This window comes from Carya illinoinensis, chromosome 11, assembly GCF_018687715.1.
Source record: "Carya illinoinensis cultivar Pawnee chromosome 11, C.illinoinensisPawnee_v1, whole genome shotgun sequence".
NCBI classification, from domain to species: domain Eukaryota; kingdom Viridiplantae; phylum Streptophyta; class Magnoliopsida; order Fagales; family Juglandaceae; genus Carya; species Carya illinoinensis.
The window spans coordinates 30,416,668-30,488,756 of record NC_056762.1 but is presented as its reverse complement, the minus strand read 5'-3'; the positions used below and the strand labels follow the sequence as shown (position 1 = coordinate 30,488,756).

The 72,089-nt window shown below is 35.5% G+C and overlaps 3 protein-coding genes, 2 long non-coding RNA genes and 1 pseudogene across 7 annotated transcripts; 3 read left to right on the top strand and 3 right to left on the bottom strand.

Moving 5' to 3' along the window:
* Positions 1 to 28,109: 28,109 nt before the first annotated feature.
* Positions 28,110 to 31,143, top strand: LOC122282986 (cinnamoyl-CoA reductase-like SNL6). The gene is made up of 5 exons (XM_043095097.1): positions 28,110 to 28,373; positions 28,485 to 28,642; positions 29,549 to 29,740; positions 30,029 to 30,372; positions 30,723 to 31,143. The coding sequence occupies exons 1-5, from the start codon at positions 28,226 to 28,228 to the stop codon at positions 30,817 to 30,819; spliced, it is 939 nt and encodes a 312-aa protein (XP_042951031.1). The 5' UTR covers positions 28,110 to 28,225; the 3' UTR covers positions 30,820 to 31,143.
* A 5,234-nt stretch (positions 31,144 to 36,377) lies between these two features.
* LOC122281383 (zinc finger CCCH domain-containing protein 12-like) lies at positions 36,378 to 41,693 on the top strand. The gene is made up of 2 exons (XM_043092820.1): positions 36,378 to 37,836; positions 41,102 to 41,693. Exons 1-2 carry the CDS (start codon positions 37,020 to 37,022, stop codon positions 41,380 to 41,382), a joined length of 1,098 nt encoding a protein of 365 aa, XP_042948754.1. The 5' UTR covers positions 36,378 to 37,019; the 3' UTR covers positions 41,383 to 41,693.
* Positions 41,694 to 41,837: 144 nt separating this feature from the next.
* Positions 41,838 to 44,224, top strand: LOC122281384 (RING-H2 finger protein ATL29-like). The gene has a single exon (XM_043092821.1). It carries the CDS (start codon positions 42,964 to 42,966, stop codon positions 44,053 to 44,055), a length of 1,092 nt encoding a protein of 363 aa, XP_042948755.1. The 5' UTR covers positions 41,838 to 42,963; the 3' UTR covers positions 44,056 to 44,224.
* Positions 44,225 to 45,962: 1,738 nt separating this feature from the next.
* On the bottom strand, positions 45,963 to 46,900 carry LOC122282380 (annotated as a pseudogene).
* Positions 46,901 to 46,952: 52 nt separating this feature from the next.
* LOC122282955 lies at positions 46,953 to 47,997 on the bottom strand. Its single transcript, XR_006230506.1, has 2 exons — positions 47,181 to 47,997; positions 46,953 to 47,041 (listed from the first exon to the last, which is right to left on the bottom strand). It is a non-coding gene; the product is annotated as an uncharacterized LOC122282955 (long non-coding RNA).
* A 3,962-nt stretch (positions 47,998 to 51,959) lies between these two features.
* On the bottom strand, positions 51,960 to 57,107 carry LOC122281766. 3 transcript variants are annotated; one of them, XR_006230313.1, is made up of 4 exons: positions 56,928 to 57,107; positions 56,672 to 56,831; positions 53,741 to 56,554; positions 51,960 to 53,638 (listed from the first exon to the last, which is right to left on the bottom strand). It is a non-coding gene; the product is annotated as an uncharacterized LOC122281766 (long non-coding RNA). The 3 variants fall into 3 exon arrangements; XR_006230312.1 differs by having other exon boundaries at positions 51,960 to 55,167; positions 55,938 to 56,554; positions 56,928 to 57,105; XR_006230311.1 differs by having other exon boundaries at positions 51,960 to 56,554; positions 56,928 to 57,100.
* Positions 57,108 to 72,089: the final 14,982 nt, after the last annotated feature.

The following is a 72,089-nucleotide window of genomic DNA, read 5'->3' as shown; positions in this document are numbered from 1 at the left end:
CAATCTGCCCCAATAGCCTCATCATATTGGGACTTGGCGTTCTAGCTATGGCATTAAAAGAGATTTCAGGTTCCCCTACCTCCAATTCTTTCCCAACACCATTGTCCCCATGCTGGTCATTCCCAGGCACTACTTCCCCATTTCCCTCACCTATTCATCCACTCCTTATAATAAGTATACCTTAGAACTTTTGCAAATATGATAGGGGTTCCAATTTTCATCACAATGGTAACACAACCCTTTTTTATGCTTTTCATCCATCCGAGTTAAGAATATTTTCCTTGCCGGTACAAAAGGTTTGTTCCATTTAGTCCCCTTTTGTTGGAAGATGAAACATGTGGTGTATTGCTGGGTAATAATAAGGTCATTATATCTCCCCCTACTAGTTTAAATGTCTTCTTGGTGGTGGCTACATATTCTTCCTGAATGTTAGCTAAACCAAAAGCTGCATTTAAACTTACAAGGTTCAGCAAGCCTTATTTCATCCTTCAATCCATGGAGGAAGAAGCTAAGTTTGTGCATATCTAAGAGTCATTTAAGCCTATTGGAAAAAGCCTCAAATTGTGCCTTGTAAGAGGCCACTAGTTTCAATCTGTTAAGGCCTCCATGGGATCATTACAGTCTATCGGTCCAGATCGAATTTGAAGGGCTCTGCTAAAGGCTTTCTAATTGGTGAAGTGGCCACTATCCTGTGCATCTTGATACCAAATAAGTGCTTCCCCATGCATATGATACGAAGCCATTAGTAATTTTTATATTGGTTGTGTTTGATGGAATTCAAAGTATTAATTAGCTTTGAATAACCACCCATATGGGTTATCTCATTCGAATTATGGAAAATCTAATTTCACTCCCTTGTTGAATATTCTTTTAGGTTCCTGGGTTTCTGGATCTCGTTTTGAATGGGTGTGATAGTTAGCTAGTTGGTTGTGGCTCTCAAATAGGGTTTGTAGTATATCTGTCATTTGTTCCAAATGGTCTGTGAGGAATTGGATGGCTGCTGCTTGGGATTCCAATTGATGTTGTGTGGACTCTTGGTTCTGCTTAGATCTGGTGCTCTTAGCCATGAGGATTGACTGCTCTTTGATTCCACTTATTAACAATCTTGTTGTAAATGTAAGAAGGATAAGAGAATATAAGATTTGTATGAAGGAGTAAGTGGATGAAAGATATCTGTATTCATAAAATTCAGTAATAGGGATGATTTGAGGCACCCATAACCTCTGCTTTCTTATAGGATTCAAAATGATTCCCTCTTCTTTTTTTCCATCCACTAAGTACCCATGTTTTCCCTTTCATAACAGACTACCATATAAAAGACTAAATTGACCCTTTAACTACATGACCTCTCTACCCAAAACACAGAGTTTCATAAAGGCAAAACTACACATTTAAAAATATAAAACTACGTCGTTTAAGGCTTACTCAAAATGACCCATTTTACTCAACTACTTTAAACTTTGTCGTTCCTTCAAAGATAAGATTCCCTTGCTTGACTACCTCTTTACTTCACTTTCTCAATCTCTCTCCTTGCTTTGCCAAGTTCCAAACTTTCCATTTCCTTCTCAATCGTCACTTCCCTTGAGCATCCTAACAAAAAGAAGAAACACCAAATGTAGCTTGAGTCCAAGATTTTCAATTAAGTTGGTCTAAACTATGACATCACTTTGAAATACATTGAACTAACTTTCTTAAAGTTTGGCAAGCTAGAATATATAATATGTTAGCCATGTTCCTTTTTCTTATTTTTCTCAGCAACCAAACACAACTTAAGACATCACTTTGAAAACGCAAAAACAAGAAGAACTCATACGATGATTTTTTATTCTTAGTTTTCTAAGCAACCAAACAGTCTTTTTTTTTTTTTATTGTGAAGTAGATGTAGAAGATATAAGAAATTTTTTTTAAAAAAAATCTCATGTAATAGCATTTAATTCCAAATTGCAGTCAAGTTTAATCAAGAATCATTACCTTTTCATAATGGACCCTTCAGTTGACTGCTTCAAGAGAGTAACTCTCCAAGAAGTTTAGAGAAATAGAGATGAGAGAGAGAGAGAGAGAGAGAGAGATAGACAACAGTTTATTGAATATCTGAGAGATGCCTTTTTCCCTCTCATTTCCTTCCATTTATAACAACTTTGTATTCTCTATACGACTACATTACATTATTTACAATTCCACTGCTTTAAAACAACCCTAACCACTCATTACAATCTCTATAAACATAACATAATGAAGCTGTTATATTTAATGAGACGACACCGTACCACAACACTTATTACAAGTTATATAAACATAAACATAAACGACACCGTTCTATTTATTGAGAACGACACCGTATGCCTACATCATAACAACCAACCATTACCACTTCATTTCTTCACACTAGTAGCTGATGCTGATACTTCTTCTTCAATCAACCACCAATACAGCCTTTGACATACCCATCCCCTTCAAAGCAGTTTGCCCACAAGGAGAGGAAATCTCTGGCGCAACTACCAATAAGACTCCCAAGTAGCACCCTCTGCATCTGTACCTTGCCATTGTACCAATACTTCAACCACAACCCTATTGTTTACCTTTCTACTCCTTTGCAAAATTTGTTTAGGTTCCAACATCAATTCGCCTTATGAATCCACTGGTGGAAGAGTGGAAAGAGGAGATAAATCCTAACCCAGCTTCTTCTTTAAATAGGACACAAGGAACACAAGATGGAGCAAAGAATGTGAGGGAAGATCCAATTTATAGGGTACTGTACCAATTTTTTAAGCAACCTAAAATGGACCATAGAACCTTGGAGACAACTCTAGGTTCTTGCTTGTTGCTAGGGAATCTTGCTTGTATGGCTAAAGCCATAGAAAAACCCAATCACCAACTATAAATTGTCTCTCAGTTCTATTTTTGTCATAGTATAGCTCCATTCTCTCTTGGGCAGCCAACAAGTTAGTTTTCAAGACTGTCATAATCTGATCCCTGGACTTAAGTAGTAGTTCATCAACTGCTTGCTTGGGAATTAATCTAGGAATGTATGCTTGTAATCTAGCAGGGGGTAATCCATACACAACTTCATATGGTGTAAACTTGGTTGATGAATGAAATGAGGTGTTATATCACCATTTAGCCAATGCTAACCAATCAAACCATAGTTAAGGCTTATCAGCAAAAAAATCTCAAAAGTTGCTCTATATATTTGTTAGCAGCTTCACTTTGATCATAACTTTGAGGGTGATAGGCAGAGAAACAAGAAAGGTTAACTCCCTGTAACTTTGAATAGTTCACTCTAAACAGTTCTTTTGAAAGTGGATCCTCTATCTAAAACAATACTTTTTGGCATGTCATGTAACTTAAAAACATTGTCTAAGAATAGAGAAACTACTTTTGCTGCTATAAAGGGTGTTTGAGGGCCATAAAGTAAACATTCTTCGATAATTTGTCTACTACAACCATGATAACTGAATAACCTTTTGAAAGAGGCAAACCTTCAACAAATCCATTGATATATTTGTCTGTATCCACTGTGGAACTAGTAAGGGTCGAAATAGTCCTACAGGATGAGCATTTTTAGCCTTATTCCTCTGACAGATCTTACACACCTTAATGAACTTTTAAACTTTTAACTTCAAACTAGGCCAACAAAAATTTGCCCTTGCAAGTTGCAATGACTTATGGAATCTTGAGTGCCATGCACAGGGAGTAGCATGCACAAAGTTCAGAATCTTCAATTTCAATTCAAGAGAATTACCATGTCTAAGAGAAAAGGAAGAAGCAAAGGAAGAACCCTTTTGAAGCAAACCAATCTACTGTTGTACATCTTGATCCCCCTCATAAGCATTTTTCAATTATGTCAACCAGGTTGGAGTTGGGAAGGTAATTGCAGCCAAAGATTCAAGCTCTACACTATTGTCCCTTCTAGACAATGCATCATCTACCTTGTTTTCAACCCCCTTCTTGTATTCATTTGAGAACTCATAGCCAAGTAGCGTAGACACCCACTTCTGTTGAGTAGTTATCCCCACTTTTTGCTTCAACAAATACTTTAAGCTGTGGTGATCAGTCCTCACAGTGAATGAAACCCCTAACAAGTATGGTCTTCACTTCTTAACTACCACTACCAAGGCCAGTAACTCTTCCTCATAAGTAGAGAGCTGCAAATTCTTACTTTGAAGGTTTGGCTTAAAAAGGCAAGTGGCTTCTGGTCTTGCATAAAAACAACTCCTATCCCCTTACTAGCAGTATCACATTTGATAACAAATGCTTTAGAGAAGTCAAGTAGTGCTAATACTGGAGGGCTTGAGACTACCTGCTTCAACTCATTGAATGAATTAGTAGCTGTTCCACTCCACACATAGGAATCTTTTTTTAATAATGTTGTCAAAGGGGCAGCCTTCTGACCATAATGGTTAATGAACTTTCTATAGTATTTTTTTTTTAGCCCTAAGACGCCTCTCAATGACTTAACAGTCTTAGGATCTGGCCAGTTAACCATAGAGTCTAACTTCTTAGAATCAGCCCTCACTCCCAACTTCAAAATCAAATGGTCTAAATAGTCGATTTCAGAACAAGCAAATCTACATTTGGATTGCTTAGCATAAAGCTGATGGTTTTCCAAGGTCTGAAAAACAGTGGCTAAATGTTCCAAGTGAGACTTCAAGTCCTTGTTGTAAACAAGGATGTCATCAAATAATACAATAAAAAAAAGTTCCTTAAAAAAGGCATGACCACATCATTCATTAAACCTTGGAATGTAGAAGGTGCATTAGTGATTTCAAAAGGCACCACAAGGAACTCATAATGCTCTTCATGCATTCTGAATTTAGTTTTGGGAATATCTTCTTCTTTAATTCGAATTTGGTGATAGCCAGACCTAAGGTCTTGCATTGAAAAGATGGTTGAGCCAAAGAGTTCATCTAATAATTCATCCACAACAGGTATTGGGTACTCTTTTGATTAACTAGGTCTAATTACTTGACAATTTTTTCAATCTCACTCTTTTGATAAAATGGATACCTATTAGGTCTCACACTGACTGGTATAGATCCGTGCTTCAATGAAATCTAGTGATCATGAGACCTTGAGAGGGTAAACTAGAAGGCTCTTGAAAAACCTCTAGAAACCTTTTCAGTAACTCAAGAACCCCTTCACAACTTCCCACAACAGATTCTTGAGTTTCATCAGATACCATCTATAATAGCAAACCCTTGTGTTCCAACTTAGAGACTTTACACATTCCCTGTACTCCTATTGAAGTACACTTCCCCTCACTATGCAATATTTCACCATTAGCTACCTTTACTTGATTTTTTTGAGAATTCTGGATAGGCAAGCTACATTTAGAGGCTATTGAGACATCAACAAAATTGTAGGTGCACACTGTCAATCAAAATAACTATTGTCTTCTTTTTTAACTACCCAATTACTCTCGTAGTCTTAGGACTCGGGCTACCTACCATAGCCTGAAGTGAGATTGAAGCAAATTTACCACATACTTCTAATTCCTCTTTTTCAATAGCTGCCTCTTGTTCTTGATTATCACCCATCACTTTATCCTCACTACCTTGAAAACATTGCATGCCTTTTAGTAGATACAATTTGGGCCAAATACACTTATGACCCTAGTGCCACTTTTCATCACAAAAGTAACATAAATCCTTTTTCTTTCTTTCTTCCATCTATGCTTTGGACACTTTCTAGTATGGCAACTTAGTCATAGGTTGTGTTTTGGGAGTACCTAGGATAGAGCCACTTTGATTAGGTATAAACCCACTAGTTCCTAACCCTTGCTATGGAAATTCAACAGAACCACTCTTCCAAGGCTTCCTAGTGCTCCACACATATTGCTCTTGTACTTTGGCTAAACCAAAGGCATCATTCAACGTTGTGGGATTTAACATTCTAACAGGAAGTCTCACTTCATCCCTTAACCCACTCAAAAAGTAACTAAGTTTATTCTTTTCAGATATTCCCCAAATTTGAGTAAAAAGAAGTTCAAACTCAGCCTTTATTGAGTAACAGAACTAACCTGTTTAAGCCAAGTGAGTGCCTCCATTGGATCATCATATGAAGATAATCCAAACCTAACGTACACAGCTTGGACAAATTCTTCCCATGAATGAAAAGTTCTTACTTCACTAGTATATTGGAACTAAATCAATACTTCCTCATTTATATGAAATGATGCTATGAAAATCATCTGCTCAAGAGGAACTTGATGATACAAGAAGTACACTTTGCTCAATATATCCAAACTGTTGGATTCTTGCCCCTAAACATTGGAAAGTCAGGTTTAGTGAAGTTTAATGCCTTTAGTAAAACCTCTGTCACACTCCCTATGTTGAACCTTGTTGAGGGAAAAATGAGTGGATTGGCATATTCTTGTGAAAACCTGTGTAAAATAATGTTGTAATAAGTGTTGAAGCGAAAAGGCTTGAAGTGTGCTCATTATTGGTCAAAACAGATGTTTTCGCTCGACCTTCGCTCAACAGGGCGCTCGAGCGAATTCAGGCAGAGTTAAACGCTCAACATTCGCTCGAGCGAATTTAGGCAGAGTTGAATGCTCGACACTCACTCGACACTAAGCTCGAGTGAACTCAGGCAGATTGGAACGCTCGATACTCGCTCGACACTGAGTTCAAGCGAAGTCAAACAGATTGTGCCACTCGACCCTTGCTCGACACTTCGCTCGAGCTAATGTTCCAGATCACTTCAAATTTAGGGTTTTGAAGCACCTCCTTTGATTGGGACTATAAATAGAATAGATTACTTCTGTTTTAAGTGTGAAGAATCAGAGCAAAAACCCTAAGGGCCTTCAAGAACTTTTTAGAGTAACCTCTCCCCAACTTGGTTGATTCTCTCTTGGATAAACACATCTCTACCACACCACACTCAAAATCATCTTTTACATGAGTCCATTGAAGTGTACATATTTGTTAGCCGGAAGAGTTTGGAGCTGCTGTTGATGCAGAGATCGAGAGGTTCTTATGGAAGCTATAGAAAGGTCGGAGTTCCGACACTACATGCTTGTAGAGATCAAGTGGGTCACTTGTGGTGTTGTAAGCCAAGTTTAGCTACTACAAAGGTTTTGTGAGTGTTTCTAAATTGGTTGTAACAAACTTATTTTCTATAGTAGATTTGAGGTGGGTCTTACACCCGGAGTGGTTTTAGATTTTGAAGATGTTCTTCAAATGAGTTCCCACTCCGTAATCAAGATCATGTGTTAATTATTTTTGTTATTTGATTTATTTATTAACTGCTTGTTTAACTGTTTTTCAAAAGACCACAAAGATTGGAGTACACCTATTCACCCCCCTCTAGGTATAGTGATTGGTAGAACAACTACTTTTTCAAACCTCACCCACACCTTTATGCATATCAACATTGCGCCCAAGATTTTGGGTTTCTTGAAAATTCCTCACTGTTGGATTATTTCCCACAAACTTATTGAGTGAAAATCTTGAAATTTTCTATATCATTTAATTAAATCACCTTTTTTATTTTTCCTATCCACACGAGTCGTTTCTTGCTACTAAATTAAAATATCAACTGTATCCTCCAGTTGTTTCTACTACCTTTCTTGTTGCTATCTTAGCTAATTCACAGAATCTACAATCTGTGCATATGATCGCGTGCCCTCCGCCATGGTTCTGACTCTTGATACCAATTGTAATGGACCCTTCAGTTGATTGCTTTGAGAGAATCATTCTCAAAGAACGAGAGAGAGAGAGCGAGAGAGAGAGAGAGAGAGAGAGAGAGAGAGAGAGAGAGAGAGAGAGAGAGAGAGAGAGAGAGAGAGAGAGAGAGAGAGAGAGAAGTTGATTGAATATCTAAGAGATGCCATTTCCCTCTCATTTCCTTCCATTTATATGACTTGGTATTCACTATACGACTACGTTTCATTATTTACAATTTCACTACTTCAAAACGACACTATACCACTCATTACAATTTCTGTAAACACAACACAACAACATCGTTCTTTTTAATGAGACGACATTGTTCCACAATGCTTATTACAAGTTCTATAAACATAAACATAAACGACACTATTCTATTTAATGAAAATGACACCATATGACTACATCATAGTGACCAACTGCCACCACTTCATTTCTTCTCACCAACTGCTGCTACTCCTTCATTCAACCACCAACACAGCCTTTGACACTTCTCTCTAGGTTTAGGGTTGGAGAAGACAAACTCAAACTAGGATAAGATTTGGGTTGGGGCAGGCCAGTTGGAGAGCGGGCACGTGAACTAGAGAGCTCGAAGTCGCTTGTACAGCACATTGCCATGATAGAAAAGATCAAAGGCAATCTCCTGGAGTTTAGAGAAATTTGAGGATCTTTCGAGGCCGCCCAGAGGAATGAACGAATGGGCCTGGAAGCTGATATCAAGAGTCCGGGTGGGTATTGTGGGTCGGTCTTCATTTAAGGCTCCATTATTTATGAGTTCAAGATAAGAGTAATGTAATTTGAAAATATTTACATCACACATTATTCACATTAGATAATTTGATTTGTAAAATTTAAATTTTAAAATTTATCTTCTAAATCAAATTATATCACGTGGATAGTGAGTGGTAAATACCTCCAAATAAAATTATTCTTGCTACAACTTTTAATTTCTACAAAAAGAAGATTTAAGGACAGTAATGAGAAGAAATAAAATTTTTTCAAAATTTCTCAAAACTTCCTTCTCAAATATCACTTAAACGCAAAACACATTTCAATTTTAGATTTTTAAATTTTTAATTTTTTCATCTAATCATTACAATTTTTATTAACTTCAAAATAGAACACAAAAATCAATAAAAAAAATTTAACTTCAAAACAAAATAAAATTAAAAATTTGTATTCATTACTATTTACAGACCATTTCACTACATTTCATATCATTCCTAAATCTCTAAACATATCTGAGTTAGAACCATGATCTCAATCTCTTTTTTATTATTACAAAAAGGGGCATCTCTACAAAGATAATATATAGTGACCCATCAAAATATTTTGTCTTAAACAAGCCTTTGGATTTTCATGCATTGGCACCTTCCGCCATCTCACAAATAATAAATTACTAAGAGTTTTTAGAGCATGAATAATATAATACTCTTATCCTATTATAAAATAATATGTAATTAAAACGTTTATGTAAGTACTAATTTTAATTTGACCACGCTTGTAAAAAAGTGCCGAGAAGTCTTCTCTCAATTGTTTTCTTGAAAGTTGATTGAGGAGAAGTTTATTTTGAGTATGTTCTTGCTTCTGTTGGAAAATGAGGGTGGAGTATCTGCTCACCATGGAGGGCAGAGAATGAGTTATGGAGGAAATAGAAGAGATCTTGGATCATCTCAATCTTAATGAAGAAGTGAATAGGCACATTGAGATCAATTGTAGCCAGTTCGAGATGATTAAAAAGAGAGGGGAGAGAAGTATAGTGGGAAAATTTGCTCAAATGGAAAGTTTGGAAGGGACACTATCAGAACGATGATAGAGGAAATATAGACGGTGGGTAAGCCAATGGAATTCTAGGAGATTGGCTCAAACGACTTCATTATCACATTTGCAAATCCAAGTGATAAAGACAGAGTAATGGGAGGTTGCCCGTGGCTTTTCAATAATTACTTGTTTGTTTAGAAAGAATTTGATGGCAATACTCAAACACATTTGCTAGATTTTGATCATGAAAGCTTCTGGATCCAGATGTTTAACCTTCTATTGAGCTACATGAATTGATGGATAGGAGAGCAAATTGGAGGATCGATAGGAAAGGTGATGGAAGTAGATGTCCAAGAAGATTGGCTGGCGTGCAACAGATGTTTGAGCGTGAAGATAGAGTGTGAGTTAAAGAAACCGATTGCAAGGGGGAGAATGATAAATGTAGAAAGAAGAAGAATATGAGTTCCATTCTAGTATGAAAAATTCCTGAAGTTATGCTTTCATTACGATAGGGTAGTTCATGGAAAGTAAGGGTCTATAGGTAGGGAGTTTGGAAATACCGAGAGTAGTAGTGGGGAGCCTTAGTATGGTTCGTGGTTGAGAGCGTCGTCAATGAATCAGAGATGGTTTGAGAGGATGGGAGAACATAGACAAAAGGGGGGGTGACTCTGGCCAGTATAATTCCTAGAAATCATACAATGGAATGGAGGAGAGAGGTGAGGCATCTTGGAGAGAAAATGGGAATGGGATGTCAATGGAGGAGGTGATGGTGGGGCGGGGCGAGGCAAGGTGGGGGAGGAGGTAGTATTAGAGGTAGATGAACCAAAGGGGAATGGGCATTCTCACGGGTTTGTGGGAGTGGGCCTGATTACACACCAAGCCCAAGTATTGGTATCATTGTTAATTAGAGATCAAAATATCTGGATAATATGCCATTACCAAGTCCAACCCAGGCAAGCTTGATCTCTGGAGTGGATACGAATGCAAGCTCTGACAACTAGGATAAAAACAAGGGAGAAGGAAAAGCAGCTGAAAGAGAATAGCTCGAGGAAGCACTCAGATATGTGAGTCGACTACCCTTATTTCTTTGCATAAACGAGGTTATGATAATGTGGAGGGGGATAATGTGTTGGGAGTTGTTGAGAAAAAAGCTAGGAAAGTAAGTGGGAAGGACTTTGTGTTGGAAACGTCAAAGGCGAAGGCTGCATTGCCTGACATTATGAATCTTATTAGTTGGAACTACCAAGGGTTTGGAAACTCTCGGACAGTTCAAGACCTTTGTCTAATGGTAAAGGATAAGCACCCCAAATTGGTGTTTTTGATTGAAACATTGATTAAAGGTGGGAGGGTGGAGGGTTTGAAAATGAGATTGAACATGGATGGTTATTTTGTAGTGGATCTTGTGGGAAGGAGAGGGGGTCTAGCATTGTTTTGGAAAAATGAGAAGGAAGTGGAAGTTCTTAATTATTCTCATTAGCACATAAATGCTTTGATCAAGAATTAAGGGGATGGTAGGGAGCAGTTTTTTACAAGATTTTATGAGCATCCTAATACTAGGAAGAGGAAATATTCGTGGGAGTTACTAAGCAGTCTAAAGCCAAAGGATCAGGTAGCATGGTGTGTGGCACGAGATTTTAATGAAATTTTGTTCCAAACTGAGAAGGTTGGGGGTGGGCAGAGGGCTGAAGCCCAGTTGAGCTAGTTCCGAGAAGTGTTGAAGAAGAACAATTTGTTTGATTTTGGATACCGTGGTGGCTTTTTCACATGGAGTAATAAACATTCTAACCATACGTTTACTAAGGAAATGTTATATAGGTGTGCAGCAAATAACGCTTGGAGATCAATGTTTAGGGAGGTGAGGGTGGAGGGGCTTTTAGTTAGATGCTTAGACCATACACCTATTTTGTTAGCTATGGGTGGGATTGATTTGAGGCAGAGAAGAAGGCAATACCCTTTTAGATTTGAAGCCAACAGAAGAAAGGTGTGAAGAAATGATAAAGCAAAAGTGGTCAGAAGGGGATTTGATACCTGATCTTATAATAAGGGTCCAAAATCTTTTGATGTCTCGTAGTGGAGCTTTGGTAGGTTGGTTCAAGAGAAAGGATAGGGAACGTGTAAAGGAGATTGAGCAGCTGACTACAAAAATAAAAGAAGTGCAAGAAGTGGTGGGGTCCCATAATGTTGAGTTTAAGAAACTCCAAAAAGAAGTGTGGGAATTTTGCTGGAACAAGAGGATTTAAAGTAAAAACAGAGGGCCAAAAGGAATTGATATAGTTTGGGGGATAGAAATATAAAGTTTTTCCATGCATGTGCTAATCAGAGAATGAAGATAAATCATATTATCTCAGTAGTAGACTCCCAGATTATTTTGAGAATGGGTCAAGATGGAATTGCAAAGGCTTTTAAAGTACGTTTTTATGAGATATATAAAAGTGCAAAGCCATCTAGTGCAGTGATTGACACGTGTTTGGAAGGTTTGGAAATTCGTGTGACAAAAGCTATGAATGAGTCCTTACAGAGGGATTTTACAAAAGGGGAAGTGGAGGAAGCTCTGAAAATGATTGGCCCTTTGAAGTCTCCGGGATCTAATGGCTTTGGGGCTTGTTTTTATCATTCTTTTTGGAACATAATAGGAGATGATGTGTGTGGTGCTGCTCTCAAGTTCCTCAATGGTGGAGGCATGGAACAATCTTTGAATCATAGTCATGTTGCTTTAATTCCCAAGGTAATTGATCCTAAGACAGTCAGTGATTTTAGGCCCATAAACTTGTGCAATGTAATGTACAAGATTATAGCTAAAGCCCTTGCCAATAGACTAAAAATGGTGCTTAATGATATAACTTCCAAGAGTTAGAGTACTTTTATTCTAGAGGGACTTATATTTGACAATATAATTGCTGCTTATGAAGTTCTTCACTCAATGAAAACAAGGTAGAGGGATAGAGTGGGCAACATGGCATTAAAATTAGATATATCTAAAGCATATGATATAGTGGAGTGGCCTTATCTTGAGGCAATGATTAGAAAACTGGGCCTTGGAGGAAGATGGATAAATATGATAATGGAATGTATCACTTCAATCTCATATGCTGTTCTGATTAATGGTAAACCAAGTTAAATGTTTTTCCCTTCTAGGGGATTAAGACGGGGGGACCCGCCTTGTCTCCCTATTTATTCCTCCTTTGTGTTGAAGGGCAAAGTACAATGATCAACTAGGCTGAGATAAGGGCAAAGTCGAGGGGTGTGTCAGTGGCTAGGGGAGGGACAAAAATTACCCATCACCTCTTTGCTGATGATTGCATAATCTTTGGAAAAGCAAATTAGGCTGAATGGAAAAAGATTAGTGGCATTCTTGAGCTTTATGAAAAGGCTTCTGGTTAGAGTTTAAATAAGCATAAAACTACTATGTTTTTTAGTCCAAAGGCAAAAGCTTCTTTGAAGGATAGGATAATTAAGGAGAGGGGCTAGGCTGTAGAATAATTGTGAAAAACAATTGGGATTGCCAATTATGGTAGCGAGATCTCAATATAACTCTTTCAAAAAAATAAAGTATAGAGTTTGGAAGAAGATTAATAACTAGAAAAATTAGTTTTTGTCTCCCTTGGGTAAGGAAGTCCTTTTGAAAGCAATTATTTAGGCTATCCCAAATTATCATATGAATGTTTTCAAATTATCTAAAAAGTTATGCAAGGAAATAGCAGCTCTTATGGTTAAGTTTTGGTGGGGGTTCAGAAACAATGATAGTAAGATTCAATGAAGAAGTTGGTCAAAGATGAGGATGTCTAAAGCTAGAGGGGGGTTGGATTTTCGAGAGCTAGAGAGCTTTAATAATGCTCTATTAGCAAAGCAATGCTGGAGAATGTTAACAAACCCTCATTCCATTGCAGTTTTGGTTCTGAAGGATCAAACACTCTAAGCTTCTAAATACAAAGCTGGGATATAGACCATCGATGATTTGGAGAAGCTTATGGGGATCTCTAAGGCCTACTTAAGGAGGGACTTGTTTGGAGGGTAGGCAATGGCCATAGCATAAAGATATGGGAATATAAGTGAATTCCAAGACCCTTATATTTCAGTACTCAATCTCCAATAGCAATTTTAGATGCTGATGCAAAGGTGAGAGAACTAATTGATTTAAATAATGGTGCCTAGAACGTGGAGTTGGTTAATAGAATTTTGAATGAAGCTGAAGCAGAGATTGTTTGTAGCCTTCTTATAAGCTTAACTGGTTTACCAGACAAGCAGATCTGGGCTCTATCTAAGATGGGCAATGTAGTGTTAAGAGTGCTTATAATCTAAAAATGTGTAAGAAAAGAAGAGAGAGAGAGAGAGGAAGCATAGAAGGGAACAACAGATTGGGAATGACATGAATAGTTGATAGAAGACATAAAAGGGGTCCTAAATAACAGATCAGATTGGGTGGTATAGCATACGTATAGGGAATGTAATAATATAGCTCATAATCTTGTACGTTAGACTCTCTTTTAGTGTAGATGAGGAGAGGGTATGGCTAGAAAATGGTCCTAGGGGATACAGAGTTGTGTGATACAAGACAAACTTTGCATCGTTTGATTCTGAATGAATAGAGTATACATGTCTTCTATTAAAAAGAAAAAAAAAAATTGTACTAATTTTTATTTATATGACATTATATGGCCGTAAGATAGAAGTACCATATGTCCCGAATTATTCGTATTCTTAAAGTACTAAATAATTACTCCTCACAATAAGTTACTAGTACTAATTAAAAAATTAAGACCATGTGCTTACAAAAGTTTGCCTAAAAAAATATTGAGATAATGGCACGTTAATACTTGAAAAGGACGGGAAACAAAAAAGGAAAAAATGTCGAACAAGTCTTTATCTAAATAGTGACTGATCATTTGATATATTATTTGATTAAAAAAATTATAAGAGATTGTAAAATATTTACATTATATTTATCTTCTAAATGATCCGTAGATATAAATTTTGAATCGAATCACATAAATTTATGTGTCTCCATCTCTATTTATAATTTTAATATTATTTTTTTATTTGTTGTTATCTATGAATGCATGTACGAACACGTTCCACAAGTATCAGACCACGTCATCAAGACCAAAATCACCTCCGAGGATTGAGAAGGACTATTTCTCTTCTTTAGACCTGTTATACGATTTTTTATATTAACTACTTTACACAGAAATCTTTGGACAGATGAGAACCATCGAAGATATCAATTTTAATGATATAATCAGTAATCAATATTGTTTGATTAAAAACACCAGAACAGATTTTACCTCTAACCTTTGCATTCTCTACCAACATGATTACTGAGTAGGAAGAATCAAAACTCAAGCTAGGACTTCTATCCCTAAAACAATTATTTTCCTGATCATCCTTAAAGCAAAAACTTCAACTTCCATTATCCCATTCCTTTGTATATAAGGTCATATTATTATTATTATTTTTCCTGTTAAGCCAAAAATGCCTAGATCTACCACCTTACGATCACCCAAAGCTATACGCAAACAGTTTTGTAAACTCCTCGGCCGCCACTCATCAGGAAGACAATAAAACCGTCACCCTCAAACTAGTCATGCGTGGCTCATGGATTGTCCAAGGATTAGAAATGTTCAGATCTATCGCCTTACGATCTCCCAAAGCCACACGCGTCACTTTATTGAACTCCTTAATCATCGTTCTTCAATCGATGAGCTCCATTTTTTTCATTTTTTGTCTCAACGTTAGAATTACATCATGTACTCCTCTAGATGAGTATAGAGTTTTTCGATGACATATAACACAATGAAATTTGAAATTTTTAGCTAACTTTTTATCATAAGAATTGTCCTAAAGATGAGACAATAGACTTCTCCAACAACCACTTTAAGATAAAATACAGTCACTAAAATCACGATGGCCTATGGTCATAAAACTACAATTCCATTCTCGAATTGTATATAAATGGTTACTTTGTGCAGCTCCCTCCACTTAGCAGGGAATGGTAACAAACATTTATTTGTTTCTATTGTCCATTTCTTTTTCTTTTTATATAGTGCTGCATTAATTAATAAATTGTGTTTGTCGGGCCCTGCCTATATCCTTAACTCATATATTTCTGTATTGCTTAATTATAATAAATAGAGCTTGCTTAATAAAAAACTAGTACGCGTACGTGTGGCTCATCGATATCTAAGCCACACGTCATGAGTTTCACACGTACATTGTTTCTTTGGACGGCTTCCTTGGCAATTAAAGAAGACGGCCGGGGTGGGATTTGGGACCACAGGTCTACTTCAAGTTTTATTTTATAACTACATATATTTCTCCCTAACGCAGCAAGCAATGGAATGAGAATCTTGTTTAGCATAATCTACTATACTGATCTCACCTCTTTGAATTGAAAAATTAAAGAAGTAAATGAATGCTAAGTCAATGATCAGGAATAATTCCCACCTTGTCATCGCATTGAAAACAATAAGAGCGACTTTAATTTACGAGAGAAAGAGATCAATAATGTGATGGGAATCCACCTACCCAAGGACGTGTGCAAGAAGGTCTAGAGCAAAGACGTAGGTGAGGAGATCTAATTAATTCAACCAAGCAGTACGCACCTTTCTCCACAGGTGTCAGGTTCTATATGCATGATTTAGAACCTCCATTACTTTGGTTATAATATATATCAATTCACGCTCTCATCATGTGTATATATCATCAATCCTATGATTCATTATAACAATTATGACTACCGATATAAATTTTTATTCATAAAAACTTTTCTTTCAGCACAACAAATGTGTTTGTACATACCACATTCTTGTCTAACTTTCATTAATATGTAGAGTTTTTCTATTATATTTAGCTGTAATTACTTGAAAAGATTTTCCTAAAAACAGTTTTTGTTATTTTGTGTACATGGTCTTTTATGTAAATATATAGGATTTCTTTTTATGATAAATTAATACGGTCAAATACAAAATTAGTTTCTATGGTTTGCTAATGTCAATTACTCATTCACTTTTACAAAATTTTTCATCTCATCTCATCTAATCATTACAATTTTTTTAAATTTTCATACAAAATAAAATAAACAATTCAACTTTTGTAAATCTTAATACAAAAATAATATTAAAACAATATATTATAATAATATTTTATTCATCTTTCAACTTTAATTTTAACTCATCTCATCTCTGAAAGCAAACGAGGCAATCACTTTTTGTACATTTTAGATGAGCTTTTCTACTCTTTGATTTTAAGATTGATATAATTGGTCATTATGTTACAAACTCTATAACTAGAGAGAGAGAGAATGAAGCATTATTTGAAACTCTATAACTACCAAGCAAAATTAAAAATAGATTTCTAGAATTCTTAAGCTGAAAATAATTTTTAAAAATAGAATACTTTCGATCAAAGTCGTTTATCGTTGATTGACTTTTTCAAATATATCTAAAATTTTAATACCAAAAAGCTATCAAAATTATATATAGAAATTGTTTTCTAACGGTTAAAAAGGGAGATTAATGGCTTTTTGGGATACCTAAATATCTCATAATTTTGCAAATAATAAATTATATATAGAGATTAATTACTCGTTTACTTTCATAAAATTTTTTATCTCATCTCATCTCGTCTAATCTATGTAAAATAAAATAAATAATAAATAATTTAATATTTTCAAATCATAGTATAAAAATAATATTAAAATAATATATTCTAATAATATTTTATTTAATTTTAAATTTTAGTTTCAATTTATCTTTATCTTTATTTTTAAAAACAAACAAGACATTCACTCTTTATACTTTTTAATCCACCATACTGATCTCGCCTCTTCGAATTGAAAAATTAAAGAAGTAAATGAATGCTAAGTCAATGATCAGGAATAATTCCAGCTTGTCATCGCATTGAAAATAATAAGAGCGAGGTTTATTTACGAGAGAAAAAGATCAATAATGTGATGGAATCCACCTACCCAAGGACGTGTCCAAGCAGTTCTGGAGCAAAGAGGTCGGTGAGGAGATCTAATTAATTCAACCAAGCAGTACGCACCTTCTCCATATGAGGTGTCAGGTTCTATATACATGATTTAGAACCTCCATAGCTCCATTACTTTGGTTATAATATATATCAATTCATGCTCTCATCATGTATATTGTTGCCCAGATGACTAACACAAGAGGGGGAGTGAATTGAGTTGTATTAAAAAAAATAACAATTATAAATCAAATATATAATATAAAATATAAACAAAATATGAAATAACAATAAATATAAAGAGTAAGGGTAAGAGAGAAGCAAACTCAGTATGTTAACGAGGTTCGGCCCCACTGCCTACGTCCTCGCCTCAAGCTACCCCTTGAGGATTCCCAAATTCACTATTCAACCTCCTTCAGGTGGAGATAGAAACCTATTACACCTTTGAACAACACCGCTACAAAGGATCCGTGTAAAACACCCTCTACACTTGCAATCACCTTACACGTGGTGATTCAACTATTCCCCGTGTAGAATACTTTCTACACACACAAGGGTTATACACACCCTTTTTCTGATACAAAAGCTGATAGTGGGTAGGTTATCAGAAAACACTCCTCAACGAGTGAAATAAGAACAATACAACGCAAGCTATATCTCTCAAAATGAACAAGGATTAAGGCTCAATGTTTAGAGAAGAGAGAATGAAAGCTTTGAATGAATGTTGTATGCTCTTGGTGTTGTAAATGTGAAGCTCTCAAATGATCTATTTATAGGCATATGAGACTTCATATTCAAATTTAAAAAGATTCACATGTCAAAGACAACATCATTCACTTTTTCAAAAAATTCAAATAAAAGGTTCTTCTTTTTCAATTGTCAAAGACAACATCATTCACTTTTTCAAAGAATTCAAATAAAAGGTTCTTCTTTCTCAATTGTCAAAGACAACATCATTCACTTTTTCAAAAAAAATCAAACCTAATCTTTTACTTTTGGCATATGACAAAATGAGCACACTTTCATTTTCAAAAAATTCAAACCTAATCTTTTACTTTTTGTATAAGTCTAAAAAAGCATCAATCACTTTTGAAAATATTCAAATAAAACATGCACATGTGAAAGATGACAATCAATCATCTTTAATATTTTCAAAGTTCAACCCTTTAATCAAGGCATGCACATGCAAAAGATGACAATCAATCATCTTTCAAAATTTTCAAATTTAATTTTCAAAAATATTCATGCACATGTGGAAAATGTATTTTAATGCTTTATGATAAAATATTAATTTTGAGCATTAATCCTAATTTCGAATTTTGAAGAGATTTACAACATTACTCTATAATTTTAATGTGAACTTGTTCCCTTCTTGCTCATGCTTGTTTCCTTGATGTGCTTGACTCCATTGTGTAGACAACTTGAGCTTGAGACTTCTTTATTCTTTGAATTCATTTGTTATCATCAAAATCCATGTGTAGATTTATAATCACATGAAACTTGAAACCTTGAGTTCAACAATCTCCCCCTTTTTGATGATGACAAATATTTGATAGAACTTGAAACCTATATTAATACTTAAGCTCCCCCTGAAAATATGCGTTAGTTTTTCAAGCAAAAGTATAAATATAATTCCAAGCATATATAACAAGTTTAGCAATTTAAACAATGTTAATGTTCTAGTCTAACACTTCTCCCCCTTTTGGCATCATTAAAAAGGATCCGCAACAAGTAAATGGACTGAAGAAAACGATGCGTTTAATAGTCACTGTAGATAGTTGAAAAATGGAGCCGTCCGTGACCCGACAAGTGCTGCAAAGCCTCGAGGCCTAACTCTATGAATTTAATACGGCTGAAGATTTAAACAATCGCCTGATGTTGTTGACAAACGGGTTTGAAGGCTCCGAGTTTCTATAAAAAAATGATCATTTTCATCTATCGGATGCCAAAAAAATAATCACTTCTTGACCTGAGTTCTGTTTTTCCACAACGATAGAATGGCTGAGCAATTCTCTTCCACTAATGTTCCAGACTTGAATCAGGAACCCTTGACGCATCAATCATCAATCTTCTCTCCTGAGGCCGTCAATACTATGATAGGAGCAGTGAACCGTTTTTCTAGTAAGGCTGATTCTGAGATTATTGCAGAATCAAGAATGCTCAGTAATCAATATGCTGCCTCTGTTACGATCATGTCTCGAAGGTTAATGGCGAGGGTGAGTGAGATTGATCATCTTAACATGCAAATATCTGAGTTACGACAGAAGCTTGCTAATAAGGATAGTGAGAATAAAAGGCTAAAGCAAGAAAACCAAGAGTTGAAAAAATTTGCAGATTGGTATGATCATGATCTGCAACCACGAATAGAAGAGCTGGAACGAGAAAGGGTTCAGATACAAGGTCAACATCGGCAGATAACAGCAGAGGTTCATCGTTTACTAGAGAAATAGGCACAATCTACTGTTAATCTCGCTGGCTTAGTAAGAAAACTTTTGACAATGTGTGTCCAGCATATCTTGTATTTCTTTTGACTAAATAAGATTTGAAGAGAAAATAGTTTGTCTTATTCTTTATGCTATCTCTATAAAATCAGTCCTGAAGTTCATCTAATCCGCATCAAGTTTTCATCTCATCTCTATAACTCATCTGCATTCCTTCAGCATTCTCGTTTTAAGCCTTCTATTCTTTTCTCAATGGCTCATTCTTCTAACATTTCTCTAGATCCATCCATGAGGCATTCTGCATCTCAACCTCCTGTTCTTTCTGCAGCTACCATTGGTGCCATGTTGCAGCAAGAAAATAATAATCTGACTAATAAGTCAGATTCTGATGCTATTTATGACTTGGTGAGTCTTGGGACTCGCTACTCTTCCTCTATTGTGGCTTTTTCTCAGCGGCTACAAGCCAAAAATCACGAAGTTGAAAAGCTCAAAGAACAAATTGTTGTACTTCAACAAATTGTTCAAGAGTCTCACACAAGGGAAGGAATCATTCGGCAGAAGAATAAACAGTTGAAATCTTTATTAGATTCTTCATTCCGCTTGCCGGTTCCCATGAATAAGAATGACATGATATTGTATGAAGAGAATGAGCGTCTCAAACATGAGGCTAAGAATCTCAAATTTATGTAAAAGTATTAAAAAAATCTATCTCTATTTTTATTGACTCTGGTCTATCTTTTAAGAGATATTCATAGCATGCATCATACCTATTTCTCTTCTGATCATACATAATCTATCTTCTGGTAAAGGTTTTGTGAAAATATCTGCTAACTGATCGTGTGTGTTTGTGAACTCTAACATTATATCACCTTTTTGCACATGATCTCGAAGAAAATGATACCTTATTTCAATATGCTTAGTTCTAGAATGTTGTATTGGGTTCTTTGAAAGATTTATAGCACTTGTATTATCACATTTGATTGGAATGTGATTATACATGAGTTTAAAATCTTCAAGTTGTTGCTTCATGTAGAGAACTTGAGCACAACAACTACCCGCAGCAACATATTCTGCCTCAACAGTAGATAGTGCAACAGAATTTTGTTTTTTACTAAACCAGGAAACTAATGCATGACCTAAGAAATGGCATGCTCCACTAGTGCTTTTTCGATCTATTTTACAGCCAGCATAATCTGCATCTGTGTAGCTGATTAGATCGAAAGATATGTGCTTAGGGTACCATAACCCTAGGTTAATTGTACCACTAAGATATCTAAGAATGCGCTTAACTGCAATTAAATGTGATTCTTTTGGAGATGATTGAAAACGTGCACATAAGCACACACTAAACATAATATCTGGTCTACTGGCTGTTAAATATAATAAGCTACCAATCATACCTCGATATATCTTCGAGTCAACTGGCTTACCGGATTCATCTTTATCAAGTTTAGTTGATGGGCTCATTGGTGTTCCAATTTCCTTAGCATTTTCCATCCCAAACTTCTTCAGTAATTCCTTAATATATTTTGATTAATTGATGAATGTCCCACTTTTTGCTTGCTTAATTTGCAATCCGAGAAAGAATGTAAGTTCACCCATCATGCTCATCTCAAATTCTTCCTGCATAGTCTTATCAAAAACTTGACACATATTTTCATTAGTAGCACCGAATATTATATCATCAACATAAATCTGAATCAAAAGAATATCATCATTTTCATATTTAATGAAAAGAGTTGTGTCGATTTTTCCTCTTGAAAAACCTTTTTCAATCAAGAAACCACTAAGTCTCTCGTACCAAGCTCTAGGAGCTTGTTTAAGTCCATATAGTGCTTTTGTGAGTTTGAAAACATGATTTGGGGAAATATGATTTTCAAAACCTGGAGGTTGCTCAACATATACCTCTTCATTTATAAAACCATTTAAGAAAGCACTTTTAACATCCATTTGAAAAAGTTTGAAATCTTTATAACAAGCATATGCAAGTAGCATTCGAATAGCTTCTAATCTTGCGACAGGTGCATATGTCTCATCATAATCGATTCCTTCTTCTTGATTAAAACCTTGGGCTACAAGTCGAGCCTTATTTCTAGTAATGACTCCAGACTCATCTTTCTTGTTTCTAAAAACTCATTTTGTTCCAATAATAGTATAATTTTTGGGTCTAGGAACAAGTGTCCAAACATCATTTCTTTCAAATTGATTCAACTCTTCTTGCATAGCTAGAATCCAAGATTCATCAAGAAGTGCGTCATCAATATTTTTGGGTTCAATTTGAGATAGAAAAGCAGTATGATTACAAATATTTCTAAGAGATGATCGAGTACTTACACCTTGTGAAGGTTCTCCCAAAATTTGTTCCACTGGATGATCTTTCACAAATTTCCACTGTTTGGTTGCATCTTGTATTAAATTTTGATGATCTTTCCTGATGGCTCCATGTTGAACTTCCTCTATTGCTTTCTCTTTGTTGAGATTGAGACTTTCTGTGTTATTTATACCTTCTGTTTCTTCATCAATAGATTTCTTGGAGAGTGGAGAATTAGATTCATCAAATACTACATGCATAGATTCTTGTATAGTTAAAGTCTTTTTGTTGAATACTCTATAAGCTTTACTATTAGTAGAATACCCGAGAAAAATACCTTCATCAGATTTTGCATCAAACTTGCCTAAATTATCTCTGTCATTCAAAATAAAACATTTGCATCCAAATACATGAAAGTAACCAATGTTGGGCTTTTTCTCATTCCAAAGCTCATAGGGGGTTTTATCTAATTTAGACCTTAACATAACTCTATTTATAACATAACATGCAGTACTTACCGCTTCGGCCCAAAAATAACTAGGCAAGTTGTTCTCATTGAGCATTGTTCTTGCCATCTCTTGAAGAGATCTATTTTTCCTCTCTACTACCCCATTTTGTTGAGGAGTTCGAGGAGCAGAAAAATTATGAATAAAACCGTTTTCATCACAAAATGTTTCAATATTTTTATTAACAAACTCTTTTCCCCTATCACTTCGGATACTTGAAATAGTATAGCCCTTTTCATTTTGAATTCTCTTGCATAACTTGGTAAAGGCATTATGTGCCTCATCTTTATGAGCAAGAAAGATGACCCAAGTATATCTAGAGAAATCATCAACAATAACAAATGCATAATATTTTCCTCCTAGACTTGCAACTCTATTTGGTCCAAAAAGATCCATGTGTATCAGTTGCAATGGTCTAGTAGTGGAAATATGTTTCTTAGTTTTAAAAGAAGTTTTTGTTTGTTTACCAAATTGACATGCATCACAAATTTTGTCTTTAAGAAAATATGTTTTTGGTAAACCTCTCACAAGATCATTTTTTGAAAGTTTGGAAATAAGTTCCATGTTGGCATGACCTAATCTTCTATGCCATAACCAACTAGTTTCATTTTGAGCTGACAAGCAAATAGCATCTTGTGAGGTAATTTCTTCAAAATCAATTGTATAAACATTATTGTTTCTAAAAGCAATAAAACAAATATTACAATCATGATCATTCAAAATAATGCATTTATCCATTTTAAAAGTAACTGTAAATCCTTTATCACATAATTGACTTATGCTCAAAAGATTATGTTTTAAACATTCAACAAGTAGAACATCTTCAATTATGAGAGAAGATTCATTACCAATTTTACCTATTCCCACGATCTTCCCTTTCGAGTTGTCTCCAAATGTCACGTGTCCTTCTTCTTTAGATCTAAGATCAAAGAACTTAGTCTTGTCTCCCGTCATGTGTCTTGAACATCCACTATCTAAAAACCACTTATTTTTGCTTGTGGATGACTTCATGCATACCTATAAAAACAATTAAAATGATTTTTCTTGGTACCCAAGTTCTTTGGGTCCTTTATTTATTAGTATTAGAAGAAACAAGATTTTTAGGTACCCATATGGCCCTAATAGTCATTGTATGATTTCTTCTAATAGGACAAGTATGATAATTATGACCATTTCTATTACAAAAATTACAAATAGCATGTGACATATATGAAAAACTTGAATGATTATAATAATATCCTTTTTTTGACAAAATTATTTTTATGAAAAGAATTTTGAATATTAGTCTTTGAGGTAGAATGATTATCAAAGAAATTTTTATAAGGTTTGTATTTTTGTTTTGGCATATATCCCAAACCTGCCTTGTCAAAAACACATCTTTGACTACCAAGAAGTTTTTCAAAATTTCTTTTTCCATTCGTAAAGTTTTCAACAATATTTTCTAAATCGGTTTTCTTCTTATTCAATTCAAGATTTTCATCTTTCAAAATGATACTTTCTTTTCTTAAAATTTCAATTTCGTTTGTTAAAGAAGAATTTTTCTTTTTCAAAGCAGTATACTTGATACCCAATTTTTCAAATTCCTCATAAATCTCTTCTAAAATATTTTGCAATTCTTCATATGAAGGATTTTCAATATTATCAAGATTTGTTACCTCAATGTCATCTTTAGCCATAAGACAAAGATTTGCTGATTCTTCATTGCTTGCTTCACTATCTGAGCTACTTGAATCATCATCCCATGTAGCTTTCATTGCTTTCTTGCCCTTGTTTCGATCTTTCTTTAGCAGAGGACAATCTGGCTTGATATGACCAGGTTTATTGCATTTATAACAAATTAAAGTGTCGTTTTTACCTGAATCTTTCTTGGAAAACTTTTTGAAAGATTTCCTCGGAGGAGTTCTATTTTTCTTCAAGAACCTCTGAATTCTTCTTGTTATCATCGCAACTTCTTCATCTTTATCGTCATTTTCCTCATTTTCATCACTTTCACTTTCATGAGGAACAGCTTTAAGTGCTAAGCTCTTCTTTGGCTTTCCTTCTTCTTCTCCTCTTTTCAATGTGTACTCATGGGTGATAAGTGACCCAATGAGTTCATTGACTTCGAGCTTCTTGAGGTCTCTAGCTTCAAGAATCGCTGTAACTTTTGATTCCCAACGTTTTGGTAAAGAGTTGAGAATTTTTCTTACTATCTCCACCTTGGAATAAACTTTGCCAAGAGCTGTCAAGCTGTTTATGATGTTAGTAAAACGAGTGTGCATACTAGAAATAGATTCATCATCATTCATCTTAAACATTTCATATTCATGAGTAAGAATATAAATTTTTGATTCCTTGACTTGCGAAGTTCCTTCATAAGTTACTTCCAAGTTATCCCAAATTTCCTTTGCCGTAGCGCAATTCATTATTCTATTAAACTCATTTCCATTAAGAGCATTATATAATAAATTCATAGCAGTTAAATTTAAAGTATAAAGTCTATCGTCTTCACGATCAAACTCTTCTTCTTCCTTTTTGACCTTTACTCCACCAACCACTTTTGTTGGAATATAAGGTCCATTTACAATACATTTCCATATTTCTCTACCTTGAGCTTGAAGAAATATTCTCATTCTAACTTTCCAGAATGAGTAATTATCTCCACAAAAGAGTGGAGGCCGACTACTAGATTGACCTTCACCAAATGAAGCTGCAATGTTAGCCATAAGATCTTAACTCAAAAGATAGTTAATCTTATAATAGAGCTCTTAGCTCTGATACCAATTGTTGCCCAGATGACTAACACAAGAGGGGGGGTGAATTGAGTTGTATTAAAAAAAATAACAATTATAAATCAAATATATAATATAAAATATAAACAAAATATGAAATAACAATAAATATAAAGAGTAAGGGTAAGAGAGAAGCAAACTCAGTATGTTAACGAGGTTCGGCCCCACTGCCTACGTCCTCGCCTCAAGCTACCCCTTGAGGATTCCCAAATTCACTATTCAACCTCCTTCAGGTGGAGATAGAAACCTATTACACCTTTGAACAACACCGCTACAAAGGATCCGTGTAGAACACCCTCTACACTTGCAATCACCTTACACGTGGTGATTCAACTATTCCCCGTGTAGAATACTTTCTACACACACAAGGGTTATACACACCATTTTTCTGATACAAAAGCTGATAGTGGGTAGGTTATCAGAAAACACTCCTCAACGAGTGAAATAAGAACAATACAGCGCAAGCTATATCTCTCAAAATGAACAAGGATTAAGGCTCAATGTTTAGAGAAGAGAGAATGAAAGCTTTGAATGAATGTTGTATGCTCTTGGTGTTGTAAATGTGAAGCTCTCAAATGATCTATTTATAGGCATATGAGACTTCATATTCAAATTTAAAAAGATTCACATGTCAAAGACAACATCATTCACTTTTTCAAAAAATTCAAATAAAAGGTTCTTCTTTTTCAATTGTCAAAGACAACATCATTCACTTTTTCAAAGAATTCAAATAAAAGGTTCTTCTTTCTCAATTGTCAAAGACAACATCATTCACTTTTTCAAAAAAAATCAAACCTAATCTTTTACTTTTGGCATATGACAAAATGAGCACACTTTCATTTTCAAAAAATTCAAACCTAATCTTTTACTTTTTGTATAAGTCTAAAAAAGCATCAATCACTTTTGAAAATATTCAAATAAAACATGCACATGTGAAAGATGACAATCAATCATCTTTAATATTTTCAAAGTTCAACCCTTTAATCAAGGCATGCACATGCAAAAGATGACAATCAATCATCTTTCAAAATTTTCAAATTTAATTTTCAAAAATATTCATGCACATGTGGAAAATGTATTTTAATGCTTTATGATAAAATATTAATTTTGAGCATTAATCCTAATTTCGAATTTTGAAGAGATTTACAACATTACTCTATAATTTTAATGTGAACTTGTTCCCTTCTTGCTCATGCTTGTTTCCTTGATGTGCTTGACTCCATTGTGTAGACAACTTGAGCTTGAGACTTCTTTATTCTTTGAATTCATTTGTTATCATCAAAATCCATGTGTAGATTTATAATCACATGAAACTTGAAACCTTGAGTTCAACATATATATCATTAATCCTATGATTCATTATAACAATTATGACTACCGATATAAGTTTTTGTTCATAAAAACTTTTCTTTCAGTATAACAAATGTGTTTGTACATACCACATTCTTATCTAACTTTCATTTATGCGTAGAGTTTTCCTATTATATTTAACTGTAATTACTTGAAAATATTTTTCTGAAAACAGTTTTTGTTATTTTGTGTACATGGTCTTTTATGTAAATATATAAGATTTTTTTATGATAAATTAATAAGGTTAAATACAAAATTAGTTTATATGGTTTGTTAAAGTCAATTGCTTGGTCACGTACTTTTATAAAATTTTTCATCTTATCTTATTTTATCTCACCTAATTATTATAATTTTTTTAAATTTTCATATAAAATAAAATAAATAATTTAAATTTTTAAATACTAATACAAAAATAATATTAAAAAATATATTCTAATAATATTTTATTCAACTTTCAACTTTAATTTTAACTCATCTCATCTTATATTTGAAAATAAACGAGACATTCACTCTTTGTACATTTTCGATGAGCTTTTATAGTCTATGTGATTTTAAGATTGATATAATTGGTCATTTTGTTACAAACTCTATAACTAGAGAGAGAGAATGAAGCGTTATTCGAAACTCTAGAACTATTAGGTAAAATTAAAAATAGATTTCTAGAATTCTTAAGCTGAAAATAAATAAAAATAAAATACTTTCAATCAAAATCGTTTAACGTTGACTGACTTTTTCAAGTATATCTAAAATTTAAATACCAAAAAGCTATCAAAATTATATATAGAAACTGTTTGCGGTTAAAAAGGGAGATTTATGGCTCTTTTGGAGACCTAAATATCTCATAATTCTGTAAATAATAATTAAATTGTTCAACTTAAAATGTTTTATTGAATTTAAAAAATAGAAAAAAATTAAAAATGTTGTATTAATTTTATGTTTTATTTTGAAAAAATTAAAAATTAAAAATTAAAAATTAAAAATTAAAAAATATTTATATTTAAATATTTAAAAAAATTTTATGAAAAATCTAAAAACATTTTGGTCTGGTCAGCCAAACGTAACTGCACGGTTCATAGAACCCAAGTTTGTTCGATAGATATATCATATAAGTAGAGGGGCGTGACAGTCTGTGGCTGCGGTAGCTAGGGAGGAAGCACGTTCCCACCAAACCACATTAATCTTGCATATATTTGAAGTACTCACATCTCTCTCTACCAATAAACTTCACCGAGTTGCCAACCATCTACTAAAGCACGCTCTTTGAATGCTAGCCACCCTTCCCCCTTTATTTTCTTGTACAAATTCACCCGTCTCTCCCCCCACCCACCCACCCACGACTCCCATCAATTACAGTAGCCCCACTTTTCTCCTTTTATAGCTCTTTATACCCCGAAAGTTCTCTTAAACTTTCCTCTCACGCTCGCTCATACAGACATACACACGCCCGCAAATGGCACCGGCGGCTTCTAATTTCCAGCACAGCCACACCTCATCAAACACAGTGTGCGTTATAAACGCCTCCGGGCACCTTGGCTCGGCCCTCGTCGAGCGTCTTCTCCTCAGAGGCTACACTGTCCACGCCGCGGTTCAACACCATGGTTAGCTCTAACATCATTGCTTCTGGTTCTGCTTCTTGTTCTTTCTTCTGGTATTTTTTTTTTTTTCGTTTTTGGATAAATTAGATCTGGGGTTCGTTTTGGATTCTTCAGATGAACAGCTGCAATTTAATGGACTTTCTTCCGAGAACAAGAAGCTGAAGATTTTCCGTTCAGATCCCTTCGACTATCAGAGCATAATTGATGCCTTGAAAGGCTGCTCTGGCTTGTTTTACGCCTTTGAGCCGCCACAAGACCAACCCACCTATGATGTAAGCCTTTTTCTCTAATTCAAAGTTTGCTTTACACCTAATTTTACACCTATGTGTAATTTTTTACATGTTTATCAGAATCTTATAGATAATATGTTTTCAAGATTAATGACTCTATGGTCCTTGTTACCATTCTTAATAGTTAATTTAATGATTCCGATTTCATCAAAACAACGGAATAACTCAGGAAAAATCTGAGATTAATATTGCAGATTCAATACTGTGACCCTTGCCTTACGTGAAGTAATTGATATTGCAGTTGCATATGTAATTGTCTGTCGTTTTCAACTTGCTAATAATTTTGTCCCTTTAGCAGTGCAATCCCAACTTGTTCATCACTTTCCGAGTAATATCATATATATATATATATATATATATATCAGCTTTGCTATATACAGACGCCACATGCAGTCGGCGTGCAGTCGGCTGTACGGAATGAATAAAAAAAATTATAAAAAAATTTTTTTATATTCAAGGGGACTTACATGAATTATAAAAAGTTATAAAAATTTTTTTTTTTTTTCATGTAAGTCCTGTATTAATTTTTTTTACAGCCGACTGCACGCCGACTGCATCTCCCGACTGCAAAAAGTATTTCTTCTCCATATATATATATATATATACACACTTTAAATCTGACATGATTTGAGGAAGTATACTTTCTTTTTTTTTTTTTTTTTACTACTTAGTGGTTAAGGAAAATTTTTTAAATAATGTTGTGATTTTTTTTTTATTTTTTTTAAATGTTTATGATGATAAAAAATATATATATAAGAAAAAAAATTAAAAAAAAATGAAATGCAAGCTTGGGGATGCATTTTTAAGAGATGTTTTCGATGAATCTAGCATCGCTCTTGAGTCAAATTTAGAGCTCAAAAAAGCCATTTTTTGTTGGGGTTGGTGCAGGAATTTATGGTGGAAGTGGAGGTACGGGCAGCACACAATGTGCTGGAAGCTTGCGCACAAACGGAAACAATTGACAGAGTGGTTTTCACATCCTCGGTCACTGCCGTTGTTTGGAGAGACGATCGAAAGTCCACAGCATCTGAGTTAGACGAGACGCATTGGAGTGATGTTAACTTATGTCGCAAATATAAGGTACACATTCTATAATTATCTTGGAAATAGTTTAATTTTTCTCAATTTCAATGCATTTACAACTTTAAAAAATAAATTACCCTTCAGCAATGCAAAGATCGATGCTCTTTATTGCTTAAAAATTGTCTTAAATTCTTGAATTGGGAAGTGATTTTTGTTTAGTCTCTTATAAAAGAATCAAATTGTACACAAATTTTGAAGTTCAATTTGATTTATAAGTATACTATTTTTTCGTCCTAAGCATTTCGAAGTTACTAATGTAATCTTAAATCCCGTGAGGAAATACAGTTGTGGCATGGTTTGTCAAAGACGCTGGCGGAAAAGACAGCGTGGGCCCTGGCGATGGACAGAGGGGTCAACATGGTATCCGTGAACGCAGCCTTGATGATGGGTGGCCCTGATGTGTCCATCACTCACCCCTATCTGAAAGGAGCGGCTGAGATGTACGAAGATGGGGTGTTGCTGACCGTCGATCTAAATTTCTTGGTGGATGCCCACATTTGTGTCTTCGAAAACATCTCATCCTACGGTCGTTATTTATGCTTCGACAATGTTGTTAATCACCATGAAGATGCTCTCAAGCTGGCCCAGATGTTGACCACCCCTTCTGCTGCTCCTACGTTAACCCAAAGGTTTGTAATGGCATTTATTCCTTGTAGTTCCTTAGCAGGACATTGCCATTCAATTTACTCAGAGATTGAGCTGGAAAAAACAAAACAAAATACTGTTTTGATGTTTAGTAAAAACAAAAATTGTCTTGGTGTGCGTGAAAAAAACTTTGTTAGCACACACATCCGCTATTGATATGGAAGTTTATCTTATCAATTGGCATTAAAGAGTATTTTAACTATTTTTCTTTTAATTGCAACGAGTCTCAAAATAAGTTGTGTTTATACGTCAAAATTGTAATTAGCAAGACTCATGCATAAAGGTTGATGTCGAGTGATCTTTCCATAGTAACATGTTCTTTCGCTATATACAGCTGTGAGCAGGATATGAGGATCATCCAACAGAGGATAAGCAACAAGAAACTGAACCAATTGATGGTGGATTTTGGGTGTGGATCTCAGGTGCATTGATGCACTATTTCCAGCTCTAGTTCTAGAAAATGGTGATCATTAAGGTTATGGTCCCAACATGAAGAGTCCATACTCCACAGTATGGCCAGTGATGCCAATCGTGTAACTTTAGTGCATCAACAAAAACAGCAGAGCCTTCCTCAGTTTCTAGTAAACATGCAGGATATAAAGCATAAGCTCTAGCTATTTTTCCCAACCAATTGAAGCAAGCATTTTCATCCAATTGAGTTGAATATTGTAGGTGGTTCCATTATAATTATTGTTGTTGTTGTTTGTATTATTATTGGTGGTTTCAACTCAATATAGATGGATCTTCGAGACTTATCATATGTTCATATAACACATTGTATATAATAGAGTGAGTCGGAGGAAAATCCTCCCACCCAGCTTAGAAGAAAAGCTTTAGATGATGATGATTTGAGAGAACATGGTTTGAAGAATGAATATTATATATATATATATATATATATATATATATTATATTGATGCTTTAGATTTAAAAATAATAATAATAAAAGTATTAAAAGAATTTATATGTGCATGCAAAGAAAAACTAATACTTTAGCTAATTGAAGCATTAGATTATATAAAAATAAATTATTGTTTAAAATGCATTCATTAATTATAAATATATTGTTGGAAATAGTTGTGATCAAAGCGAAGCTTTTAATAACCAAAATTAATGAAATCCGTTTACTCCTACTAGGGAAAGATTAAACGGGTTAGTAATTTCATCTATTGAAATTTGCCAATGATAATATTATTAAAAAATATTAAATACAAAAACTTTCTAAGTACATTTGCATACAAAATACTAACAAAAGTATATTTAAATAGATTTAAAATATTTTATATATAAATAATAATTTACTCAATTATTATTAAAAAAAATGAAGGATAACATTTAAAGTTTTCGCCTAAGACTCCATTTTAGAATGAGTTTGTTGACGCCGTGTTTCGTATCTTAGGTAATGAGGCCTCTCGTCCACTTTATCCTTGCAAGCTCAATGAGATGGCTAAAGAGGTATGAGATATTTCCAATGTCTAAGTTAGATTTCCCTTTCTTTAATAGAGAAAAATAAGAAATTATTCAAGGGAAAGAGCTCTTTTGAAGGATGAGAGCCCTTCCTCACCCCCGGGGGGTTAGATAGTGTGGTCTTACATGTATCTGCCAGTAGTTGCGTGTTGATACACCAAAAGGTGGACGTCCCTTGGCCTGCCAGTTGGGATCGTGCTGCTTTGTACTCGGGCTGTACCACTACCCTCACTACTTTTCTTGCCAGGTGACAGGTGAGCCATGTTAGTGGGGAAAGCTTTGTGGGTGTGTTTGGGGTGAGGAGAGAAATTTTGTGATTGTAACAATTTTTCACACAGTAAATTTTCTTCTCTGGGTCTGGTAGTTTTTATCCTGTTTTGGAGTTTCCACGTAAATGTCTTGTGTTGTTATTATTTCTCTATTTTTCTTGTTATGCCTGCAAAAGGTAGATCCTAGGGGGGTGAATTTGAGAGGTCCAAATTTTCAACAATTGGTATCAGAGCCACTAGGTTCTTTTTGTGAGGTGGATCTTTGGTGTGGCAGTGTGGATACGTACAGTTTAAGGAGGTTCTATCTAGGAGATTGAAAATTTTAAGTGTGTCCATTATGACCCTCTAATCTTTCCTGGGAATTGACTTAGTGAGGTACTATTCATTTCTATAGTAAATTCATCAAAGCAATGTCAGGAAGTAGGGCTTCAAATCTTGTCAAATTTGAGGTGGAGAAATTTGATGGGAGAATCAATTTTGGATTGTGACAAGTACAAGTCAAGGATGTCTTGATTCAATCAGGATTATACAAGACATTGAAGGGCAGACCAATACATGAAGTCAGCACTGATACTAGTGTGACTGGTGAAATGAGCAGATCTAAAATGAGCAATGAAGATTGAGAAGATTTGGATTTGAGAACAGCAAGTGCGATACGTCTATGCCTGGCCAAAAATATTCTTGTAAATGTGCATGGAATATCTACGGCAAAGGAATTCTGGGAAAAACTTGAAGAGTTGTATTAGACGAAAGGTGTCTCAAATCGTGTGTACCTAAAGGAGCAGTTTCATACACTGCGAATGAGTGAAGGTACAACTGTTTTAGATCATTTAAGCATTCTCAATGGCATTGTCGCTAAGCTAGAAGCTATTAGAGTTAAAATTGATGATGATGATCAAGCCTCGAGACTCATCTGGTCTCTTCTACCTTCCTATGAGTACATGAAACCTCTTTTGATACATGGGAATGAGAAAATAATTTTGTCAGAGGTTACCAGTAAAATCTTTTCTGAAGAGAGAAGATTAAGCAGTGGAAATAATCTTCTACTTGAAAACTTAGTAATGGTAGCAGCTGGAAATGGAAAGATGAAGAACTCCATGAAGAAAAAAGTAGTCTGTTGGGACTGTGGACAATCTAGGCACATCAAGAAAAATTGTCCAAGAGCTGGAGCAGGTTTAACAAGTGGCTCCAAGTCAGTAAATGGAGATACTGGTATTAATGCTAATATTGTGTCTCTCTCCATGGAAGATTTTGATCTTTAAAAAGAGACATGTACATCCTCATGTCATGCCACTAATTCCCAAAATTTTCATGATAGAGGATGTGTTAATATTAGCGGGTCTATAAGTTTGCACACAGGCATTGGTTTGGCATTGATGCAGGATATGTGGTGAAAATTCATGTCGATGACTGATGAACTTTCAAGAAAGCCAAATGTAGAAGTTACATTATAATTTTTCAGCAAGGTTGTTTTTCAACATGAGCCGAAGTGAAATGCTTAGAATTGGTTTATTCTGAGTATGTATGCTTTTATGGTGAAACATGATAGCAGAAGCTATGAAGATCTTCATCAAGGTGGAGCTTGGTTGTGGGACCAATCAAAATCGCAAGGTGGAGATTGTTGACTAAATTGCTCCTTTGTTTAGTCCCACACCGATGGGAAATAATGAAGGAGCAAATCCTCATGCTTATAAATAAGGAGCTTAGCCTCTTAATTTAAGTGCGCCAGTCAAATGCTTAGCTAGTAACTTTTGACTCTAGTTAAATTTCTCTGTTGTCCATTTTTGTAAAATGGGAAGAGGTGTAAGTTAAAATTTTGCTAGTGGGGAAAGCTTTGTGGGTGTGTTTGGGGTGAGGAGAGAAATTGTGTGATTGTAACAATTTTTCATACAGTAAATTTTCTTCTCTGAGTCTGATGGTTTTTATCCTGTTTTGGAGTTTCTACGTAAATTTCTTGTGTTGTTATTATTTCTCTATTTTTTTTTATTATGCCTGCAAAAGGTAGATCCTAGGATGGGTGAATTTGGTTTAGTCCCACACCGGTGGGAAATAATGAATGAGCAAATCCTCATGCTTATAAATAAGGGGCTTAGCCTCTTAGTTTAAGTGCACCAGTTAAATGCTTAGTTAGTAACTTTTAACTCTAGTTAAATTACTCTATTATCAATTTTTGTAAAATGGGAAGATGTGTGAGTTAAAGTTTTGATAATAGGGAAAGCTTTCTGGGTGTGTTTGGGGTGAGGAGAGAAATTGTGTGATTGTAACAATTTTTCACACAGTAAATTTTCTTTTCTGGGTCTGGTGGTTTTTATCCTGTTTTTGAGTTTTCACGTAAATTTTTTGTGTTATTATTATTTTTCTATTTTTTTTGTTATGCCTGCAAAAAGTAGATCGTAAGAAAGATAAATTTGGAAGGTCCAAGTTATTAACAAGCCATGCCGGGTCGTGGCCACTTAGATGAGTCAATAATTTTTTCGCTTGTCGCATGGTGACTTCGCTAACCATTAAATGCAGTGTGGCTTTGTGAGGTCAGGTTGTCCCATGTCCTCCCTGCCATCAATCGCGTGGGGCGGGGGGGGGGGGGGGGGGGGGGGGGGTTCGTGGCCATTCTTGACATTGTGTGCTAGACTTGTCGACCCTTAAATGTGACAATCCTCCACGCGTGGATGGTATTGCTCTATTGCCCCTCTAGGCCTCCGGGGCTTGGCCCTCTCTCTAATCTTGGCTCTTATGTCTATATTATTAAGATAGTTTTAGTGTCTTGCCATGTTGTTCGTTAAATAAATAGAAAACTGATATTTCAGCTATTACCTTAAAAAACTGGCTTAAAACTTTGTGTAATTTTAGAACTGAAATTATTATCTTCCTAATAATGATTCCTAAAAATCCATTCGAATTCCTCCAAAAATCTCTCAAAAGAAATAGCCAACTTAATATTGGCTGGCAAAATTGTAGGAATTTATTCCTTGATGGAACTATAGATCCACTTGTAGTGTAGTAGTTGGCATGGTGAAATTTAGGATTTGATGACTGAAAGGGTTGTTTAGTGTTATCCATACTTTGATGGTCAACTAAGTAATAGTGTTGGCTAAAAACCAAAACATTGAATTGAATATTAATTATTAGACGACTATTTCTCAGAAACTGAACTCGATCTGTCGAAACAATTGCTTGTCTCTGTGACTCTGTTGAAGTTGATTCCTATGATGGAAGTAGATACCCACCTTTGAAGTTTAGTTAGGAATTTTAAACATCTGGGGTCCATGCATCAAATTACTTCATCAACCCTACAATTGCTGAAACTTCAGATCATCGAGCCTTAAACGGATTGGAATTGGATGGTATTAGAGTCCGACCATCAAATCAAATGGCTCATTCCTCATCAACTTTTATGAGTTGAACCAACTGTTGCCAGTTGGTCTTGTTTCGACTGTTCAGATGGTGTTTAACCTAAATGATTGATGACACGGGATATTGTTTGAACAAAATATCTTTTCTTTTCTGTTTTTTGTGCTCAACCCAAGTCCCTGAACACTCGACCCAAGAAAAATTAATAACTGTAGCCCAACATGACCAGCCTACAAACCCACAACACATCCATACATCGAACCCACCAAGACCTATACACCTGAAAACAAACAAACTGGCACCTAGCATCAATATCTTTCCAACACATAAAATCACCACTCACATTCTACGTGCAAGTGGTTGTATATGACACACCATCTATATAATAGATATGATGGAATTTGACTAGAAAATTTAAATTTTTCTTACAAATCAATCATATCGTATGATCAGTGAAAATTGTTGTCCTTTCCACCAAATTACAAAGAAAAACACTATTCCTACTTACAAAACTCAAGGATAAAACGCCACCTATTAGGTTTTTATATTTTTATTATCATTTTACATTTAATTATTTAATAAATATATTTTTAATAAAATTGTGATTTTTTATTTTTTTTTAAATATTAGAAAAGTTTAAAAAAATATTTAATAAAAAAATGGCTGTTCGGTGGCTTCCTCGGTGGAGTAGCACCACGCAATTGCAAATAGAAGTTACCTTGTCTAAGCAAAGGAAAAAATAAAATAAAATTTACCTTGTCTACAAATACACGAAACTATTGAATCGGGGCCACAGCATAGGCTAGGCTACACAGCCCATTTACATCATATGTGTAAAGTGTGTAATCAGCCCATCGTTTTTGAAATAGTTTCTTTTTAAGTTTGGACTTTGGACAGAGAGATCAACAGACTGACCAATGACTTCTGCAATTTCTGACACTCATTTAAGTACGCTGCCTCTTCGTTTTTTTGTTTCATCCATCGTCATCTTCATTGATGGGCTAATATATCTTGGAAAAACTCTCTCCTCCTCCTTTGAGGGGCGGGCTCTCTCATATTTCATAGATGCTCATTCCCTCGTCCGAATGCAAATCTGTCTCTAAATCCCAAATCTTTCTTTCCTATTTATAACTTCACCATCCATGTTTCCTTCCACGGAACATTCATCAAGATTTTCCCTTTTTGTCATCGTGTTGTAGGTGGTTTCCAGATTTTCTCTTCATTTCTCGAAGCTGTGGATCTAACCTCACTTCCTCATTTGGTAACTCTCTTTCAATTTATGTGTCTTTCTTCTTTCTTTCGTAATCCATTTGCTCTTTTCGTCTTTGTTTGAAGAGAATTTAGTTTTCTTTTCTTCTTTTCCCTTGTCTTGGAAGTTTGCCCGACTGAGAAAATCTATATAATTTAGAGTTAGATGTGTTAAATAGCAAAAGACCCATATCTCAAATCATTGAAATTCAACCACTTTCCCGTGAGTTCTACTCGATTCTTGGCAGCTTACTAAATTAGCACTTTAGGGTTTCGCGAAAAGAAAACTTCTTTTGCCAATGGATTTCTCCGGCGGCAACGTGGTCCAAGTAATCACCGGAAGTGGTCCCGACAGCTGGTCCGGGGGTGACCACGGCATGTGGGCCACGGATGACGACTACCGAGCCTGGAACAACGGCGACGACACGCCGTCGAGCAACTCGAATTATGAGCTGAGGCTATCCCAAAGTCGCTCCGGAAGCGAGCCCTCGCACAAGAGATCGAGGAACTCGCAGGATGTGAACTCGTCCAATCGATCCAAAGCGATTGGGAAAATGTTCTTCAAGACAAAACTTTGTTGCAAGTTCCGTGCTGGGACGTGCCCGTACATAACTGACTGTAATTTTGCTCACAGCATTGAAGAGCTTCGGCGGCCGCCTCCGAATTGGCAGGAGATTGTGGCGGCGCACGAGGAGGAGAAGGCGGTGGTGTCGTCAGAGCCGATGGAGGAATATCAGATACCGACGCTGGGATCTTCGAATTTCGTGGGGGAGACGCAGAGGTCGTTTAAGGGGCGGCATTGCAAGAAGTTCTACACGGAGGAAGGATGCCCTTATGGGGATAGTTGTACCTTCCTTCACGATGAGCAGTCCAAGAATAGAGAGAGCGTGGCAATAAGCTTGGGTCCTGGTGGCTACGGTGGTGGTGGTGGTGGCAGCGGCAACGGCAGCGGTAATGGTAGCGGCAGCAGTAATGGTGGTGGTGGTGCTTCTGCTGGGGGTGCGAGCGGGCAGAATGTCAAACCGTCGAATTGGAAAACGAGGATATGCAACAAGTGGGAGTTGACGGGGTATTGCCCTTTTGGAAGCAAATGCCATTTTGCTCATGGTGCGGCAGGTATGAGTTGTTTTCTTTATTCCACTCTTGTTAAGATGTAAGGAAATTCTTATGGTGCTTTTTTTTTCTATATATATATTTTTTTATTCGTGAGCTGATAATTCTTTCTGTACACGCCATTGAGTAAAGATAAAAAAAAAAAAAAAAGGTAATCAATATATCTTTTAGAGTCATTGAAAATAACCTTGTGATTGATTACATTGTCAGCGTCATTCTTAATTGGCATGAATTCACTTGAACAAAGACGAGCTTTCCATTTTGTTTTAATTTCCCATCTGAGGATGGTATCTGTTTTAATCAAATGGATGTCTGGATATCTCGATTCCCAAACAATAATTTCTATTGATTTTCTTCTGGATTAGAAAATGCTTTAACTTAGAACATTTCTCCCTGAACTAATTATTTTAACACTGTAAGCTTTGATCTTTGTAGCTCCTAATCTGATGCACATTTGAACATTCACATGATTTTGATTTTCATAGAGTAGTGTTACTATTTTTAAAGAAAGATTCTATTCATCATCCTGTTAACAATCATTATCTCAACATTCCTTGATGTGGCTTCAAATAACTGATAGGCAAATTAAATACAACATATAGTTTTTCAATCAGTTAACACATCATGGGATGATGAGGATGAAAAGATGATAAGTAGCATTACTCTTTTTCATATATCTGCATATGTTTTTCTTTTCATGCATGACTACTAGAGAGAGCCTATCGATTCTTCCTACTCTCTGGAGTGATGGACTGGAAACTATCGTCTCTAATGAACAATTATGTGCAGATATATCACTGTCTTTGTTTCATAGTGGGTCTTGGCAGGCCCAAAATTATGTATCAAGGTTGTATGATTTTCATAAAAATTAACCATTTGACCTTTTAGCCAGTGTAGGGCAAATGATGGCAATGACAATCTAAAACATTTTAAAATCATGTTTGTGTCCACAAATGTTGGGTGCAATTCAAATCTAAGATCTCTCAAGCAGAATCAAACTTAAGTTCCATTATTTTGAGGGTTATCTTTCCCTCAATCATTTTACTTATAAAAAAAAAAATCTTTCCCTCAATCATTTTTCTGAGGTCTGAAACCTAGAAGATCCAACAACCTAGTGGAACTCCTAGTTATGCGTAGTGGAACTCTTAAGACTTTTGCTTCTATAAATCATGCCATAGAAAATTATCAAAAATAAATAAATAAATAAATCATGCCATAGACATTTAGACATTCCAGTTTGCAAGTTAACATGTGGTTCTCACGCAAGTGTTTTACTAATAATAAGAAGGAAATCTCTCTCTCTCTCTCTCTCTCTCTCTCTCTCTCTCTCTCTCTCTCTCTCTCTCTCTCTGTGGCTAATTGATTATTGTGTTAACAATATAGGAGGCACAAATCACAGAATCATGATGCCTGATTTTGCTCCTTTCAATGCTCTAGTGGCTGTTGTCTTGGAATTCTCACTCTAAATGTATCCATGAAATCTCCTCCCTTTTCTGTTTTTGTCTTCTAATTTTACTACTTTTTCAGAGATGAGGGAGAGAAGGAAAAGTTAGTCAGAGCCTTTAATTTATTTTAAGACCATGTGAAAGCCATGAGTCTATAGATTCACATGGATTGCTTTGAAAATTGCCATCGAGCAGTTTGAAGGAAGTTTCTTCATAGCAGCATGTATGAAAATCTGACCGCAATCGAACCCGCACCATTAGTTTGGAAGGCTGTACTATACTCAATGTTGATTCTTCATTTTTAATGTCTCTAATTCAACCAAACATGAAATATTGGTTTCATTTAGCTTCTTTATGCAAGATGGGTAAATTCCACAGATATCAGATGTATCTGTCTCTCTCTCAGAAAGAGCAGATGGAAGGCTGTACTATACTCAATGTTGATTCTTCATTTTTAATGTCTCTAATTCAAAACCAAACATGAAATATTGGTTTCATTTAGCTCCTTTATGCAAGATGGGTAAATTCCACAGATATCAGATGTATCTCTGTCTCTCTCTTAGAAAGAGCAGATGGTTTGATGAGAAGTGTCATCGGAAAGTAAGGACAGAAAATTAAGTGGATTTTTTAGATAACACAACCTAGCAATTTGGGGCAAATTCCTCCAAACTGGCGAAGAGAAAAATGTTCCTTTTCAAACTATTTTTGGCTTCAAAGCAAGATGTCATATAAATTCCCAAGTTCTGTGAGGCCATTTTTTTCATTGTGTTCTCTTATATTTTAGTATCTATTCAGTTATCAAAGGCTTTCAATTCTTTGGCTAAATTACATGGTCTACCACCCTAGCATCTTGTTGAAAAACACAATACAGATCTGCAACTACGCTGGAAGTGTTCTCCCACTCCCACCACAAGTAGTTTAGCTTTTGGATTGCTCATGGTGGCTTTAAATTGCAGTTTAAGTTGTAGGTGGGAGCGTTTGCCATTTTCAGTGAGATGTATACAGGGCATGCATCTTAATTGATAGCCAAGGCACTCTTAATTGATAGCTAAGTGCCTTGGCTTTTTAGAAATGAGATAAGATGAAAAATTTGTGAATGATAGTGAAATGGTTTGTGAATAGTAGTGAAATGATTTGAGTTCAGATGGTTTATGGGGTTTTGGGAAATGAGAAAGAAAATGTTGAATAGAAAGATTATAAATTGAAAATATTGTTAGAATCTAATTTTTGTTTTGGGATTTGAAAAGGTTGAATTGATTTTTGTGTTTTGTTTAGAAGTTTGGAAAAATTGTAATGATTAGATGAAAAAGTTGAAGATTTGAAATTGCATTTATATTTGAGTGATGTTTGTATGTTGATCTCATCTCATCTCAACATCCAAACGAGCCCCTAGAGTCCTCTTACATTGGTTACCCTAGAACTCTTCAGCAAGGATTTTTTTTTTCTTAATAGTAGTCTTGATTCTGATATCAGCATTGCAAAATATGATAGACCCCAGTAGCCAACTTTGTTTGGCATCCTTTATATTGAGCAAGGAATTGCTTTACCTTATGCCTTTATATTTAAGAAAAGTGCTCTCCGTTGGCACTTATCAACAATTTGACTTTGATTGTTGTGAAGTTGGGCCCGTATTTAAGTTTTTATTGGATAGTTATTTCTTCAACTACAAGTAGTGGTGCATCTCTTCTTCATCTCAGCATCATACTTTGTAGGACTGAAAGGAAACGTAATAATCAAGACACTTTTTTTGCTTTACAAATTTTGATGGGTTAGGGAAATATTTGTTCCATCTTTGACTTTGGAATCTATGTGTCTGACTACAGAATTACACCGATATGGAGGGGGTCTTGTGGAGGGGGATACTAGAGATTCTTCTTCTGGTCCTCCTGACTCAAAGCAGAGTGGAGTACCTTCAAAAAATCCAGCAGATACTCTGGTAGCATCCGCCCCTTCAGTTCCTCATTCTGATGTCTATCATATGGGAGTTACATCACAAAGGTCACCCATTGTAAGTCAAAGGCCAGGCCAGAGAACTCATCAGAAATGGAAGGGTCCTGACAAAATCAGTAGGATATATGGTGACTGGATTGATGACATCGAATAGAAATCGGAATCCTTTGTCGGACATATATTGAAGACAGACAGTGGGAAATCAATCTCCATCATAGTGTACTTTAATCTCCTCAGTGTGGGCATGTTGTCAACACTTAGCTTCAGCCAATGATTAAAAAAGCTAGTTTGTTTGCTTCAAGTTTCAGTAGAACCCTTTGTCTTTGTGCGTGCATGTATTAACTTTGCAGTTTCCCTTCTTTCCCTTGTATAATCACCAGATACCCTTTTCATCCAAAGAAATGGTATCGATCTTTGTACCACTTTGTTAGGATTTACACATAATGTTCTTAACCTCTTCTTGTCTCTGCCGTTTGTCTCTTTATCTGAATCTCTCCCATACATGCACGCACAGACACATTGATTTTGGTCGGAAATTGTTGCTTTAATTAGGAGGTCTATACCCTGCACCTGATTTAGCAGGGTTTCTCTTTCACTAACATAACCTTATGTACATCATTTTCCCAAATGGAGTGTAACTTTTGTACGTGCTACTTGTTACTCTGTTTTTTTTCACCCTTGAGAATGTGAAAAGCAATTATCTGCTGTTCGTAGAGTCATCAAGCTTGTCGGCTATGATGCGATAGGAAGAAGATTCCTTCCTGGCCTTGGGCATGAATAAGTTAAACAGCACTTGTTATGATCGTTTGATTGTCAAAGAAAGGGCATATGATTTTGATGAGAAATCCTTCATTCGCAGGAGGAGTTTACAGAGATAAGTTTACAAACTGGTGTCACTTGATGTAGCATATCAAACTTTGAAACTCTTTTTACTATGAAGTAGATGTAACAGATTATATCAAATCACGTTATTTGTTGAGTTTACTTTAAATTTCTTTTATGCGAAGATGGCAATCGCTACAGGGTACATACTATTGTGTGCAGGTAGCAGGTACCCTTTCTCAAATGGAAGGGAGTGTTGTGAAGGGGTTTTCGTGAGAAGTAATTGGTTATGTTACTTTCAAATAGACTGTCCATCCACATGTGAGGTTGTTTTGCTCAGTTATATTTTCTCCAGCGAAAGAAGGAAACCTCATATGGATGTGGGACAATCAATCCCCTATATGGTTTCATAACAAACTTTATAATCTGAAGAAATGTATATATCAACAAAAAATAAAAGAGAGCTATCAATAAGATTATCTTTTCTTCTATCTGTGAAGGCATACGGTAACCCGACTGTTGCCATTCCCCACCATTTAATGAAGTATTCTAATTAAATGGGATGAATTAAAAAATGTAGAGCAGGATTCAAACTCAGAATATGTATTCTGATTATATTTTATATCATCGTTTATTTTAAAATTTTAAGTAAATAAATAAATTTTATTCTTTAAATAATATCTCTGACAAACTTGATCAAGGTAAGGTTCTGAGTTTTAACTGTACCGAACCAGCCGATGGTTACGAAGTAACTAGGATGTGGTGTAGTCAGCAAAGGTGAGCAATTAATTTGTTGAACCCAAGTGGCTAGCCTTCAGAGGGAACTCCTTTATTCCCTTCACAAGGACTCGTTCAATGGCTAAAGACCAACGCTCCACATGATCACCATTCCTAATTAAGCTCCCCTTTTTATATGCTCACTGTCACAGACACTTTGACATGCCTCCTTGTTTCTCTCTTTCTACTCCCACAAAACATGTTTGATCTATTCCAGGAAAGAAAATTCCCTTCTTTTTTCTTACCACCATTGTCTTCTTCTGCTCGATTCTTCTCATCTGTGCGAAGAATCAAAGGCCGGAACAAGTTACCCTCCGGCCACCCTTTTAAGCTATTCCAGATCTCTTCCGTCCAGGCAGTTTCAATGAATCCCACTCCACCACCACATGACTTTGGTATCTCCTCGCCTATAACCGTAATCCTGACAGTAATCCTCCTTGTTTTCTTTTTTCTAGGCTTCTTCTCTGTATACTTCTGCAGGTGTTTCATTGATAGCATGTCTACCTCCCGGCGATCACCCTCCCGCAACGTTGGCTCAGGCGCCGATGCATCTGACATCAGTGGCCTTAATCCTTCTCTTATAGCTTCCTTCCCGACATTTGTATATTCGAGCGTCAAAGATTTTCGCAAGGAAAAATACGGTCTGGAATGTGCAATATGCTTGGTGGAGTTCGAGGACGATAGTCTGCTTCGCCTTTTGACGGTCTGCTACCATGTTTTTCATCAAGAATGCATCGACCTTTGGCTCGAATCTCACAAAACATGCCCGGTTTGTCGTGGGAACCTTGATTTGCCTCCTGAGTCTTCGGAAAAGTCTCCGGCGATTGTAGATCATAACGCCATGCACGATATTCATGGTAGCAATGAGTCTTCAGATGATGCTGAACATGTGCGCATTGATATCCGAGAAGATGATGACAATGAGAGCTCAGAAAGTGGAGGAAGCCATGAACATGCTTCCAAGACACTGCAAAATGATCATGAAGATAAAATGGTGGAAAGATTTTCAAGGTCGCACACAACCGGGCATTCAATAGTTAAGAGAAGAGAAGATAAGGATAGGTATAAGCTGAGATTGCCAGAGCACATCAAGGTAAGACTTATAAGAGGACATAACTTCGCCAAAAGTTGTACAACATTTGGGGAGTTCTCAAACCACGAAGAGGCGGGCAATGGAGGTTTTGGGGAGGTGTGTGGTTGCTCCGGAGGAAATATCAACAACGTTTAACTAAGGGATATTTTGATTTGCATTGGTTTTTTTTATTATTATTATATTTTTCTCTCTATACTTAATGATGAGTTTGAAACACTAGCTATTTTACGTTGTCTTAGGAAATTTTCAGCATAAAATAGAGGAAGATTTATTCTATTGCCTTTTTTTTAATCATTTATTGTTCACTGGTCTTACGGATTCCTATTTTAACTAGTGATTGTGGGCACAATTGATCAATCTCACGAGAAATTTGAAAACTACTGCAATAAGAGTGTCAATTTTTAAGCACTAGCATCTTTAGCTAGCATTTTCATTTTAATTAAAACCTACTTACCTCTCTAATATAAATAGAACTCAAGCTTTGTAAATATGTTTCCTGGTTTCAAGTGTGATATATATATATATATATATATATATATATGTATGTATATATAGAGGACAAGGTAGGAGTAATGGTACTATGTTCCCTCATCTATACCACTTACTTTATCCTTTGGATATGGTGTCACTATGTGGCTTATTAAAAGTAAAAAATAATTTAAAACACAAACATAAAAGCTATAGAGAGAATCTAGTGTTTTAATTTTCATCTTTTTGTATTTCAAACATCATTTTGTTTAAATATATATTTTTAATGATGATACGTCAAGGGAACAAAGTAAGTGATATAAATTAAGGACTATAATAACATTTCTCATATGATCATCTTCGTTTATCCAATGTTTACCTCTAGTTTAATTAATATTACAGATAGGGGGCGTAGTAGTCAATTAGCATCATGATCTCCTTCTGTAGAGATCGAAGAGAGATCGAGATTGTACAGGCCGGGCATGTATAAAATTGCATCCATGCCTAATTAGAGCCACAACCGAAGTTTGATTTTGTTTATTTCTTTCAAAGCAATGGAGGAATGACAAGAAAAGTGCACAATAATCTGTCATATCGTTGTCATCAAAGAATTCTAAAGCCTTCCTCCCAGATAATAGAGAAAATCACTCGGATTCCAATGGGATTCTTCTAGTGTATCCATTATCATAAGCCTTGAAAGATAAGAGCTTATAGGCCAACTAGCTAGTCATTATTATGCTTCTGGGGACTATCTCAATTTATTTACTGGGGTGCGTAATTGGCTTACTTGAATTTGTTCCAACCATTTCTGGCGCACATTTTGCTTCAGGAGCAATATCAGCAAGGGAGAGGTGCACACACGTTTAGTATCAATCCAAGCGTGACTTGGCCAATGTCTTTATTTGAACAAAAATGCTATTCTCACCTACATTTGGCTCCGATTGGGTCGGACAAATTTTTTTATTGAGTTTTACTATATACAAACACAGTCGCGCATTAATCTGTATATCAATACTGATTTATTCATACTTAAAATTTAAATTAACACTGTTTTCAATAAAATCTACTTTTTGACCAATCACATCACATTGGTGTACAGATTAGCGCACAATTATGCTTGCAACTATATTTTTCCTTTTTTATTTCTTAGCAATTAAGGATTCTTTTTTTTTAACTTAGTAATTAAGAGAATTGATAGATATTTGTGTTACTGTACAGGAATACTTGTGTAATTCCAATATCGATGACATAGCTTGAAACAAGCAAATCATCCCCAAAACCAACATTAATCGCAACTCCACGAATTGGCATCCCCTCCTCTAGCGCAGATATTCTTGAACAAACAATAAGTACATTAGAGAATGTAAAATTCAAGGGCCTAACAGCTTCTGGGAACATCTGTAAAAACATAAACATTGCAGCACAGGACGCAAGAAGACCCAAACCATTCATATCTGAAAACAATGACAGTCCTTCCCAGGGCACCCTTGTGCATACGCCGTAATCATAGCATTCCAAGACGACCAAACCACCCCCCCCCCCCCCCCCCCCCCCCCCCCCCCCCCCCCCCCCCCCCCCCACACACACACACACACAAAAATTAAACCCACAAAACAAAAAATCTCTTCCGAGACATTTCCTCACCCCCGAGTGACATTTCATCGAGCAACTGAGGCGCAATATCCGCCCCTTCTTGTCCACTTTGTCACTGCCAGCGAGAACCATGTATGTCAAGGACGAAACATGTACTGGGTGGTTCTTATAGTATCCCATGTACTCCTTGAGCCTTAGCCCGAACTCTGTCCCGATTGTATGCAATACTAAATCTGTCCTCCTTGGGTTCTTCATCTTCATCGTCACCGATCTCCTTCTCAGTCGTCTTTTCCGTCCCGAGGTAAATGGAGTAACTGATAAATTATGAATGCTTCTTTACGAGGTCCTTAATCCTCCTCTCCTCCAAGTATTCCAATTGGTCCTCCTTGTGGAAGAGGGTAATCTTAGTGCCCCTGCCAAGTTGCTCTCCGTTAACATCCCTTGTCCCGATGAATGAACCACCTGCTTGAGGTTTCCAGATGTGCTGCTCATCGTCGTTGTGCTTCGCAACTACAATGACCTTCTCCGCAACAAGGTAAGCCGACTATAAACCCACACCGAATAGACCAATCATGCTCACATCCACTCCGATCTGTAACTCCTTCACGAATTCCTTGGTCCCCGACCTCGCAATTGTCCCCATGTTGTTAACCAAATCTGCTTTGGTCATGCATGCCGATGCCACTGTCAATGATAGAAAGGGTCTTGTTGACCTTGTCAGGGACGATCCTAATTAAGAGCTCCGATTGAGCATCTTTCTTGCTCTTGTCCGTGAGACCCTCGAGTCAGATCTTATCCAAAGCATCAGAGGAATTGCTGATAAGCTCGTGAAGAAAAATCTCCCTGATGTGTAAAAGGTGTTGATGATCAAGCTCAAGATCCAGTTGATCTCAGCGAAGCGGCCGCAACTGGCCTCGTTGGACTAGAGATTGACGCACTCAAGCTGTAGTTCGTGGTCCTTATTTTTCTTATTTTCTTCCAAACCCTCCACCCCTTCCTTGACCCACCACCTGGATCGAAGGTTCCATACTGGTTTCCGGTTCGTCCACTTCAGCTATGACTGTGCAAGATGAAGTAAAGTCAGAAGTAAACAGTGATTCTGACAAAGCCGAAAGAGCCAGATCCGCAGCCATCAAGAAGGTTTTTTACTGTGATTCAAAGTCAGCGACCTTAGAGACTGAAGATAAATTCCCTATTACCTTAGAGATTATGAGATTTCACCGTCAAGAATCGGAAACTGAGAGAGAGGCAGCCCTAGTCAAAGATGAAATCGGACAAGGAATTCACCACCGTTCGTTCCTCGTCTTCCTGCACCGCACAAACTTGGTGCTCCAATTAGGTTACGTTTTGGGAGCAGTACAAATGGCATGCGCAAGCGGAGGAAATCGGAAGAGTTTATGTGGAATAAAAAAATAAAAAGGACAAAAACCAAAAAAAAAAAAAGAAAACAAAAATTCATCATAAAGCTGAAGCAGCCTTCATCATTCTCTTCCTTCTCTTCTCATCTCTCTCTTTTCTTTCTCTGTTTTTCTCTGGTATATGACTTGATGGATAAGTTATTCTTTTTCCGTCCATACGTTGCTTTTAGGAATTTGGAGCCCAACGCAACCCATGATTCTCATCCTCAAATTAGGGCTGTGCAAATTTTTAAAAATTTTGACTCCGACCGAACTTCATTCCAATCCCGGCTTCAATGGAATTTTGTCAGAATAATCAAAATTCAGAGTCGGAATTAGAAAGACTCTAAAAATGGAGTCCGAGTTCGAGCCCAACTCCGAACTTTAACTTTGACTTTTTCATAAAAATACATTTTCAAAATGATGTCATTTTAAATTTATAATTTTTTTTCTTAACTTAAACAATGGTGTTCCTCGAAATAGGAACGACGTCATTTTGCTACGTGAAGATTACCCTCGTTGCCCCTTTCTTCTTCCCTTGCACAGTCGCTCACTTGCTCAGTGCCTAATGTCTCAGTCTCGCGGTCTCACTATTGTTTTCTTTGTTCTCCCGTTTCATTTCTTCTTTATGCCATGTCAAAATTGTGCCGCACCATCATTTGTCTTATCGCCATCTTCACAGTGTCGTTGCCCATGCCTCAATTCAAAATCATTGTTAGGGTTAGTATTTTCTTTATCTTATTTATTCTCATAGTTGATAGATTTTTGTACTTCAATCATATGAAAATTTTGGTATATAGTTGGTAGATTTAGACATTTGAACATGCAAAAATTCATATATAATTGGTAGATTTAGACTTTTTTTTAGTCCTCAGCTAGGTTACATAAATCTGTTTTGGGATTGAATCTTGATTAATGATGTGGTTCGTATGTTTTTATGTGATTATAAATCTGTTTTAGTGATTATGTGATTATAGATTTACAAATTTGCATCTAAATTACAAATTGCCAGCTTGTGATTACAGATACCAACTGTTTTGGTAGCTTTGTTCAATCTCAGTATAGATCTTTATATCTTGCACGAGTTGTTTGGATTGCTGCATCAGCAAGCTTGCATGAGTATATATTCTCTAAAAGTTAATTATTCAATCAGAAATATTGGTAGCTAGTTTATTAAACTATATATATTCTCCCAATAAGTGAACCTAATAAAAGTGGTCTGGCAGGTGAAGTGGCTAGGACAAAAATGTACGTTTGCAGGTCATGTATAAGTGTATAACTCTGGGCATGCTATAAGTCTCCACTCTGAGTTTGCTCTAGTCTGCTAGAGTCAACGGAGGTGGAGGAGATTTCGTCGTCCTGGGCAATCGGGATGGACGATTTAGAGGATATGTGGAGTCATCTAAAGCTCACGGAGGAGGAGGAAGCGGTAGTCGTAAACCCGAAGGGGAGCGACGAGACAATCATGAGAAAAGGTGACTTAAGCCTCATTGGGAAAATCTGTTGTGATCGACTAGTTGGAAAAGAAGTGGTCTCGAAGACGATGGAGAAAATATGGAGAATCAGTAGGCTAGCCTCTTTTCAGGCAGTTGACCGAAATGTTTTTATAATCACGTTTGCAACCCATGCGGACAGAGACCGTATACTTGATGGAAAACCTTGGCTTTTTGACAATATGCTCTTTATGATCCAGCCCTTTGAGGGATCAATGCAACCAGGACGTATAACCTTTCAGTCGGAAGTGTTTTGGATTCGGTTGCACAACATGCCTTTTGGTACAATGACTAAGGAATGGGGGTACCAGATAGGATCGTCGGTGGGAAGAGTCCTAGATGTAGACGCAGGCGAAGATGGAATAGGGTGGGGAAATTACCTAAGGATTCGAGTGGAAGTTAAACTCCAAAAGGCTCTCGCCCGTGGAAGATTCATTAACGATGGGGGAGCAAAAATCTGGATACCCTTTACTTACGAGAAGCTGCCCCGTTTTTGTGTCGTATGTGGATGGCTTTTGCATGGACCTCAAGGATGCAACAAGGAACCGAATAAAGCAAATGAAAAGAGCACAGCAAATGTCCAGTTCGGTACTTGGCTGAGAGCGGAAGATAGATTATTCCGTAAAACTTCTCTTCCGATATCAACAAGGAATCCCGGCGGTGGATTTAGACGGGAAGGGAGCTCTGATAGATGGGATATCGGAAAAGCCACAGATCCAGAACCTTTGGTCAGTAACGGGAGCAACGATTGCTTTGGGCAGAGTGCTAACAGTAGACAGGCGACAGCTAGTGTACAGGAGGTCCCTGATTCGGCCGAAACTGAAAAGAGGTGTCTGGGAACCAGAAATGCCAAAGAGAAAGGTAAGGTAGTTCCCGCCAACTCTGAGAGTGCCTCCCCAGTCAATCTTTCGTTGGAGGGACTTACTTCGGGTTTTATTATGGGTGGGCCCAAAACAGATATGATGACTGGGCTTACAAGTGAACAAGAGGCAGTCAATCAACTAGTCCGGGTAGCTCTCAGTGGGCTTGTCCGAAAATTCTAAACATCTCGGATCCTTTCCTTAACAGAGATATCCTTCTAGCTGATCTGGTACGTAGTCAGAAGAATGAGTCAGCTGGAAAACGCAGAGGAGAGGATGAAGGGGCTGAGGGTGCGACGGAACCAAAAGGCAGAACAGGGAGGTGGAAACGCCGGGCTCGTACTCCAGGTAACAATCCGACCCTTTCCGATATATGTGCTGGGAAAAAAAGGAACTCTAGTACTCTATCAGATGGGGATCCGAAGGAAGGGGTGGGGAAGAAGTCTAAAAGGGTTCGGTCCTCTAAAGGGGGCCAGTACACAAGATCGGCGGTGGCTGGTGCACAGCCCCGCCGAACACCATGAAAATGCTCAGCTGGAACTGTCGGGGGCTCGAGAACCCCCGTACAGTTCGAGAACCCCCATACAGTTCAAATCCTTGGTTCCCTGATCAAGGAGAAAGGGCCCAAAATGGTGTTTTTGATGGAAACAAAGTTAATAGGAGAGAATGCAAAGAAGATTGCTAGGAGATTTAATTTTGAAGGCAACATTGTTGTTGATGCCGTTGGGAGATCTGGGGGTCTATTATTTATGTGGAAACAGGGGGTTGTTTTTGAGTTATTTAATTATTCCAGCAGGCATGTAAACGGTTTTGTAACCAGTTTGGAAGGTGGATCCAAGTGGTTTCTCACTTGCTTCTACGGTGAACCTATGACGAGTAGAAGAAGGGTCTATTGGCAACTTTTAAAATCCTTCAAACCTGTTTATATGGGCTGGTGTGTAGTTGGGGATTTCAATGAAATCCTTACTCAGGATGAAAAGGAAGGGGGTAGAGATAGAGATGAAAATCAGATGGAGTTGTTTAGAGAAGCGGTTGAACACGGCCAGTTATTCGATCTCGGCTGGAATGGACAGAAATTCACGTGGAGTAATCGTCACGAGGACTCTACCTACACAAAAGAAAGATTAGATAGGGCCTTAGCCGATGGAAAGTGGAAAGCTGAATTTTCAGAGCATAAGGTGGAGGTCCTACCGACCATTTGCTCTGATCATAGCCCTATCCTCCTACATTGTATAAGTGGCCGAGGTAGGGAGAACCAGTTTCTGTACAATGTTAAATATGAAGTAAATTGGAGCAGGGAAGAGGGATGTAAGGAAATTATAGCAGATGTATGGGCAAACACCTGTGGAGTGGGTAATAACTCGCAAAAAGTTCAAAAAAAACTCTGGGCATGCTGCATGCAGGTCTTCCAAGCAAACAAACATTAAGTGAGTTAAAACAACGTCTCATTACTCTCACTTTTTATGTTTCTTAATTGAGTTGGATAGTCTTTGTTATGAATTAATAAGGGATCAAGAAGCAAATTAATATCACTCAATGCGCGCAGTTGCTGTATCTGTATGGACTGCAATTTATGCAGACTTCAATGAGAAACACACACCGATATGGTACATCTACTCATGCACTGATTATAAGATGCATATTATATAGACTATATGCTATTAATGAGGCATATATATATATATATATATATATATATATATATATATATATATTATATATATATATATATATATACGCAACTCACATATGTAGAAATATAATAGCATTGTGCAAAGGACTCGCCTAATCCTTAGGAACCATGGCCCCCCACTCCCACCCTCACATAAACACATGAATTCTTAAATCTATGGGACCCAAACCCACAGGCCTATTTCTTGGCGCCTGCTTGCTCATTTGGTTGTAGTACGCTACCGTTCTTGTTTTGCATTTATGTTTAGGATTGGTCATGAATCATGATGCTTGGATAATATTTTGTTTGTAATCATTCATGAAAAGATAAAAAACAGATAGATATAATGGATGTTTCAGTATTTGTTTTATTTTATTGCCATTCATACAATATTCAAGAGGATATTAAATTAAAAATAAATATTATAAGGATCAGTACATACTCAATGCATATATATATATATATACTAATAGAATGAAAACGTCCAAGGGACGTTTGCCTAGTGGAGGCAAAATATAAATGTAAAACTTTCCCATAAAAAGCAAATAATAGTATAAAAGAAAAACACAGCAATTGTATTAAAACAACTGTATATATGAGAAATTGAAATATAACAAGTTGTCTCCTACAACAATAATAGATTGTGGCACCCAAAGACATGGACCATGGTGGAAAGCCTGATGTACAACCTTCACTGCTGAATCAACACAAAATGATGAAAAAAAATTGTATTCATTACAATACAACATAAAGGTTTCGGTATTAAAGTTGTAATAACTTAAAGCATAGGAAATTACTTTTTTTTTTTTTTTAATAACCTTGGGTGTCCGGGCCAGCTTATGCTCACCTCGACTAATCTTAAGGGGCTCTAAAGTTAACGACCAGGTAAATTCTCCAGTGGCCCTGAGGGGACTCGAACTAGTGACCATTGGAGAGCAAACCCAAGGCCTAACCAATTAAGCTACCCCTTAGGGTTAGGAAATTACTTTATTGTAGGCAAATTTCCATGCATACTATGCAAACAGTTATCAATTCATATTCAATTATATTTTTACATATTACTTTAAAAATACAATCATGGGAAGTTCTATTTTGTTGGTGATTTCGTGCCGGGATAGATAGAAGATCTGCAAAACTTAGTTACAACTGTGGTAGGTACAATTTTGAAAAGTAAAGAAGAGCTTTGGTGCCTGGAAAATAAACAAACAAATCAATTATTTCTACCTAATGGGAAACTGAAGTAACATGGGACAAAACAAATATCGAGAATATGTTAACAGGGAATGAAATTTGCACAATTATTTTTCCAGACCAAATTGCAATAGTAGGATAACTCAACATGGAAAATCCTACATAAATCACCCAATCCGGCCCACCTGAAAGCAAGTTTTGATCCAAGATGTTTGATACGACACCAAGATAGTTTACCAACTTTCTTATGGCCCATAACAAGGTAAGATTTTATTTTCTTACTACAAATTTATGAGCAATATAACTCCCTACATGCCACACCGAATTGGATCTCATTGAAGTAGCTATTAGTTCACAATATTGGCTAAGGATGCACAATAATTAGATTATATTAATAAAGTACTAAGTTAGACACATATAAGTTAGAACATACGATAGTCTCATACAACTTTTAGCAAAGAAACTTACATGGGAATTAAAATTATAGTTTTTTCTGCATAGGAGACATAAATCATGCTAATTAAATAGCTAAATATAAGTGCAAACACCCCATAATCTTTACTCCCTCTCCCATGAACTGACTGCACATTCTACCACTTACCCACTATAAACATACCACATGCGATGCAATACCCACTTTAACTAACCATGCATTGCAAGTCACACACACCCGTAAACTCACATTCAAAGATCCACTTAACAAAGCCAGAACCACAAAACCAACACTTGAGAGCAGATGAAACTTCACAAAAGAAACACGGCAATGATTTTAAAAGAACTGCATATCAGGGAAATTGGGAATATAATTGCAAAATATCCAATGAAGTTAAGCATGTATTGTGTAAAGCCATTTTTTTTTTTTTTTTTGGTTGCACTACATACTTATCTTTGAGCTAATTAACAACCTGTCTCCTACAACAATTATAGATTGTGGCACCCAAAGACATGGTCTCCTACAACAATTATAGTGGAAGATACCCACCTGAGCTTGGCAAGTGCCATAACAGGTCCAAATATTTCATTCTTTGCTATCAGCATTTCTTCCTATTTAATCACCAGTAAGTTGTCCATAAAAGTGATAGATGGAGGGAAATGAGTAAAAATAATCCCTCTAAAAAGAAAGTTTCCCCATGTGCATGTTCTCACCCTATGGCTTGCCCCCGATTAGTAGTGTTGCTCCCCTCTTGCCATGCTTGATGTAGGAAAGAACTTTTTCAAATTGCTTCTTATCTATACAAGTTTAAAAATAAAAATAAAAAAATAAAAAATAAAAAATAAAAAAAAAGAAGAAGAAGAAGAAGAAGAAGTGATTTTACAAAGGAAGATAGTTAAAATAAATATACTCTATTTTTGCTCGTAAAATATAAATCAAATAATTAAATTTATCTCTTCTATCAATTTAAATGTTTTAGACAAGCAATGACTAAAACAGAACTTTGTACCCTACGAACGAAAACAAAAAGAGAGATTAAAGCCTAGCCCTCTTCGTACGTGAGGTCCTTGTTGAACTTTAGGATCAAAAAGATCCCCAACCGCTCAAACTTTTGCCTTTTCCACTAATTTCTTCACAAGTTCCTTATATATCCCATTCTTGAATGTAAACATGAGAACTTGTGATGCATATTTCTCCCTATCGATATAAAACCATGATAAAAATGTCATTAAAACTACCTTTTTTTTCCTTTTTGGAAAAAGAATATATATAAATTGCATGTCTATCAGAAGGAAGCAAAAAGTAAAGAAAAAAAATCACCTTGTTATATAGGATATCGAAGAGAGCAAGATCAATAGCTACTATATTAACATCGGCATTGTCGAAACTTTTTTTTTTTTAGGGGGGGTGGACTTGCCTCCTAATTCAAGTGAAACAACTTTCAAATTACTTGCAGCTGACTTTTGCATTACTTTACGTCCTACTTCTATGGAACCAGTGAAACTGATCTGAAATAATGAGTGCAAGCACACAAAAGATTCAATAGCACACAAGAATTAGGCAATGAAGTTGGCATTAAAAAAAAACAAACAAAAACAGCAATTACCACATCAATATATATATCCATGTGAGAGCTAATGGAAGAGTTGACAGGACACAATCATATGGATAAAATTATACCAAGACGGACCGATACCATTAACTACATAAGGCACTCTGTAGTCATAGGCAAACTTCCAAGGTGCCAAGATAAGGTTGCCTAGAAATATATTATCAATCAGTAGTGCAATTGTAGGCATATGTCAAAATTTGTCCTACATCAAATAGTCAATCAAACCTCAATTCTGTAGCAAATTTTAAGATTATGTGCCTAAACAAAGAAAAAAGGCTGCAACTGTCTCCTCACCCTAATATTTTACCACACTTTCTAGTAGTATTAGGTCCATGCCTCAGACATACACCAGATTTTCACCATTTATTTTTTTTTATAAGTAAAAAGAGATATAAATAACTAGATGTTCACCCTTTGCACACAAGAAAAAATACTAATAGTATGAAGTTCAGAAAATTTTGAAATAACAAGGGCAACAAGATAAGTATACTAGGGCATTGATCAACAACTTCTTTGCTAAATCCATACCTGTAAACAGATTAGAGAAAAGTTAGATATTGGTATCTGTACATTTAGAGGCAAAGAAACAAATTCATTATTGTAATGAAGAAACCTTATTAGATAAGGACGCTGTTCAAACCAACTCATTAATGAACATGTTAACGTCTACTCGTCATCATTAGTAAACTTTTGTTTTAAATGCATGTTCCATTCACTTTTAAAAAAATCAATTTCACCTTGAATAAAAATAAGAAATAAGAAATGAATGAAAAAAATGCTTCATAACTCACAGGCATCAAACATCCGCAAGCTATTTTAAACCAAATGGACAGACCAACACCTTTGAATACGTACACAAGTAACAGGGCTTGAGATGTTCAACCAATGCTTGAGAAGGACAAACCTACTGACACATCTTTGCCCCATTTTACACTACACAAGACTTCCTATTGATGTAGCCCTTTTCCACTTATTTTAGATAAGTAATAGTTTTACAAAGACGCATTTAAAGTTGTGATTCAATGATTTTAAACTATATAATAATTCATGAAAATTGAAAGAGCTTTGATTGGGACCAGAAAGAGTGGATTCTCAAAGTATAACAATATATTGAAGAAAAGCCTCCGGTTGGTTTAATGGTAAGAGAAAAAACTATTTTCTTTTAAGAGACTCAAAAGTTAACAAAAATTAATAATATGGCCAAAACCATTAGCTGCCAACGAAATCATTTACAGATACTCAACAAGTAAAAGCCAAAATTGCATTAGTCGTAAAGATGAAAAATAGTCTGATCATACCATTCATTTTTAGTATGCATTTTTTTATTTCTTGTGCACAGGCATCGCAATGCATGTGAACCTTCAGCACCACTGTGACAATATGAGGTTGTATCAAACAATTACATAATGAACCCAGAGGCCTCAAATGAATCAACAAATAAGAAAAAAGATGAAAATTTTGAGAATCTACAAAAGATTTTGTTTCCTCGGAAAAAATAAAAGAAAAAACCTCTTCTTTCTTCTCTTCAGGCTTGGGAGGCTCTTTCTCCTTAGGCTTCTTCTCTTCCTTGGCCTTTGGTTTGGGGATAAGAGAGATAAGATCGACTTGCCTATGGCTTTTCCTCTGAACTCTCTCCAGCAGCCTATCTCTAGCCTTCCCATCAGCAGCCGACCAAGCCATTACCGCACAACGCACCATACCCACAGCGCATAGGCAACAAGAACAAAGAAGAGCAACCGAGAAATACACAGCGTGAGAGAATGCTTTTCTTCGTCTTTGAGACCTCACATCCGAGGACTCTGACCTCATAGTATCGAGGTCTCGAAGGTTGTCGCCGGGTTGTTACGCTTCTGATATATACTCCACGAAGAGAACGAACTCTTCTGCTTATCCACCATCACAGCCGGCGTAGCTCCTTCAAAACCAAAAGCAAATCTCAAAAATTCTAAAATTTTTAATATTTAATAAAAATAACAATTCAAAATACACAAACAGAGAAAAAAGCTTCACAGAGAGAGAGAGAAATGCACACCCTGAGTGATCGTTGCCGCAACAAGGGCCTCCTTGCTCTTCCCACGGTTGACGATGTCACTGGCGGTCGAAGCATTTTCCAATGTCACAGGCCCACAAGATTCCTTAGAATTCTCTGCCACGGTTGTAGTCATTTTCTCCAAGGCACTGCCATTATCAACCTGAAACCAAAGAAATTAATAGCTTAGAAAGCCCAAAGACTACAACGCTCCCATAGATTGAACAAACCAAAAGCTGGGGCTGGGTCTGGGTCTCACAGTTTTGGTGCTTTGGGTTTCAGTAACACGAAAAGAAATCGAGGGTCGCAAGGTAGAGAGATCGAATAGAGAATGGGTTTGAGTTGAGAGAGAGAACTTGGGAGGAATACGAAGCCGAGAATGAAATATTTGTGTGGTATAAAATTCTTCTGGAAAATATCACTGACACAATCTCATTGTAGACTAAAACATTCTTATATAAACGGACACAAAGAAAAAAAATAAAAGGTTAAAAAAATAATTATGTAATAAATATGGAAGAAAAAAATAAAATGAGAATTTATTATTCATTCTTATAACAGTGGGATAAATACTTATTATTATAGAAAAATATATATATATATATATATATATATATACTAGTAGAGGTAACGTCTTTTGGACGTTTGCCTAGTGGAGGGCATAATTTAGACTGCAAAATAAATCTTCATGATGTTATAACCTTTGACAAAATAAAATTCGGATGTTTGCCTAGTGTTGGAACGTAAGTTTGGTTGTTAATCAAAGAAAATGATCAAAATAAAAAATTGTATAACATTTGACATTATGTTGTTAAAATAAATATTAATAAAAAGAAATCTAAGAATTTTTGTTGGACCAAAAAAAACCATAAATGGCAAATCTGATGTCTTCTATAAAAGAAATAAATGCATAGATGAAATCTTGTAAGAAGCCTGTATAAAAAATTCAGAAATTGAAAACCAAATGTATTTCAGCAAAAATCACTTCATGAATGATACTAATCCATACAAATAGTAGACCAGCAATATCCAAAGTGATCAAAATGTACCTAAATTACCTCAAGCAAACCAATCATAATATGCTTTTCTGTGCAAGCAATTAAGCTCCAATTTCTTCTTGTTGGATCGTTTTCACTCTCTTTTAGATTTATTCATAAAAGAAGTTAGATAAAATTAAAAAAAAATTGTATTAATAATGTTTTAAGTATATTTTTACATTTAATAATATTATATTACCAGTCGGCATAGAGTTATGAAAAATTGTAAATTCTATGGTGATTTTGGAGCATAATCTAAAAAATATTTGAAAATATATCAAAGATGTGAAGAGATATATACATATAGCAATATCTATGCATACCAAATATCATAAACATTTATAGTAAAAGAGAAAGAAGAAAATAATTAATTTGAAATAATTTCACACAGATCATATTAAATGGATCAAACAAGATAACAAATTTTAGAATAAAACAAATGTATTAAAACAAATGAATATAATGAGAAAAACAAATATTCACATGACAATGATATAATACCATCAATTTATCCTAATTGCAAGTGCATTTATATGAACGAAAAAACATTGAATAATAGTTTTTCAAATGAGATAGAAAAGAACATACTAGGAAGTGGAGCACAAACAGATGAACAACGTGGACGTAATGAATTGATACCAAGCAGATTGATAAAGAGTCAAATAAAAGCAAAAGCAACAAATATGTAAAAAAAAACATACATTAAAAAAAATATTCTAACGATAAAAAAAAGATGATATAAATAAATTCACTATTTACAAAAAAAAAAAAAAAGAAAAAAAAAAAAAAGCTTGCAAGTAAAGAATTATTGTATTAAATGAAATTTATTATCAAACAGATTTTTAATAAAATATATAAAACAAAAAAATAAAAAAAATAAAAGGCTATAAAAAAAACCACAAAAAATGGAAATGCTATTTTGTTTTATTTTTTATTATAATGTTTGTGTTAATAAGTTAATGTTTATCAAATTTTTAAAATTTTTCAAACAAATTTAACTCAATAACTATAACTTTGAAGTGATTAGTAAGTAAAATGGTGTTTTATTATTTAATTCCAAACAAACAGTTAATTATAAGAATTTAACAACTTTCTTATTGTGACGCCCCCAAAATCCCCACGCCCGAACACGGGGAAATTGAGACGTCCGGATGGTGACAACTCGGGTCACCATCCCATCGTCGGGTGCCGAGTGTGTGCAAGGCAACAGATGTGTACAGAAAATCACGCAGCGGATAAAGAAAGTCATAACTAAGTACCAGAATTTTTCTTAACGTAATACAAGCTGTTTAAAACATACATAGATAAAATATTACAAAACACAAATACAGTTTTGAACAAATATAAAAGATAGCATCAGCAACCCGGCGGAGCCGCATCCTCGGGCTCAGCCTCTTCCTCCTCATCCTCAACTCCTGCACCAAAAGCTACGGAACCACAAATGGTTCCGCAGGTAAGTAAAACCCCAAACACTACCAGATAAAAACACATATAACTCAAACAAGATGCATGAAACATGCCCAATGCACAAAGCCCAAAAACACCAGTTTTCCACACACGCCAAAAACCCATTTGGCCCAAAAACATATCCTTTCCGAAAAACACGCCAAAAGTCCATTTGGCCCAATATCTCGCCGGAAGTCCATCCGGCCCAATATCTCACCAGAAGTCCATCTGGCCCACGCCAAAAGTCACATTTGGCCTCATAAACCATTATCCAATTTTAACCGTATGCACCATGACCTCCCCTAGGGGTCATCCGCACATCCTGGCTCCAGTGTCACACCGTAGAGTACCACCACGCATGTGACACCTAACGAGCGATGCCCAGTTCCGCGCCTCCCGCGCGTGCGTAGCCAAGCATCCTCTAGCCCTCGCCAGCGAAGGGCCACGGAGTCGGTGAGTAGGGCGATGCCCGGTTCCATGCCCGGCACGTTCGTAGCCAAGCATCCCCTAGCCCCGCTCCCGTCATCTCTCTCGACGACTCAGGGGACATCACTCAGTTTATTCCACTCCCGAGTGACCAGAGGAGCTCCACCGAGATAATAACCCATCCCGGCTTGGGCTCGTGATACACACGCACCCGTAAAACCAGTCACGCCAATACACAGGCTTTTCACATAAATCCACAACCACACGTGCATGCACCATGTAATGCCATAACAATGCATAATAAAATAATCCAACAATATAAAACAAATAAACAGGCAACTCCGTCCTCCATCCATCCGACCCCCGAAACTCCTCGGACTCAGTCCGGAATCAACAACCAACAACAATAAATAATTGAATGAGCAATATATATTAAAATCTGAAAATAGGGTTTGGAAAATACTTACAGCGCTATATGGTATTTTTAGAAAACACTCGGCGTTGCAAACGGCGGAGGAAAAGCAACGTAACAGTGTAATTTACACTGTGTCCGTGGGTAATAAATTATCCATTTTTGAACGGGGACAAACCAGGGCTTAGGATTGATAAGGAATGGTCTAGGGATGATTGTGAAGCTATTGGAAGTGGTGGTTGGCCGTGGGTGGCGGCGAAAACGCCGGAAATAGGCCGGAAAACTCAAATCGGAAAGCAAGCTCGTAGGAGCTGTTCCGGTGGTCTTTGGAGGCCGGAAATAGGTGGGTTAGGACGGCAAGGAGTCGGTGATGAAGTGGTGAAGAAATGGTGGCCGGAGGTGGAGCGACGGCGGCGGATCGAGCCAAAAACCGTGGGGAAAGAAATTGCTCTAGGTGGCTAACGGCTGGCCGGATGGGGGAGATATTTGGTGGAAAGGTGCGCCGGAGGGAGGGGGTTCGAACAATACCGGCGGCGAGCCAAACGGTGGCCGGACGGCGGCGGTCTGGGCTGAAGAAGATTCCGGCGACAGGGGTGAAAACAGAGCAGGTGCAGCGACTTCCGGCGGCTCTCGAAAGCAAACGGCTGGTCCGATGGCTCTGAAAATTGGTGGGGATGATCTATGGTGGAAGGGGAAGAGAATGGTGGTGACGGTGCATCAAACGGTGGCCGGACGGCGGAGAACCGGCCGGTCAAAGGGGCGGCGACGAAATGAGAGAAAATGGGCTGATGAGCGTACGCGGGAGAGGAGGAAGAAGAAAGAAGAAGAAAAAAAGAAAAAGAAAGAAAAAGAAGGAAAAGGAAAAAGAAAAAGAGAAAAGAAAAAGACAAGATGAGGGAAAAGAAATGAGATCCAATCCTCACTCCGGAAATCAAAACTGATTCGCCGAAAACGATTTTAAAAACCGTAAAACGACTAAATAAAATAAACACAACATCAAATAAATTAAAAACCAATTTAAAACACATTAATTTAAAATGAATAAACTAATATATTAATTAAATTAAAAACAACCCTTCAGTGAAAATACACGTAAAAACGGGGTGTCACACTTATCATTTTTATTTGTTGCTATAAATCTCTTGTTGATCCGCCTAGATCATTACTTTGTTACTTTATTTAAAAAATTATTTATCATTTTTCATTTACAGATAATTTGTAAAAATTTTCCAATTTATTTAGAAACAATGCAAATGATAGCATAAATAATAATAAAAATAAAATGATAGTAAGAAAAAAAGAATATGATGTGCATATTAATCAAAGACATTAAAAATAGAGATGAATTTTTTTTGTCAACATTTTTATATAGACTATCACAAATCAATTACAGGATCAACAGTCTAAGAAGCCTCTAAATTTTCATATAAATATAATAATTAACAATAATAAAAGATAATATAAATAAATTCAATATTTATAAAAAGAAAGCCTACAAGCAAATTTATGAGCAATTATCATATTAATTTTAAAAAAATTTGAACACACTATAGGTTAATAATTAAGTTAAAAATAATTTATAAGGTTATCTATTTCTCACATATCAAGTAAAATTTTTAATTAAACTAAACTAATTGCCCAATTCACTACAACACAACACAAAACTGTTAAAGAAAAAAGGATTAATTTTGGAATTAATATTAGAGCATAAGTTAAAAAAAATAAAGTTTTACAATAATTTAAATTTTATTTTTTTGATATAACATATAGTTTTATTTAACAAATATGACTATACAGCCTTTTTTTTTTTTTTCCTTTCTAATATGTTTTCTAATATGGACTGCAATCTGCTTGTTCTCGATTTCTTCTACTTCTACTATTTTATTTGTCTTTTACGTTGTGGTACGTTCTTTTATTTTTAATAAGAAAAAATCTTACTCTAATTTTTTATATTTATATAAATGCACATGTACTTAAAAAAAAGTTGGGTTACATTATATGTTTCTTATATGAATAATTTATTTCCTCGTTAGATGGATATTTTTTGATAGATTTATACTATTGTTAAACATACTAACTAATTTTGTCCATATTTTTAATTATATACGGAAAAATAATGTTGACTTCAATGTGATAGAAATGTAGAAGATAGTGTTAAGAGAGAGAAGAAAATATATTTCGGTGCAAAGAGAAAAGGGAGATAGAAGAAAAGGATAAAAAACCCTAACTATAAGTAAACGAAAACTCCACCTCCCCCCCCCCCCCCCAAAAAAAGTTCCAAACCCTTCTCGCCACCCCTCCTCTCTCTCTCTCTCTCTCTCTCTCTCTCACCTTTCTTCTTCTCGTTCTTCCGTCTTTTCTCTTCTCTCATCTACGACGTTTCTCCCCTCATCTACACCATCTCTATTTCTTCCATTTTTTTTTAAACCTGCCAAATTTTAGTTTCTATATCTCAGATATTGTCGTGCAAGTTCTTGTTTCTCTCATCTATTTGTACTGGGATTTATTTAGTTGATGGTTTGTGGTTTGATTTTTTTGTTTCTTACTCGTTTGGTTTGATGCTCATTTTTTTGTTTTTTTGCATTTAGATCTGTGTTCTTAATCTTTTTATCTTTTCCATTCGTGTTTATTTTTTGTTTTGTTTGTTCTTACAGGTCTGAACACATCTTCAAAGATCTGAAGAGATCTGTTTTTAGTTTATTTTCTTGCATTTATTTACAGATCTGAACAGATTCTTGCATTTGTTGTTACTTTCATGTAGGAAAAAAAAAATTCTTGCGTTTCATGTATATTCGATTAACGTTTTTTTTTTTCCTTGCATTTCAGATCTGTAGAAGAGTTTTTTTGTTTTTTTTTTTTTGCAATCTGTGTTCTTAGGCTTTTTCAGTTTGAAGAGATCGGTTCTTGGTTTATTTTCTTGCATATATTTAGAGATCTGAACAGATCTTCTTTCGTCTCTTCTGTTTTTTGTTTCTTGCACAAATTTTATTTTTTAAAATGTTGCGTTTGTTGTTACACAAGTAGATTTTTTTTTTCTTGCATTTCATGTATATTCGATTCACGTTTTTTTTCCCTTGTGTTTCAGATCTGTAGACTAGATTTTTATTTTTGCGATATGTGTTGCTAGGGATTTTCAGTTTTCGATCCAAGTTTTTTTTTTTCCTTGCGTTTGATTTCTTCCAAATTTTTTTCTTGTTCATCACCGTTTGATGTATATTACCTTTGTAGTTTTCAAATCTACAAAACAAAAATTGTTTTTCTTTCCATTTGTGTTTCTATGCTTTTTCTGTTTTCGGTTCAAGTTTTTTTGTTCTTTGTGTTTGATTTCTTTTTTTTTTTTCTTGTTATTCGCCTTTCTTTTTCACACTAGTTTTTTTTTTTTTTAAATCTCAATAGAAACGTTCTTTGGTTGTTTCTCTCGTAAAGTGCCAGCAAATTAGAAGGCAAAAGATGGGATTTGTTTTATATGTTTGATTTTTTTATGTTGGGGATATTTTCTATAAACTACAGATGTGAATATGCAAATATCGTTTTTATTCTGTTTCTATATTTTTTTGGCTGTGATATGTAATTATATATACTGAAATATTTCATTCATGCAATATCGGAAGAATAAAGAATAAGAAGCATCTTCAATGGTCGGAGATTGACGAGTAGCACGTATCAGAAATTTACAAGCAATTTTTTTTTTTTTTTGAGGGTGAGAATATAGAACACAAATGGAATGGAATGCAAATATGGAGTTTTAAATTTGTCGCAGATGAAGGGATAAGATCTTTAGTGCAAAAAGACAATAATATTTAGTCGGTGAAGTAAAACGGCAGCAGGCATAACGAACTAAACAATAGGACGTAGGGGCAAAGTCGAAAACAAAGTAGAGGAAAAAAAGTCTGGCGGTAAGAATTTGAAAAGGCCGAAATCATTGTCGGCAAAATAAGAAAAAACTAAAACGAGCATAATTTTCAAATAAAACCAAGGGTAAAATTGGAAAAAAAAGATTTAGATGAAAATACTATTTTAAATGGATTCGCACTTTATATATAAGCATAGATATAAATATAGATATTCTACTTAAAAATTTTAACTTTGAACAACAATAATTTTATGAGGGTCTGTATATATATCTAGGAAAAATATAGTTACAAGTATAATTATGTATTAATTTGTATATTAATGTAATGTGATTGGTTAAAAAGTAGATTTTATTAAAAATAGTGTTAATTTAAATTTTAAGTATGAATGAATCAGTATTGGTATACAGATTAATACGTAACTGTACTTGTATATAGAAAAACTCATATATCTAAGTACTGAATCTACTGATGGATGGATAAGAGTGGAGGGTAGGAAAATGCCAAGCAGCTTGCATGTGAGCTCATTTAAGGCAGCAAGCCCCAAACTAATTTATTCATGTTCTAGCCGGTTTCTGTCTAAACTTAGCCACAAAGTTCTTCATAGTTATTAATGAGGCATATATATATATATATATATATACATACATACAACGTAAACGGTATTAGCTTGCTATTAAAGCACTACTTGTCCGTATCTTCTTCTATCACTTGCATGCATGCAACTGAGGATTGAGGCTGGAATTTGACCATTTTAAAGGGTATTGCCAGAATTTAATGAAAGCGACATTAATAAACTTACAATCTCTTATATATATATATTGACAATTGAGTTTTTAAAATTTCATAATTGTGATTATTAATTTAATTAAAGAAATTGTGGTTAATTTGCATCTAATGTTTGTATGTGTGGATTATATTGTCGTGCTCTACACATTTTTTTTATAGTAACTATTTATTTTTATATTGTCATGTTTAGATAGTTCTTTTTTATTTTTTTATTTATAGTAACTATTTATTTTATTTTTTATAGATATGGATGCTTCACCTAGTGAAAGGTCGGAAGGGAATCTAAATGTCACAATTTCATCACCAAGTTCTAGACTCACTTCTAGAGCAGCTACTTATTATGCAAGTAGTCGATTTTTACTCCCAGTAGACATAGAAGATGATGATAAGTTTAATGAGGATGAGGAGATGGGTATTGGGGATCTACCACCTCCATCTGCAAAGCCACCTCAACCACGAACTACTAAAAAAAAAGTCTTAGATATAGGAGCATTTCACCAAAATTCCTGATAATCGTGAGAACCCAGAGGCGAGATGTCACCACTGTTGGCAACTCTGTGGATGTCATTCAAAGAAGTAAGACACCTTTATCTTGATGGCATATCTTAATGGTTGCCAGCGGCATAAAATAGCGAAGGGAGAGACGGCTACTGATCAGACCAAACTCAGTTAAAAACTTCTACTGCCATTAATGGTACACAGATTAAGAAAATGGTCATCCCCTAATATAATGAGAAATTGGTGAGGAATATGCTTGCAGAAATTATAATTGAAGATGAGATAGCTCTTACCACAGTCAAGAAAAGAAGCTTCTGAAATTTTTTAAGACTATTGAGCCAAGATTTCCATTACCAATATGGTGATGCAAGATGAAGAGGCATACAAAAGAAAATGTAGAGATGAAGATGATGTTTACTACCACTAGCCAGAGAGTATCATTTATGACTGAAACATGGACTTCCATACAAAACATTTCCTACATGTGTATTATAGTACACTACATCGACAGTAAGTGGAATTTGAGAAAACGGATTATTGGGTTCAAAGAAATTATTGATAATAAGGGAGCATCAATTGGGGCACTAATGGACGATTGTTTAAAGGATTGGAGAATTCAAAAGGTTCTATGTATTGCAGTTGACAATGTCAGTACCAATGACACTACAATTGAATGGTTCAAGAGGAATATCAGTGTGAAAGATGATGCCATTCGCAACCACGAGTTTATTCATGTTTGATGCTATGCTCATATCCTTAACCTAATTGTCGTTGAAAGATTAAAAGAGGTTGATGATTCCATTACCAGAGTCCACAACATTATATAATATGTGAGGGCTTCCCCTCAAAGGCTATCCAAGTTCAATACAATAGCAAGCCAGCTCGGGATTTCATCTTCTAAGACATTGAGCTTGAATGTTCCGACTCGATGGAATTCAACATACATTATATTGGATGTGACACAGAAATACCAAAGAGCATTCGAGTGGATGGAAGTCGAGGATGAGAGCCTTAAGTATGCTTTGTTGGAGCCTGTAGGAAAGGAGCTTGGTGCACAAGTTGGACTAGTGTGGGACACTTTGTGAGGTTTTTGTAAGTTTTTTATGACATGACTATGCGAATATCTGGATCCGCATATACAACTGCAAACTTGCTCTTCAGCAAGTTCTCAGAGCTTCACTACCACTTGCAAGAAGGTTGTATTGATCCTAGCAAACTATTATCTAGTATGTCTATGAGGATGCAGGCTAAATATGATAAATATTTGAGGGATGTTGAGAAAATAAATTGATTAATTTTTGTGACTGTGATCCTTGACCCCTGATATAAGTTAGCTTTGATAGAATTTTGGGCAAATTTCACAATGGGGGTAGTGAAGGCTGCACGGTTTATTACAATGCTTAAAATGGATTTTGAAGACTTATATTTCCACAACAACAATAGTAGTCAGTCTTCATCCGAAACGGGCACCTCACACTCGATTACGACATCTCTCTCTGATGACCGTACCTAAGATGGCTCATTACATCACTACTAGATAAACGAGTTTTTGTGACTAAAATTTAGTGATCAAGAGGAATATTTCTAACAAAAATAAGTAAAAAATAATCATTTTGGTCACTAAATTTTAGTCACAAAAACCTGTTTTCTCTTGTAGTGCATCTACGCCATCAAGGTTACAATATTGTAAATCAGTATCATCAACTTGTTGCAACGAGGAATATTATACAGTATGCTTCTGAGATTGAACTATATTTTATGGAAGAGATCAAGGTAGCGATGTATTTTAGTTATCAAATCCTTTCATATATTGTCCGAGATGTGCTAACTATTCCTATCACTACGGTTGTCTCTGAGTTGGCATTTAGCACTGGAGGTCGAGTATTAATTTCTTACCGAAGTTCATTGTCACCATCAACTGTAGAGGCTCTCGTTTGCACACATAATTGGATAAGTTATACACCTATTGGACTAGATACCATTGGCATTGATGTTGAGAGTTATAGGCTTAAATCGGGTAACTTTATTTGAATATTTCAATTGATTTATTTAATTCTTTTTATGATTTCATAAATCTATTAATCTTATACTTTTTATGATTTCATAAATATAATTGTGAACCCTAGTATATTTGCAGTTGACTGATAGTCTCAATCTGAGATGGGGACAACCATTGGGCATTGGGATATATAGTTGATGGATCATGGTCTTGGAGTGTGGATAAGTTGATAAACTCCCTTTAAATTTTATTGGTGAGAAATGATAATCAAATTTTATTTTTAGCGTTCATCAATTTTCTTAATCAAAATTTTTTTGCCCTTTTATTGATTGTAACTTTTTATCTTAATCTCAGATATCACTAACGACAAACCACGATGTATTAGAAGATGTTTTTATTTTTGTGGATAGTTCATTTTGTTTTTCCTTATTGCCTATTCGAAATGGATTGTTTAAACTATTATCAATGTTTTGAACTATTGTATAGGAGTTTTTGAATGATGTATTATGTATTATATTCTTTTTTTTTATTATTTTTATTTTAGGGCTAAGAATTGACCCAATGGGGTCCCAAATATGTCGTATCGGAGGTTGGAGGTCAGAGTTTCGATTGGAATTCCTCGAAGTTATGATCGGAATTCCGAACTCCGACCTTCGATCAAAGTCGGACTTCGACTCCTAGTCGGAGTTGGAGCCAGAGTCGGAGTTAAATTTTAACTCTGACTAAAGTTTGAAATTCACTATTCCGACTCCGTTGGAGTCAGAGCACGCCCCTACCTCAAATATCTCATCTTTTTGTTTAGACAATTGTAGAAGATTTAGAAATGCTCATAAATGTTTGAACAAAACCAAAAGTAAAATACTACTATGTCGCCTATAGTGTACGGTTCAAGTTAACCATTTATAAAAATATATATATATATATATATTATTTAATGATTAAATAAGTGATTTTTAATATATTGATATATTTTTTTATTTTTTTAAAAATATTTAAAAAATAAGAAAAGAAAAAAGAGAAAAATTAAAAATTGAATTTGGCGCCAATGGCAAAACTCAAACAAAAATATTTCTTTACTTATCTATCTGATTTGGTGTCTTCTATATGCCTAATTTACTTTTTTCTTATAATAAATTTGCAGCTTAGTGGAGACTATAGATTTTATACTTGAAAAAAGAAGAATCAAGAAACACATCATTATTGTTGTGCTCGTCTTCGTATTGGGACTGAGTCGGTTTCGAGTACTGGGAGAAATATATAATTAACAAAATCGAGTTTTGACCATACTAAGGTTATATTATTCATTCAAAAAGTGTATGCTTAACATCTCATTTGATAAACCATCTAATCTTAGTATGTGAATAAGGTTTATGAAAATTATTCCTCTTTAAAAAAAATGAATTCAGAAAAAAGAATTTAGGAAAAAAGAAAATCTCAATACTCAAAAGAAAGAAACTCAAAGGAATCAAGAAAGAGAAAGATTGAGAATGGTTATAAGAATAGGAACATGTACCTTAGTTGCAAGTGAAACATGACGAATGAGTGGATGTCATTTTTGTTTTTTTAACAAAAAGCGTGCCGATTATAAAATGTTTAGAGGAGGCGCCTGCAACAAGCATTTTACCACCACCAGCCCCCTACTTTTTCTGATTTTTAGGGTTCTATATCTCTCACTCTTAACACTTATCAAAATATTATATTATTATTTATTATATTATTATTATTATTTACTTATTATTTACTATTATTTAATATTCTATTATTATTTTTTATCTCATTTTTATTATTATTCACAACATAGTCAACACTTTTAACACTCAACCTAAATTTCTCTCTCACCCTTTAAAAGAAGTAGCTGTACTTCCTCTGTAAGTATGGAGGAATAATGCTCTTTACATTATTGTGATTTGCTTCTCTCTTTTTTTATTCTTTTTTTTTTTTTCTTCATTTCCATTTCTCTCTCTTTTCTGATTCTCATTTTTTCGTTTCTAACTTCGAATTTAATGTTCTTCGTAATTTGTATTCTCTTTCTTAAGGTTACTTTTTAATGGTAAATGCTATCCGACTTTTCTAGACTATCATACTCAGATCGAGCTGAAAAACGTCCACATATTGAAAGAGCTAAAGAAAAAAGAAAAAGCACTCGCACACGCCACATGAGCCTCCTACATTTTCTTGAAGAACACCAGACCAATTTAAAGCTTTTCTCTTACGTTTTCATCAAAATTGTTCCTAAAATCCTTTAAATGCTGCATGGAAAACTTGATAGCCTTGCGAGCTCAAAATCTTCGGAAGTGATGCAAATTTTCTTTTTTTAGCCCATAAACGTACCGGTCTCCTTGATACACAATGAAAAGAAGAATCTGACTTTTGAGGGTCTCCAAGAAAAACCAAAAGGATGAAGGAAGGTGAAAATACTTTCTATTACATACAATCTGGACGTACGAAGACAACGGGAGCTCTTGGTTCAGGACTTTAATGTGCCGACTGCTGACCCTTACAGGCAACTGAAACTAATTAATCAGCATAGAAAGGAAATAATATTAAGGACCCATGCCGGTAAATTGCTAAGCTATAGATCAAATTGTAACGCCCCAGTCTGACAAAGGTAAGAGTTACTTTCTATAACTTAAAATTCACATTTTATCAAGATATTTACAGACTCTAAAATATAGAATTATCATGATACTACAAAATCTCTTAATAAAATCCGTCAATCCGTATAAATCTTCTATGAATAATCTACTATGCTTAAATAATCATTTTACTCATGCTCCAAAATCTTGAATCTTAGCTGAATTATTCAACATCATCTGAAAAATGTTATGGAGATAAGGGATAAGTTATCAACAACTCAGTAAGCAAAGAACATATACTAATGTGCAAATATGAGTATTTACAAAATTCAGAACGTAGAAAAAAAATATTTTTACCTTCATTTTTAGAGTGCGGAAGTAGAAACATGTTATCAAACAATGTTAGAGTGAAAGCTCAAAAATAATCTTATTCAAAATTCTCTTAGTATAGCACAATTGACCACCATCATACCAAAACATCATATGACATGAGAGACTATATTTAACCCCCGTGGTAGGTTGTGCAAACCCCAGTAGCTAGTCGAGCATAAATAGAATGTGAATCTTCCTCTTATTATTCTTGAAGTGCTGAGTGTGCACATAGGAAAGACTACTAGAAAATCACTTTGTTTTCAATGTAGGTATACAAAAAACAGAATAGTTGGTACCAACCTAAACAGAAGCCACTATTAACATCCGTGGTAGGTCAAACATATCACCATTCATAAACCACATCCTGAATCTAGAATGTCATGTCAAAAATTTTTAGAAATCACATTATATCATATCAGAATTCAGAACATATTTAGAACAGAACATAATCAGATCATAAAAATTATAATTTATGCATAAAATTTCATATTCACTCTTTTTTGCATAGTTTAGAAACAAAATATCAAAAAATAAACTTATGTCTGCACCAGTCATGACAAAAATTCTTTCCCTCTTATACAGAATTCATGAGTAATGCTAAAACAAATAATTGAGATTGTTTTTCATACTTCTTTTCAAAAACCAAAAGATGCATATTTTAAAAGTTAATTTCATTTTATTTTCCTTTTATGCAAAGTCTAATATAGGAACTCCGCTTACCTAAACTTCATGGTCTTTAAAAAATTCCTCATAACAGCGTTCAACGAATAATTAATCGTCACTTATAGAAAATCATATAACTTGAACCAATTTCCAATTAAATAATTATCACGTAATTCTCGTAAATTTTTGGTCAAACACATATCTCGATATTAAAATCTGAAATGCTAAATTAATCTATTTTTAATTCTCAACTTAAAATTCTCATAATTCTTAAAATATCATTAATTATCCATTTAATATACTTAATCTAATGCCAACTCAAATACCAGTCTATTTAAGAAATCAAAATCCTACCCTCTTAAAAAATATTATACTGATTTTATTGCAAACAACCCTGGTTACAAAATAACATAAAAATACATGTTCCAACTTTTAAAATAATTTAATACTAAATAATTTAATTTTAAAACTCCTTCATTTTCTTTATAAAAACATTTATTTAAGAACAGGATCCATACAACATGGGTTTTTAATATAAAAAGAGAAGAAAGCAGGCCACGTAAAACCAATAGTATTATTTTTGAACTAACCATAACATGCATGGTTTCTGTAGGGAGGAAATCTCCAATATACCGTTTAAACCCATCAGAACAAAAATATTTGTAATATGGGATTTATTAAGAAACAGCTACTATTTATATTACACACCACACACTTATAAATTTTTATAGAGAGTAGATATACTTTTCATAAGATATATAGATATTTTTTATAAGATGTGTGTTGTGCAGTAGTGAATAATAACTGCTCTCAATATTTTCTCTCGTAATATTAACTAAAGGGCAAAATTGTAAAATCTTAAAACAAAACTTCAACACCTCCTGCGCATGAAGCTTTACGTAAAGAAAGTGCAAAGCTTAATTTTAGTTTACAAAGAGCAAGCCCCCTAACGAGAGAAAGAGATCCAGACGGAGCGATGGAGCCTCACCGAGAGAGAGAGGCAGTGAGCGGAGGGACCAGGGTTAGGCGGTGATCCTAGGTGGTCGGCGACGTGGAAAAAAAAAAGCACAGAGAGAGGGAGAGAGATGAGAGAGAGGGATCTGAGAGAGAGAAAGAACAGAGAAAGAGACAAAGAAGGCAAGGCTCAGTGTGGGATTACCGAGAGGAGCACGACGAACTTAGGGTGGCACGCTTGTACCGTCGAGTCTTCGAGGTTGAGCTGCCGGGCGGCAGCGGAGGAGCTGTGATCCATGGCCGTCGTGCTTTGTTTTCGGGTATAAAAAACAAGGGATTCACATGGGCTGAGTTGGGTGGTTCGGCTGGGTCACAGGGTGGCTGTGCAGTAGTGCTGG

What these genes read in the sequence shown, in the direction of transcription:
- LOC122282986 (XM_043095097.1), top strand. Translation starts at nt 28,226, where the DNA reads ATGGCACCGGCGGCTTCTAATTTCCAGCACAGCCACACCTCATCAAAC. An exon ending in CGCCGCGGTTCAACACCATG is followed by an intron (nt 28,374 to 28,484) that starts GTTAGCTCTAAC and finishes TGGATTCTTCAG; the next exon opens with ATGAACAGCTGCAATTTAAT. An exon ending in ACTTATGTCGCAAATATAAG is followed by an intron (nt 29,741 to 30,028) that starts GTACACATTCTA and finishes GAGGAAATACAG; the next exon opens with TTGTGGCATGGTTTGTCAAA.
- LOC122281384 (XM_043092821.1), top strand. Translation starts at nt 42,964, where the DNA reads ATGCTCACTGTCACAGACACTTTGACATGCCTCCTTGTTTCTCTCTTT.
- LOC122281383 (XM_043092820.1), top strand. Translation starts at nt 37,020, where the DNA reads ATGGATTTCTCCGGCGGCAACGTGGTCCAAGTAATCACCGGAAGTGGT. An exon ending in TTTTGCTCATGGTGCGGCAG is followed by an intron (nt 37,837 to 41,101) that starts GTATGAGTTGTT and finishes GTCTGACTACAG; the next exon opens with AATTACACCGATATGGAGGG.